The sequence below is a fragment of the Vitis vinifera genome, chromosome 10 (assembly GCF_030704535.1).
Source record: "Vitis vinifera cultivar Pinot Noir 40024 chromosome 10, ASM3070453v1".
NCBI lineage: Eukaryota > Viridiplantae > Streptophyta > Magnoliopsida > Vitales > Vitaceae > Vitis > Vitis vinifera.
Window position 1 is genome coordinate 2,021,893 of NC_081814.1, and position 54,526 is coordinate 2,076,418.

At 33.2% G+C, this 54,526-nt stretch overlaps 7 protein-coding genes and 1 non-coding gene across 11 annotated transcripts; 4 read left to right on the forward strand and 4 right to left on the reverse strand.

Moving 5' to 3' along the window:
* Nucleotides 1-696: 696 nt before the first annotated feature.
* Nucleotides 697-7,245, reverse strand: LOC100852721 (mitochondrial pyruvate carrier 4). The gene is made up of 5 exons (XM_003635461.4): nt 7,076-7,245; nt 4,334-4,432; nt 4,126-4,178; nt 1,079-1,152; nt 697-992 (listed from the first exon to the last, which is right to left on the reverse strand). The coding sequence occupies exons 1-5, from the start codon at nt 7,128-7,130 to the stop codon at nt 947-949; spliced, it is 327 nt and encodes a 108-aa protein (XP_003635509.2). The 5' UTR covers nt 7,131-7,245; the 3' UTR covers nt 697-946.
* A 1,538-nt stretch (nt 7,246-8,783) lies between these two features.
* LOC100855038 (uncharacterized) lies at nt 8,784-13,723 on the reverse strand. The gene is made up of 3 exons (XM_059740109.1): nt 13,146-13,723; nt 9,433-9,591; nt 8,784-9,302 (listed from the first exon to the last, which is right to left on the reverse strand). The coding sequence occupies exons 1-3, from the start codon at nt 13,455-13,457 to the stop codon at nt 9,174-9,176; spliced, it is 600 nt and encodes a 199-aa protein (XP_059596092.1). The 5' UTR covers nt 13,458-13,723; the 3' UTR covers nt 8,784-9,173.
* A 2,099-nt stretch (nt 13,724-15,822) lies between these two features.
* Nucleotides 15,823-19,436, forward strand: LOC100245619 (phosphoribosylglycinamide formyltransferase, chloroplastic). The gene is made up of 5 exons (XM_002264097.5): nt 15,823-16,403; nt 17,190-17,301; nt 17,432-17,608; nt 18,656-18,782; nt 19,025-19,436. The coding sequence occupies exons 1-5, from the start codon at nt 16,031-16,033 to the stop codon at nt 19,136-19,138; spliced, it is 903 nt and encodes a 300-aa protein (XP_002264133.2). The 5' UTR covers nt 15,823-16,030; the 3' UTR covers nt 19,139-19,436.
* A 696-nt stretch (nt 19,437-20,132) lies between these two features.
* LOC132254589 (small nucleolar RNA snoR109) lies at nt 20,133-20,228 on the forward strand. The gene has a single exon (XR_009466851.1). It is a non-coding gene; the product is annotated as a small nucleolar RNA snoR109 (small nucleolar RNA).
* A 2,979-nt stretch (nt 20,229-23,207) lies between these two features.
* Nucleotides 23,208-24,594, reverse strand: LOC132254445 (uncharacterized LOC116803646). The gene is made up of 2 exons (XM_059740097.1): nt 23,847-24,594; nt 23,208-23,723 (listed from the first exon to the last, which is right to left on the reverse strand). Exons 1-2 carry the CDS (start codon nt 24,274-24,276, stop codon nt 23,305-23,307), a joined length of 849 nt encoding a protein of 282 aa, XP_059596080.1. The 5' UTR covers nt 24,277-24,594; the 3' UTR covers nt 23,208-23,304.
* A 2,742-nt stretch (nt 24,595-27,336) lies between these two features.
* On the forward strand, nt 27,337-32,449 carry LOC104878465 (alkaline ceramidase). 3 transcript variants are annotated; one of them, XM_059739913.1, is made up of 3 exons: nt 27,337-27,589; nt 29,517-29,862; nt 31,510-32,449. In XM_059739913.1, exons 2-3 carry the CDS (start codon nt 29,609-29,611, stop codon nt 32,021-32,023), a joined length of 768 nt encoding a protein of 255 aa, XP_059595896.1. In that variant the 5' UTR covers nt 27,337-27,589; nt 29,517-29,608; the 3' UTR covers nt 32,024-32,449. The 3 variants fall into 3 exon arrangements, with proteins under 3 accessions (XP_059595896.1, XP_059595897.1, XP_059595898.1); XM_059739914.1 differs by having other exon boundaries at nt 27,476-27,585; XM_059739915.1 differs by having other exon boundaries at nt 27,485-28,016.
* A 611-nt stretch (nt 32,450-33,060) lies between these two features.
* Nucleotides 33,061-43,263, reverse strand: LOC100854082 (phosphatidate cytidylyltransferase 1). Of its 2 annotated transcripts, none has more exons than XM_059739911.1 (12): nt 42,953-43,263; nt 39,376-39,520; nt 38,633-38,886; nt 38,301-38,452; nt 37,738-37,879; nt 36,463-36,619; nt 35,773-35,820; nt 35,598-35,684; nt 34,716-34,844; nt 34,552-34,608; nt 33,551-33,634; nt 33,061-33,455 (listed from the first exon to the last, which is right to left on the reverse strand). In XM_059739911.1, exons 2-12 carry the CDS (start codon nt 39,448-39,450, stop codon nt 33,366-33,368), a joined length of 1,275 nt encoding a protein of 424 aa, XP_059595894.1. In that variant the 5' UTR covers nt 39,451-39,520; nt 42,953-43,263; the 3' UTR covers nt 33,061-33,365. The 2 variants fall into 2 exon arrangements, with proteins under 2 accessions (XP_059595894.1, XP_059595895.1); XM_059739912.1 differs by having other exon boundaries at nt 39,376-39,516; nt 42,953-43,259.
* An 8,093-nt stretch (nt 43,264-51,356) lies between these two features.
* LOC100255445 (early nodulin-like protein 1) lies at nt 51,357-52,758 on the forward strand. Its single transcript, XM_002265232.4, has 2 exons — nt 51,357-51,652; nt 52,083-52,758. The coding sequence occupies exons 1-2, from the start codon at nt 51,490-51,492 to the stop codon at nt 52,592-52,594; spliced, it is 675 nt and encodes a 224-aa protein (XP_002265268.1). The 5' UTR covers nt 51,357-51,489; the 3' UTR covers nt 52,595-52,758.
* Nucleotides 52,759-54,526: the final 1,768 nt, after the last annotated feature.

Genomic DNA, 54,526 nt, shown 5'->3' on the forward strand with positions numbered 1-54,526 from the left:
CCTATCCAAGGAAGAGCAAACGACGCTGGCAGAGCGTACACATCCGGATAGTCTCCACAACACATCCGGATAGTCAGCATGAGCCATCCGGATATAAATCTTCTGGATGGTCAATTAAAGTAAAGCGAGTCTTACACGCAACCACAACAAGCAGCCATGGCCCACATCCCATCACCTGCAGAATGAGAAGACAAGAGGAAGTGACAGCAAGTCACTTCCCACGATCATTCTGCATAATCGCTTCCCACGATCTCTGACGGCCGCATCACCTACCATAGTCTCTGACAGCCATTCATAGGATGATAGTGCTCCTACTAACACCTATTGTCATCATCACAACAGAAAAGATCTCCTCACCATTAATGAGAGGAACAGTACCCCTGAAGCTGGATATATATACCTTCGCACGAAGAAGAAAGGGGATCTCCTGGTAACCTCTTGATACCTAGAAAAAAGCCAACTGATTTATATATCTCTTTCTCACCATGGCTAATAAAACCATCGGAGGGTGCGTCCGGACACCCTGTCCGGATGCCTTTTGCAGGTGCAACCACTGAATCAAGAACCCCTTGTGTGTTGAGAATCACGTGTCCATCCATATAGCAGCAACGTGGACCATCGGATACGCGAGGCGACAACAATGGTGTCACTAGTAGTTTTTTGACTTTTTTCATTTGGCAGATTCATTCACAAGCATTTGAACAAAAATTTACCTGTTTTGATGCATGCCCAACAATTATTAGAGGTTTGAAAGCATAATGATAATACGAATCTGTAGTTGTGGACTCAACAAACCTTACAAAAGCAACCAACCAAAACCCCATGAGTTAGGATCATTGATCACATTTTCAATTTTCAATAGCAACATGGTCTAAAAAATAATAGTGATAAGGACGCAGAGAAGGAAGTCTGGAACATTTTCGTCATTGTTTGTTTTTCGCAGTCATCATTCTTCAGCAACAGCAGCTTCTGGCTCCGGGAAGTAGTCATGTCTGAAACCAAGGAAGAGATTACTTGGGTGTAATTGTAAATGATGAAAAGCTCAAAACTGCATGACAGTGGATTTCAGACGACTTACTTGATTTTGCGTGAAAGTTGATAGATCCCTGTCCCAGCCATGGCAACATTTACGCTAAAAAGATTCCAGTTTTTCTGCAAACCAATAAGAAAAATGACCAAAAATAAATGTCGGATACAGGCAATGTTCCCAGACAAATTCAATTGAGCAGAAACAACAGTGAAAGCAAGAGAAAATATTCTTCCTCCGCAAAGATACAAAGCAAGGAAAATATTCTTCCATAAAGACAAAAAGCAAATGGCAAAAGATTACAACCTAACTTCTTCATTTTTCTTGTTCGGTATCTGCAGTAACAGGGTGAACGTGCGTCTATGTGACTGTATGTGAGGGTGTGAGGGGCTCCCACAAGTGTCTGCTAACCCGTCTCTAGCACCCAATTGTCCAAAGCCTTGCCTAACAAGTGAGTTGTCTGTTGGTGATACACAAGCTTCTTCTACATATGCTTCTAGAAAGTGGAACACATGTACTAGTTCATAAATTGGGTCTGGGAAAATTTACTAAAAGCCATAGAAGGCATCAAAACCACTGGAGTGTGCTCCATACAAAAGGAAGATCTGTTGGTTCCTCATTAGTAAAAGGTGGAATTAATCCCAGATAAATCAAAATAGAATATATATATATATATATATATGTATATAAGATGCTTAATGACATCATATACAGATTTTTTTTATATGCAACATCATATACTAAGATGAAACTACATTCACCAAAAGCAGAAACAGAATGCCAATTGTTGTAGAACTGAAGATTCTTGCATTATTTTTTTTCATCAATGAAAGATGAAGGGTTTAACTGGAACAAGCAGTATTCTAAAATGTTTGGGTTCAGTTAGGTTGTCCAGGAGGAGTGTTAAAGGTTGACTCGAGATTTTCTCAGATTTGGCATGCCAACTTGAGCTAAGCTCAATTTGCCTAGATGCACTTCTCAAAGTTAGTTAGAAGCTCATTTAAATCATTACAAAAAGTTCCAAAACATCAGGTGTTATAAGATGTTTCTGGAAAACTGGATGTGAATTTTGCAATGGTAACTAAGTTGGAAAACATTTGTAAAATAGAGAAAAGTAGAGCAAATCAGCAGGAGATATTCAATTTAGCATTTTAGAGCTGTTGATAACAGGAGGAAGTCAACTTTTTCGTAGGCAAATGAAAAGAAATATGTTAACAGCATCTGAAATAAATTAGAAGGCTCGAAAGTATGCTCTTGATAAAGGTTAATCTCCCCCCCCTTCAAAAAATATCGCTTCTTTCAACACTAATCTTTTAAATTGTTTCTCCACACACACCATTAGATCTATGATGCACTCCCAAAGGCAAACCAAGGTATGTAAAAGGAAGCAACCAACCCAACACCCAAATAAATAGACCAATCAATCAATCTCCAACACCTAGCCAATGTGAATCAATTCACTGTTTTGTAAATTGATTTTCAGACCTGACACAAGCTTAAAACATATTCAGCATCCATTTTCAGTACCTCATATGTTGATTTGTCCCACAGAATAGTAGTGTATCATCTACAAATAGTGGATCAGAGACTTCCATCCTCAATCCCCCTCCCTCAGTCACCTTAAAACCACTTCTGTAATCCCCTTCCCTTGCTTTGAAATGAAACCACTAAGAGCTTCCACAACCAACGCAAAAAGCTAAGGGGAAAGAGAATCACCCTGCCACAAGCCTCTTAACTCTAGAAAAACTCTGTGGTGGTGCCACTAACCAATACTGAAAATCTCACTGTAGGTATCCGGAAGTGCATCCATCTCAACCAATTTTGCTTGAAACTGCCTTTTTCATTGGAAATTCAAATTCATGTGATCATAAGTTTTTCTATGTCCAGTTTGTATGCTAATCCCACCCTAAAGGTTTTTTTCCCTAGAGTCTATAGCCTCATTAGCAGTCAAAACTGCATTCAAGATCTGTTTGCCCCTCACAAATGCATTCGAGGAAGCCAACACCGCCTTCCCAATCTATTAGACAAGCCTTTTGCCAAAAGCTTATAGAATCCCCTAGCAGACTAATCAACCTAAAATTCTAAATGTCCTCTATTCCACCCCTTCTAGGAATAAGACTACAAAGATAGCATTGAGGCTATGATCGATAATCCAATTTAAATGGAATTCCTTAAAGAACTCCATTACCTCTCCTCTCATTGTAGACCAATAGAATTGTCCAAAAGCCAATGAAAACTCATCAGTTCTAGGTGCTTTATCACTTTTTCACCCCCCATGTTAGCATTCACCTCCTCCTCTACAAAAGAAGCCTCCAACCCTTCTCAATCCATGTTGTCAATGCAATTGAAGAGGACTCCTACATAAGGTCTTCTGATCTGGGAATTCTCAAACAGAGAATTAGAACAGTGAAGAAATTCTCACCTTCGGATGTGCTTCCTCAGCCAACCACTACTCATTCACCTTTAATCTCCCAATGAAATTTCTCCTTCTATGAGCATTATTCATACAATAGAAAAACTTCATGTAGTATTCCCTTCCTCAGGCCACAATACCCTAGACTTCTGTTTCCATGAAGTTTCTTCCAAAATGGCTAAGCAGCCAATAACATAATATAATATTAATATTATATAAAATTTTAACATTTTAATTAGTAATTAGGAGAGGCTTCATAATTTTTTTCAAAATACTAAACATTAGAATGAAATATATGTTATGTTTTAGTTTTTAAAATATCAAACACCAAGTTTGAGATATTGTTTTCCACTCCCAGTGATGAGCCAAACATAAGCAAAAGATATAATATGCAATGGGAGGTAGCATCCCAGGATATTTATATTCTGTCCCACCTTATTCTATCCAAACAACTTATCTAGCATACCAGAAATGGCCTAAAAGTTCAATTAAGAAACAAGCAAAGTATGCTATCATACAGAAGAAATAATGCTCTAATGTGTTACACCATGTGATGGGAGATGACGAATGCTAATGAAAATCTCTTGCAGCTGATAAGTTAGACTCTAGAAAAGAATGTCACAGATATAAGCTCATGCTTTTGTAGAAATCCGAAAGCCAAGACATTATCAATTAGCAAGCTTACCGGAGTGATTACAGTACTATAGCGTGACCAGATAACTCCAGTGCATGTAACAGCTGAACAGCATATGAAAGAGTAAGAAAAAACACAACTTAAAATGTAAAACGAAAGGTTCGCTAAACAATACATAAAAATAAGTTAAATTTAATTGCACACAAGTACTTGTATAAATATACATGTGCTTATGTGTTTGTGTCTGTATCTAACATACCTATTTGCTGAGGATATGAGAGTTTCTCAGGTGGCTTAGCGAAGTCAGCAACATTGGCTATGCTGATGCCCCACTTAAAAGTTGGGGCCCAAAAATGGACTGCAAGAAGACAAAAGTTTAATTACACATGCAATGACATCTGAACAGTTCTAGCTCAGATATTAAATAGTAGCATATTATATATATCTAAATTGAAGAGTGATTGTATGCCATGCATCAATCGAACTCATTACTCTGAGGGGTACTTATAAGAATTATGATTGGTTGTCTCAAAGAGGCGTCTAGAAGTTCAAGTAATCCCAAGGCCCTTTCACTATAATACCACCAATTTGCTCTGCAATCAATATATATGGTTCTTCTTAAAATGATCAGAACAATATAAAAGAAAATGAAAACAAAAATAGAATCAACTAAACAAATCCTTAAACTAGTAGAGGATTTTGAATCAGTAAAACAAACTATTTTCATAATTCTATTTGGTTTTGGGCCATGAGCAGTTTTAAAAATGTAAAATAAAATAAAAGAGCTTTTCTCACAACTCATCGGCCTGCTTCTATTTGAACCATATCACTCCTTACAGAGGAATGCAATAGTCTCTATTGGATGGACATGATCAAACCATTTTACCTGACTTTACCCTGTATTGTCCTAAATGGACGCTATTACTAGCTTCTTATGATAATTTCTAAGACTCCCATTTGAATGTTCTTTAAACCTCCTTAGGTTCTTTGGAAAAACGGGAATGGGAATGGAAATTAAAATGCTAAAAAAGAGATTCCCTTTTGAAAGTATCTTTCCCCTCCCTCATTCTCTCAACAAACAGATGGAGGGCAAGGATTTTGGTGGGGGAAATGAAAATAACGGAGTAACAACATATTTTTTTTAGAACAATATTCATTTTCAAATCATTTTCAACAGCTGAAGTGGTTGTTTTAAAACTGTGAAAACCTTCTAACATTTTGTAAACATCAGCCATTTTCAGGACATTTTTAAAGAACAGTTCGTGAAAAATGCATATTATGCATTTTTTTTTTTGTGTCATTCTCATTTTTCCTATTTAAAATAAAAGATGGCTCTCATTCCACTATGAATGTAAGCCCTTGACTCAACACAGATCAGTTCCCCCATATGTTAGAAGACAACCAACTCAATAAACACAAGGTCCCACTAATTGTATGTGGTTTTCTAATATGCTTCCACCTACTCCACAGTAAAAAATTTCTCATGAATTGCAATATCCATATTCTTCTCCACAACCCTAATCTCATATTATATATATATATATATATATATATATATTGATAGGTAGAGAGAAATAGTACATATAGAAAAAAGAGACGCCAAAAACAGCACCCCCAAGTATATAGGAAGTATACAACAAAAGCCTAAAGGCTCACTCTAGAGGGAAAGGGAAAGAAGCAAAAACATCACATGTCCTTACTTTGAACCTAACCAATCAATGAAACTAACAAGGAAATTAAGACTCATATCTATAGACACCCTAAACCAATACCACGAATTACATACAAAAGAATTTTTCAATCTTTGGATCAATAACTCTCCATTGTCAAACGCTAACAAATTCATTTCCTTCTACACTGTCCAAAATATACATAAAAGGGTCACCTGTCAAGCCTTTGTACAGGCTTTACCCACGAAGGACCCATGCCACCCAACGAGAGTTTCCTTAACCAAGCAGGAGAGAACCCAAGCCACCCCAAAGAGGGAAAAGAAACCCGCGACTTTGCACAATGAAGAAGAATGTGATCGACTGTTTCTACTTTAGAGTAACAAAGGAAACATCAATTTGCCAAATAGAACCCCCTCCTTTGGGTCTAGTCTAGAGTTAAGACTTTCCCCCAAGTTGCCTCCCAAGCGAAAAAAGCCACCTTTGGTGGTACACAATATCTCTAGACACTGCTACTAGGGAACAAAAGAGGGTCTCCAGGCTCCAAAATAAAATAGAGAGATTTGATTGAGAAGTTCCCACCTGGATGTTGTCTAAATCACCCTATCATCCACATTCCCGTGCACCCTAATTGTTTGAGTCTTCTGCAAAAAAAAGCTTCACACATTCCCACTCCCAATCATTAAAGGTCCTAGAGAACTGAGGGGTCCAACCACCCCCTTCACCTTTGGGGTTCCAAACATCTGCCATCCAAGCTTCCTTAGACAAAAAGAGAGCAAATAACGAAGAGAAGCACTCACAAAAGTAGCTCATCTCCACACCACTTGTCCCTCTAGAATCTCACTCTCTGACCATTACCCATTTGGAAGGCCAATTTGCTATTCAAAATATCCCACTCCTTTCTTATAGCTTTCCACAGACCCACACCATTCCTTTCACTCACCTCATATTAGGAATTACCTCCACCTAAAATGTCAGCAAATACTACATATAAACGATGCTTAAGCGTGAGACTACTTTGAAGGAAAAAGAATCAAACTCATGGTTATTTTAGAAGAAAATGAATCAAATTTATGGCTATTTCCCAAGAAATGAATCAAACTAATGAACCATATTCCATCCGTTGCACTAAAAAACAACACCTTTCAAACATTTAAACCGAAATCACAAATCCAAGGCCTAAAAGAATCGACCTCATCACCTACAAATTAGTCGAATCTGAATCGGATCATTATAAATACACAAATAAATACAAATATAAACCTGAATCGGAAAACTAAGATGATAATATGAGGGGGAATGTGGAGAAATTGTTGGAAACCGAGTTGACTCACTGGTTTTAGGGCCTGCAGGGTGGTTCCAGAAAGCTTGAAGCTTCGAAGCCGCCATGAATTCAACCACTCTCTCTCCCTCGTCTCTTGTATTCAGAGTCGACTGAGGATGATTCGAGGCTCCAATTCTATATGTACGCGGCTTCGTTTACACCCGACTCAGCTAACCAATCATATAATGCCACATGGCAAAACAGACTTTTTTAAGGAAAAACAAAAATCGTTTTTTAGAATTCAACTGTGATTTGATGTGATACTTACAACTTACAAGAGACTTCTTATTTTTCTTCCTCATTCTTTTAATTTTGTAACATTAAAAAATAATAATAATAATAATAAAATTGAAATTTCTCAAATTCTTTGGAAAAGTATGCGCCAAAACTATTTTTTTTTTTATTTTTCGGGTGTTTAAAATTCATTTTTTGTTTGTATTCTCTCCATTTTCATTCAAAGTTCATAAAAGTGAAGGAAACGTTTGGACGAAGTCAAGACAAAATAATGCTTTATTTGAGAAATATTTTTATAATTGATTTTTATTTTTTAAAATAGAAAATAGTTTTTAATTTGGGTAACAGAAGACTAATATGTATTATGACATTTTTGAGTTGTTTCTATATTTTTATTTAGAGTATTTAAATAAATAATTAAAGTTATGGAAAATATTTTTAAAACTTTTCCATTGTATATAATCCATATATTTTTGTTAAGATTATGTTTTCCATATTTAGGTTCCAAAAAAAAAAATATCGTTCCCAAAAATATAGAAAACTATTTTTAAAAAATAATTCTCAAAATCTATTTATTGAAACTACATTTTTTAAAACTTTATGAAAAAGTTCCCAAGACATTTAAAATAAAAACACATGGACATATTTTTATACAATTTTAAAGTTTGAGAATGGTTATGAGAAAATTAAAAATGTTTCATAATGCTCAAAAAATTATTTCTTAAAAAATTATGAGTATGTTTAATAACTATTTTCGAAAATAATTTTATTTGAAAACTATTTTTTAATGTTTTATAAAATAAAAAATTGTTTGAAAACCTAATTTTTTTTGTTTGAAAAATTACTTCAAAGGAAACACCAAAGATTAAAAATATGTTGGACAATATTTATTTTCAAAATGTTTTTAAAAGAAATTGTTCATCTATAAGTGTGTTTAAACGTTTTTCTAAATAATATTAAACATTTGTTTTTTCTTTAAAAAACACTTTTAGGTTAAAAAATATTTTTAAAAAATATTGTCAAACAAATTTTAAAAGTGTTTTGATCATATTACTTCTAAAGGGCCTCTTTATAATGTTATCAATTTTTTTTTTTAATGTTATTTCCATTTTTATTATTTTAAAAATAAAATGGTTATTATCATTATCAAACAAGTCATAATTAAGAATAGTCATCAAATTCAGAAAACATTTGGCTAGTTAGAAAGAGCTTTCTTACACGAAGGCCCAATGCAACTTTTACAGGTGTTCAAATAAAACTTCCAACCCTACTTCCGAGGGTGATTTCAGAAGGAAGTAAGTTTTTATTAAACTTAAATAAAAGGTCTTAAGATTCCTAGACACACAGTATCAGTATTGACCTTTTGAAGTTATAATTTTGGTTTTGACTTCAGTTTCCATTGAAGTCAAAAACCAAAAACTGCATGGAAGTTGAAAGATATCCCAAACAAATATGCTGTAGAAGCAAAACAGAATTCATAATAATTTTGCTTTAAATAACTGGATGATTCATTCAACTACCATTTCATATCAAACTTTGGTTCCTCCAAATGAAAAGTATAACAATAAAATCCAGAAATAAATTCAATCACTCAGTAGAGGAAAACAAATGATTTCTCTCAGTACAAAATGCAATTAGCTCATCTACAGAGCATCAGATGAAGACTGAATATACTTGCTTAAACCACATGGATAGGCTTGCCCTGAGATGATCCCTTGAAGGGTAATACAAAAAAGGGGAAAGAAATTTGCATTTCGGAATCCAGAAGATATGGGTATGTTGCTTCTTTAGTTTGAAGTTATCTGCAGTTGGAATAGGCTGAGAGTAGGGTTCTCACTTCATGTTCCCATAATACTAGAGTTCATTCTTTCAAACTACCCGTCTTTGTTTTGATGGGTTTTTGAATCAGAATCGGGATCCCCATCATGGGCCTTCAACCCCAAACTCAAATCCAAGGTGCTTTCATTCAGATCCTGCCGTGCTAATTGATTCTGGTCCAGTGCCTGCATTAGAAGTTTGTCAAATTCATTTATGAACTCACAGTTGGACATGCATCAGACAGTTACATGGCATTAATCCTGGGAAATAGGATGGGTTAAGAAGTACAAAAGATCTTTAATTATGACATGGCACCTGATTTTCTTCCATTGGCACATCATTAATGTCGGGTTTTTCATCAAAACCATTGGTCTTCAAGGTTGGTTCTGCTGCACTTAGGTCAGCATCACTTGGTTTAGCTTCATCATCAGCCTTTTCTGCATCCTCCCTCTTCTGCTCCTCTAGTACAGCAATCTGCATTTTCAACCATTCAGAAATGCAATCCATCAACAAATGCTTGATATAAAAAGAAATAGATATCACAACAACCCCTTTCCATCAGCATGAACATGCATAAGAGAACTTTAGGTGGGTGATGGTGCCCTAAACTTATTATGTTAAAACAGGGAATAACTAATAATATTCAGCATCGTTTCCTTTTTCGTTAACAAGGTATTTCCCACTAAAAGTGAGATTAAACATGTAAAAACCTGCAGTCAAACCATTATGGACATAAGGTAGATTTGGCATGGCTTGTAGTGTGTGAAAGGAAGTGTCAGAAATGCACAACTGCAGGAGTTTCTGACACTTGAAAATGCAAAACAGAAGCATCATCACTGCATAGACCTACTGAAACCTTTCCAAACAATTAAATTAAGTGAAACCATCTAATGGTTTCCCATTTAACCCAAGCACTGTCAATAACCTGCAAAATATTCAAGCTTTAAAGTTTTCTCATCTTGAGCCAAACATATAGAACAAAAACATGCTTTCTTAATAAAATCCAGTAAGCATATCCAACACTCCTCGTGGAGAAAAGTATTGTGCAAAGAGGAAGGCCAGAATTTCTCTATCAGAACCAATCAACCAATAGCCCATATAATGCGCATCTGGCAGTTCATATACTGATTGCTTCACAAGGAAATTTAGACTGCAGCATTATAGAAAAACGTTTTTCTCATACACAAATTGTTCAAAAGCTGGGTCCAAGGCTTGGACATAATTGGTATACACTTCCAGAATTAAAAAGAGCCCATATGATAATCAGAAAAAAGGACAGTCAGCCACTAATTATTCATTTGATTAAGAATGAGTTACTAGGTAAACTCATGATAGAGTCGACTGACAAAAAGGTTTATGTAGCCAACCCCAAGTTCTCAGGAAGGAGAAAAGAAAGCTTGTGTTACAGTCTTATAGAGGAAGTCCAGTCCTCTTCAAGAACAATATGTGTTCTAGTTTCGAACAAAAAAACCAAGACACTCTTGGATGTTTTCTATGGTCTCGTAATGATGGTGTTTTACCAAAATCAAACTTTGTTGCTCAGCATCTTGGACTAGCCATTCCTTAGAAGGTATTGGTGGAAAATCACCAAGTCCTAATGAAATGGATAATTTGGAATACAAAGTTATTGTTCAGGACAGTACCACCTGCAAATTACTCCAAGTGTGATGAAGAATCCCAACCTGCACAGAAAAGAGAAAAGAACACCAACAAATCCCTTGTTTGGGAATGCCAGGGAAAAAATAATGCTTTCATGACCCCATTCATCATAGTGTATACAAACTCAGCATGATTAAAAAAAATATCTCAATCTGTATGCATTACAGAATGGGAAATCCTCCATCATAGACAACCTCCTTTCTTTCATATCTTAACTTTCCAATATGTAAAATCCTCTATAGTCTTAGCATAGAAAACAATGAACTGAAGCATGATGATGTAATGGAAAGCACCAGCATATTTTGCACAATATTCATTCAGGGATGCCAGAAATCATTCACATGGTAGACTTTCTTCTTTAACAATGGTGTTCCACACTGAAAATCTTACAATAAGAGAGTATCAATGTGTTTAAGCTTTGACATAACATATGGTTTACTAATACCAATCCATTTGGCATCTTGGCATTATCCACTTAATCCTCTTATTCCAAATATTAAGTGTCGGTAATAAACTTTTCCACGTGGGCATAAATGACTAAAAACTGAATTTCTTTACTGCATGGTATGGTAAGACTAGAGCTAAGTTTGATATGAATACAGCAAAATTAGCAGAATTTAGAAAGTGCATTACCAAAATATTCTCTTTCCAATACTTTCCTCTTTCCAAATGACTATTATAGCAATGCTGGGAATGACATAAATATGTAAAGTTTCACCAACCCAAGCAATTTAAAAAAAAAAAATGAGATCAGCCTTATACATCCATCTGCTACTTGATAAGAGACAAAGAAAGAAATGGAACTTTGTACCCTAGGCATTACACACTACACTATAAACCAAATAAAGTCTTCCTCACGTGTATGAGAGAACAGGAAATTATGAAGAAAAGGACTAACCAACTCCAGTTGGGACTAGAATAAGATATGGAAACTGAGTATGAAGTTCCAGGAGATCAAGAGGCTATGATTAAAATCTTATCAATAACTGAAGACCACAAAAAAAAAAAAAAAAAAAAAAGATAATTAGAACAAACAGGGATGCTAATGCAACACTCCCAACCCATTAAGCATGACCTCCTCCTATCTTCCAATCATGTTGCAATCAAGGATTATATAACCATGCCAAGCCCATGAGAAATGGACCTCCTTAACTTGCAAATTTAAATAAAAATCAGAGTTCCATACAACTCCATTCTAGCTCCTCCATAAACACTACCATATCTTTGCATTTAATCCCTCACCATCACTTATAAATCTGGAACAATGCCTTGAGAGGCAAACATTCATACCAAAAATCATCTTGAGATTATAATTTTTTCCTAGTCAACCCATTTCCTTCCTTGGTTCAATTCCTCTTCAAAAGGATAAGCCCCTATTATTAGAAATTCGTTTTATAAACCACATCCACATGCAGGAGGGGCTTGATGCAATTTCCACTTATTGCAACTTTCCCGTGTTTCATTACGGCCACACTTTCCACGACTGGTCATTCTCCTGTCTGAACCTCAATAGACATTTATAAATAGGACAATGCTACACCCAAACCATAGCTATAAAGATTTTGAGCTCAAGATTAAGAAAACTCCAGAAGCTAAAAAATTGTGTGGCCAAACCAGTTCATCAGGATTTGCTTTGTTTAAGGTTGAGATTATCAAACACTTCTCTAACATACAATTAAGCTTCCTTAGCATTAATAAATCAATAATGAGTTACAATACGTCCCGTCCCAATTATTAAGAGAGCGCAAAAGATTTTGAATCTGAAGTTAGAGATCAGAGTTACCTAGAACATTGTAACTCTTCAATCTTTGAATGGAATCAAAGAAGTGTATGCCAACTAAACTTTTTTTTTTTTTTGGAAAAAGGCCAAGTATGGTCAATTATAAAGTAACATACTTGTTGGGAGAAATCCAAAGCGGCGGTCTTCTAAAAGCTCTTATATGAATCTTATGACATAATGTACGAAATCCAAAAGTGATTATTTTGTCAACGTACCCTATTATGTCTTTGTGGAGCCAGGAAGCTATGAATTTTCTAACAAGCAGAGGTTAACAATGACCACCACATCAGCATTATTTTCGGCCTTTCTAAATCCTCCACGCATCATTTTGAATTTCTCAAACAATCATCAAAAATTCAATCCATGTAAAAACTCAAACCGCAGCTTCAATCGGTCCTCCTGGATTAAAAACCCTAATCCACTGTTCATTCAAATACCAAATAAAATCCAAATCACATCAAACGAAAAAATTAAACCCAAACAGTACAATCCAAAATTCTAGCCACGGACCCCCAAACCCTAAAAACACAAATACCCCGTATAAAAGAAATTCAAAACCAGAAACAAACAGGAACCGAGATAACAGTACCGGAATGTATTTGAATTTTCGCCGAGGCGGCTCCTCCGGCGCTGCGGTCGCGGCGGCGCTGTCCTTGGCGGAGCTCTTGTCGGCGTTGGTGCCATTATTGCTGCTTTGTGAAATAGGTGTCCACTTGTAAAGAAGGAGATGAGAGCCGTTATTCCCGTTATTATTACCGTTAGTCTGAGAGTGATGGTTGGAGGCACTAGATGGCGCGACGTGGACCCATTTCTTCTTCCACTTCCTCACTGGACCCGTGAAGACGGTGGCCGGTCCGTAGCGAGTCGAGGACCGGCCGAGCCGGGCCCCAACGCCCTCCATTCCTCGAACCGGCGGCGGATCAGCGACGTATCGGCGGATCGGTTAATCGGCCTTTGTTTCTCTCTCCAGAGATGGACTTGGTTATGGTTTCCAAGTTTGGGAAGGATCCAGTGATATATAAATAGCGTGGGGGTGAATCACAGCCGTTGAAAACGATGACCATTTTCCAAATCTGATCATGTGTTCTATTTTGATTATGATTGTGCAATTATCAGGTTCCCCTTGGGCGGGAGAGTCTGCGATTGGGCATGGCAACTCAATTTTGTAGGTACGTCGTGTATTTTTTGATATTTAGTATAATCTAAAATTATTATTTATATAAATATAAAAAATTTAGTATAAAGTCTCAATTTTTAATATTAGGAGAAACTGAAATTTAAAAATTTTAGATCAACGAGAGTGTTTGATTGGATAGTACTGAGTTTTAGATTATTTTAAGTTTTAGTGAAACACATTTTCGAGCAATTGATTGAAGGGTAAATTATAATGGAGGGTGGGATTCTTTAATTTAATTTTACTCTACTAAAGTTTTTTAATGCTCCATTTCCATTATGAAAGAAAATAAAATATAATATAGGAATTGAAAGCTTTTATTTACTAAATATATGGTGAAATTTGGATGAAATGATAGATATGTGTCCATATAAATTTGAATAATCATTTTTAATATAATAATTGAACTCAAATAAAGGTTCGAACAACTTGAATCTAATGATTTAATATTTTTATAATATTTATTGTTATATTATCTTATAAATAGTATTCCATATATCTCCTACTTATATTTATGAAATGATAAAATATGATAAAACTTATATAAAAAATTGATTCACGTATAAATAAATGTATTAGTTCACATGGCGTAAGCATGGAATACCAAATGGAGTTATTTACATTTAAACAAGTTTTAACAATAACATTGTGATTGCTACAAATATACAAGATTAGTTGGTTTCTTGGTCTAATACTTGCGGATTCAATGATATGAGAAGAGGGATGTCATTTGGTGCTCAAATCACAATAGGGAATGTTTTTTGTACAATAGTATATCAAAGTATGCAATAGACAAAAAATCATGATAAAGGGTCTTGGTCTTGGAAGAGATGCAACATTTACAAACTATTCATAAAATGGTATACTATTAAGTTTTGTACGGGATGTAACCCCTATGTTGTAGAGCGGTTGTAAACCTCCTAAAAAAAACGTAGGAATAAACCATGTAGAAATAGACATTGAAGGGATTTAAGGAGAAAAAAAATGATAAAATGATTAAATGATCTTATCAAAACAATATTACTACCGTTCGATAGAAAATAATTATATCTACTTGAACACTTGCAGTAAACGTGTGCTGAAAAAAAAAAAAATAAATAAGCGTCTTTGTTATGGATGTTTTATCCTCTCCACTTATTAAATGTCGAGCCAATGTAATAGGCATCATCATATATTATTTGGATTTTTTTTTAAATATCAACCATGATTAGATCAACATAAATCATACATAAAATTATTTTTAAATTTTGTTTTGTTATTAACTTAAATATTACCCTCATTTACCATCTCATTTTTCTGTATAAATAAATAATATTATGGGTGAATTTTGAATCATGTAATTTGATCAATTTGATCCTCCCAAGTCTAATCCAATTAATTGAACTCAATTAGGAATTAAAAAGGCTAGATTTAATTGGATTTGGAATAGAGTGTTGCAAGTTAGAGGTTGAGTTTGATTAAGTTTGGGTTAATTAGGCTTGGAATTTAATATTATATGTTAGAACTCGAATTGAGTTGGATGTTGGACTCGAGTTAACCACTAATTTACCATGATACAACCCTAAATCAAAGTAATAATCTTAGTATAATTTATTTAGAATAGTATTTGATTTATCCATCTAAGCAGTTAAGAAATGGAAATAGGAGTATTTATTATTTTATTGGTTTTTATGTTTGAAAGGTTTATTTTAAAAATATTTTTTTTTAAATTAAGGATTTTTTTTCTAATTTTAAATATTTTTCTTAAATAAGAATATGTTTTAGCATTTAAGGAAAAAAATGTGAGTTACTTTTTTTTTTCAAAAAATGTCATAAACTATATTAAGAAAATTTGAGATGCATATAAAAATATCGCTTGACCTTGACCTTTAAATACTATTTTTATTGTTTAAAAATCTCTAAAAAAATGTAATTTATCTCAAAATAATATTAATACTTCAAATTTTTTACTAAATATAAATTTATTTTGCCCGGATGACATATAATATTGTAGAAAAAAAAATCAAAAATTTTAAATATTCTCAAAATTTGAATTATTATTAGTAAGAAATAGACCCTTTGCCGTACGGCAGTTCGGGCAAAACGACACCGTTTCAGTTTTCTCCCAAAGCGCAGAACAGGTTGTGAAGGAAGGAGCAGCCCACACTTTCAAAGTTCCACAAAATCTTCGCCTTTGCCAAGTATTTCATCTTCTTCTCTAAACGATAGAGAGCCAGAACAACCAGTAGAAATACCAGTACTGATCACAAATTCGACTCACTTTAATACGGTTTTCATTTTTTTTTTTTCTGAAAACGTGAATGGAAGCTCAAAGGTTGCTCCATGGGTTCTGTTCAAACTCAGCAATCCCACCAATTCGGAACCCCAAAAAACCTTTCTTTATGATTTTTAATCCTTCTCTTGATCATTCTAAGAGATGGGCCTCCTTCAAAACTCACCATTACGATGCCCCCCAAACGGTATCGTGGTCTAAGAGGAGGTTAGAGTGTCGAAATAGTGTAGAAAACGCAGGGGGTTTTACTGGCGGTGAGAAGGGTTTGGAAAGCGGGATTCGACGGAAGAATCTGGCGGTTTTTGTCTCCGGCGGAGGGTCGAATTTCCGGTCGATTCACGAGGCGTGTCTTCGGGGCTCGGTTCATGGAGACATTGTTGTTTTGGCAACCAATAAATCTGGTATAATTTGTTGTTTTAATTTACTTTTCATCAGATTAATTCATGCCATTATGGTGTTATTTTGATTGCTGATTACAAGTAAAACAGATTAGAAAAGTGGTTGCTTCTTGAAATTCCTCCACTTGGATTGAGTTTGTTTAGAAATTTTTCATACCTATGATCGTTATAGTTCTTTTTGGGTGTTGATATGCTTGTTTACCAGACGAATTTATCTGCAACTAGTTCATTGTCAATTTGATTAGGCCGAAGAAATTTGGTTTCTGTAATCAATTCTGAGCTTTGAAAGGGGAATGGCTGTTTTTTTTGGTTTCCATACTGGGTTTGAATGTATTTTCATATGAAGAATGAAAGACTATGAATCCCATAAAATTGTACATTGGTCTCTTGTTCATCGATTAAGAATTGCTTATTGGATTCAAGATTTAGTTTGAAGAAATTTTCGCATTCATCGATTTCTCCATTTTCAGAGAGGAGAGTGAATCTTGGAAAACTGTGTATGTATGGTTGGAGCAAACACAAAGAAAACCAACTTCCCTAATTTATTTATTTTTTCTCTTTTTTTATTTATTTTTAAAATTTATGAGTTAATTTATTATGTACTTTGGGAATTAGTGATCCTAAAACACACATCTTACCTTGCACAAGCTGAAGGAATTTCACATTTGCCACTGCCTGCTAAAGTCATGCTTCTAACACTACATGCGGCAAGAATGGAATTTAGAGACTACTGCAATTTGCTTGAGTTATGCATATCAGCCATATATAACCTTTTGATATATGGTGCAGGTTGCGGAGGTGCAGAATATGCAAGAGGTAAGGGTATCCCAGTCATTTTGTTCCCGAAAGCGAAGGATGAACCTGAGGCATTATCACCAAATGACCTTGTGGCTGCTCTTAGGTTCTTGTTTGAATACTACTCTAGTTGCCTCGTATCTTTCCCATGTAATTTTCTTAGTCTTTCTGAACCAAACTAAATCATAGCTATAGTGTCTCATACAACTTTTTGTTGTAACTGTGTCTCAAAACAGAGGTTTTGAGGTGGACTTTATTCTCCTAGCTGGATATCTGAAACTTATCCCAGTTGAGTTGATCCGAGCTTATCCGAAATCCATACTAAATATCCATCCCTCGCTTCTTCCTGCTTTTGGGGGTAAAGGATATTATGGTATGAAGGTGCATAAAGCAGTCATTGCTTCTGGAGCAAGGTACGTTGCAGCTATGATTTTCGTTTTCGCATGTACATTTTTCAGTCCATACACTTTCCAACTTCAGCTTGGTTATCGTGGAAGAAAAACTTAAATGCTGATTATCAACATCTTAGTGTCTTTTAACACCTTTAAAATTTCATTTTGTGATGTTGCTTCTCACTGGCTTCTTTTATACCATTCATATGTCTGAAAAAACTGGTTAGCAAGTAGTGTCAAACCAATGGGCAAGTGTTGGAGAAATAGAAACACAAGAATAGTCTTCCTCAACTCCTTTTACACAGTTATGAATGTTGAAGAATATCTGAACTTGTGCTGGCACCAGAACAAGATAAATCCCTTTCGGATCTGATTATGAGTTATAGGCATTGCAAAGATCAATGCCTGCTTCCCTTGCCCATATTAAGCTTCATATTTTTTCCTTGTTCAAAGTCCATACTGTATTCTAGATATGAAATAACTCTACCTGGTGCAGCACTGGCCACTGTGTCACTTACAAGGCAGGGGAGACCAGTCTCTAATGTTTACAAATAATTTGTAACCAAAAACTTATAATACAATCATCCAATAGTTAACCAGTGAAAGAAGCCATGTTTGGCTATTTTTGCACTTTATGAATTTCCTAGATGGACTGAAACACATCAGATGTAAGCCATAAAATTATGAATAATTGGTTGCTATATGGCATCTTGTTTGGATATTTAAGAATTTTATCCATGAAATATTTTGGGATCCTGGACTATTTTGTGAATTAGTGAGGGAGGTAATCGGGGGCTTGAAAGTTAATGTTCCAATTCCCATAAACTAAGTGGGTTAGCTCTTATAATGGATATGAGCATGGAAAAAAAATGTTATGCATGTGACTATAAATGAGTTCCTTGAAATTTTTCTTGTCGGAAGCTGATATCAGATGAACTATCACATTGTCACAAGAACTGGTTCCAAATGTCTGCTTATTTCATAGTATTGAACACCATCGTTGATTTTATTTTTTTTTGGATTCGCTTTTAGAAATGGTTACTCATTTTCTTTTTCATGTTTGGCTAGATACTCAGGTCCTACAGTCCATTTCGTTGATGAGCACTATGACACAGGGCGTATCCTTGCTCAAAGAGTTGTGCCTGTGCTTGCTGATGACACTGCAGATGAGCTGGCCGCAAGGGTTCTTCATCAGGTAGTCCATCTAAATTCTAAAACATATAATTACATGACCTTCCTCAGCAACCAACCTAAATAATTCCTTTCATTATCAACCATTGCAAAGAGAAAGAAAACACCCAGTGCCATAACTTGCTTCCCTGATGGGGAACAGGTCAAGAGTTTTACTCATTAATGTGAGAGGATGACGAAGTTATGGATTTCCCATTGTGCATCACATCTCAAAATGGTTTTTCCTTGACACCCTTAATTTTTCAGGAGCATCGCGTATACGTGGAGGTGACATCAGCATTATGTGATGAGCGGATTGTTTGGAGAGAAGATGGGGTGCCTATCATCCAGAGTAAAGAAAACCCTAACGATTATAGCTAACAAAATCACATACAGGGTACCCAGCTGATCAATTCAGCCACATGATAATTTTCCTTCTGCTTTCTTTGGAAGACAAAGAGACATATCTGCAGATTTTGTATCAGTAGATTAGTTGTTATATCCTTCTGAACTGGAAGTGTTGTTCATTTTTGATAGCTTATGTAAGCTTATTCAATTGCCCAAACAGCTTGCAGATGTTGAGCTGTATTGAGTATTGGAAGACGAAAACTGTATCAAAAATCAAACTTGAGAGCTGCTACACAGTGAATCAAGAAGCGGGTTTTCTGATTTTGTTGAATACATCTGCAGATATGTATATAATTAAACAAACAGTTAACATCAATGCTACTAAAATCCTTATGTCAAATGTAATTCTCTCTCCAAACAGGGCTTCCTTTGGATCTTGGGAAGTCTGGAGAAAAGTATGGGAGAAAGAAAATTGAAATTTGAGAGGAAATTGGAGTGAAAGAAGTGAATAAAAATTATTTAAAAAGAAAAAATATTTGGGCTTCATTTGGATGTTGGAAAATGCTATGAAACAAGGCCTTCCCCTCAAACTCTCCGAGATTTAAATGAAGTTTCAAACTAATAATATTTTTTTTCTAATTTATTTAAATATATTTTTATTCTCTTTCATACCAAGAACGGAGAATTTCAAATTTTGTAAGTTCTTTTTACATATAGCACCTTTTCAGGGTTTCCCAGATCCAAACAGAGCATAAAATTTTCAAAAGTTTCTGTTTGGGCCCAGCCCAAAAGCCCTTTCAGTCTTCAACGGGCCCAAAACTAAAATGGTGAGTTACAAGATGTGCGGCTGAGATCTTTCCTCTTGAGGCAACCCATGCTATAAAAGCAAGGGCAGAGGCTAGGGTTCGTTGCTCTCAACTTGATCGTCTCTTTCAGTTTTTACTAGGGTTAGGGTTCAAGATGTTGTTTGGCTACATGTACCAAGAGGAGGGAGCAGTGAGTGCCCTTGATCTTGATTTGCCAAAGGTGGCTGTAGCTATATCAAATCAAATGGCTGAGAAGTTAACTGGCCGGTTGTCGTGAATCTCTGTCGACAAATCTGCTTACCGAACTTCTCACATTTTTTTTTGCTCTTCTGTTAAATGAATAGAATAGGAATGAATTTGAGAAGGGGAGAAGAGGGAAATGGCATAGGATTTAGCCTTTTTAAGAGACCCTTCTCTTACAGCAACAGAACATTTGATTCGGGTCACCTTCCAGGCAAAGCCCCTTCGATTTCCCAGTGGCTTTGTGTCTCTTGGTGCCTACATTTTCCAACACTCGATTTTTTTAACCTTTTTTCTCAAAATCCCTCCCCATTTTCCTACCAAACAAACAAATGAAAAGAGATTAGACTGTACTTACCATTGATGTTTTGGTTGGGAAATTTTTATTTTAAGGATTTTAAAAAATTAAGGTTACGTTTGGTTTCGGAAAATGGAAATAAAAGTTTCAAATAAATTTAAATAAAAATTTGTAAATTTTAAAATTATTTAAGAGTTAAAATAAATAAAAATAATTTATTGAAATTTATTTTATTTTTTCTATTTTTTTTAGTACTCCTTTTTTTTAAGAATTTTCCCACAAATGTCTAGAACCAAACATAACCTAACCTCATGATAATTTTTACAGAGTACAAGAACCACCTTAAAGTTTTACATATCTTCCCACCAGGTCCACTTAAGGCAACTACCACCACCAGCCCAGTCTGCCTTGACCAGCGCTTATCCTATACATCATCATCAATAATAACGTTGTAGGGACCCTAAAAGATGACAACATGTGCCACATCAGCCTTATATATTAATGATATCTACTTTTACGAATGGGCTGAACTGCCTTTAATTTATTAATGGAATGGGCCGCAAGTTAACAATCCGGTTTCAAAAAAAAAAGTAAAAAAAAAGAGTACTTCATAAATCATGTTAGCCCTATAAATCTTAAAAGTGTGTCATTAAGTTTTATTAAAAAAATTGAAATTATTTAATATTTATATAAAAAATCTAAATAATTTAAAATAATATGTAAAAATAATTTTATTTTACTATTTTTCCTTTTTATTTTTTTATTCTTAGTTTCCCTCGATTTTTTTTTCAAAATTTTTGGATGTAAATAAAAAAATATTTTTAATATTAAAAAAATAAATTTTTAAACAAATTGCCTATCAAATAATTATTTAAAATTTATTTTAAATGACTTTCTATATTTTTAAAAGTTTATCAATCAAATTATTTTCTAAAAAAATGATATAGTTTATTTTCAAAATATAATTATTAATCTAAAATTATATAAATATGAAAAGAAATTATAAATTTGTGGTACCACTCAACCATGGATAACAATAATTATTATTATTATTATTATTATTATTATTATTATTTATTTAAGGATAGTCGGAATTAGCGAGAAAATTCAAAAATGAAATAAACGGTACAATTGAATAAGAAATATATGATTATAAATGGTAAGAGAAATAATTAAATTATTTTTTAATATTTTTATTATGAAATTTATAATTTTAATGAATATAATTAATTAACTTAATTATATAATTTCTGGGGGTGTTTGGTACGTCGGAATAGGGAATGGAAATAATATTTTGTTTCCTTTCCTATTTCTTAGTGGAATGAAATAAATTTGATAATTCCATTTCTAGCATTTGGATGAACTTAGGAATGCAAGATTGGAATGATTATTTGTTTCCATTCCAATGTTTGATAATAATAGGAATGGAAATGAAAAAGAAATAAATTTACAATAATATCCTTACATATAATTTAAAATATTTTTTTATTTTTACTTTTATTTTTAAAAAATAAAATTTGAGAGGTTTTTTGTTATTAAATAATAAGACTAAAAAATATATATATACTCAATAAATAAAAAATTAACCATAAAAAATCGTATAACCCTAATGCACAAATATTCAATTATTATTTTTATTAAAAATTTGAATAATTTGTCATGCTTAAGTAGTTATAAAATTATATTTTTCAAAAAAAAATTATTTATTATAATATTTAAATTCTCAAAGCTAGCAAATGTTTTTCCTATTTTCAAAAGAGGAAATAAAAGAATTCAAATTTATTCTAATTTTCAACAAGTATCATATCCGATAAAATCCATAACCTTAAAAAATTTTAAATATTCGTTTTTTTTTTATCAAAATTTTAAATAATTTGTCATGCAAAAAAAGCTATAGAATCTTTTTATTTAACTAGGAAAGGAAGACACCGATAATAATAAACAAAGGGAAAAAAAAACCAAAAGTTTTGTTTTTGTTTGTTTTTTTTCTTTTTATTTTTTTCCTAACCATTAAAAATTTTCAATATTGTAAACACGTGAAATCAAAAAATCTTTTTCCAACCATTTCAATTTTTCTCTCCAATTTCCATTAATACAAGATAAAGAAACATCAAAGATTCCAAACATAAATTAATAAAAAATAATTAATCGATTTATAGAGAAGAAGAAACACATATAAAGAAGTAGAAGAAGAAAGAGAAAATAAGGTAAACCTGATCGAAGATGTAGAAGGGAGTTTTTCAGAACCTAGTTGCAACAAACAATGACGAATCCTAGATCCAACAATCAAAATGAACATCCAAAACCCTATAAATTATAAATTGATTTTTTTTTTTTAATATTATGGAAGGTTTAATTGATTCAATTTGGAAGAATCACTTGTTGCAGAGAATTGGATGATGAGTGGGTCTCTAGCTTTGCAAAGAAGATAAAAAGTGGATGATGAATGGATCTCTACCTTTACAAAGAAGATAAACATCGGGTTTGAAGAACAAGATAAGAGGGTAAAATAGTAATTTAGGTTATTTTATATTATCAAATAGGTTTAATGAATCAGAATACCGCCTACTTTTAATGAATGCAAATCCGACTCATAAGTTGGATTTGATTTCTGCCGGAATAATTTTTTATTTCATTTCCGCCTTCTTAACATTTATCCAAACATAGAAATAAGGGAGAAAATGAATGAAATATCTATTCCCACTCCCTATTCCCGTTTACCAAACACCCCCTCTATGCTTTCTTCATCATATAAATGTTTTGAGAAGTAGAAAATAATTTTATTTTCATTCAAACAAATTTACAAATTGATTACAAAGCAAACTTCAATCAACACCCAAAAACCCCTTGAAACGCTATCCTACCAGCAAAATCATCTCCGGCAACCTCTCTCCGGCGAAACCGGCGCCCCGTTCCGACTCCTTCCTCGGCGGAGCGGCACTGGTCGTCCGCTTGTACGACCCAAACCATTTCGCCTGCATGTAGCTGTTCCTCCTCCACGGCGGGACGTGCATTTCCACGCTCTTCATGGATCCTTTCATGGCTCGGCTCATTATCCTCACAATCTGCTTCAGCTCTTCTTGCTTTCCCACGAAGATCGGAGGAAATTCCTCCAGCAATGAAATGTAATCTTTAGTTGCCCGGGCTATCTCGAATTCTCCGGCGAGAAACACTTCCACGACATAGCGGGTTCCGACGATGTTGACGTCGACGTACTCGTAGTCCCCGGGAATCGACCGCTTATTGGTTTTCCCCCACCGAGATTTGCAGAGACCTGTTGAGTCAAGACTCATGGATTCAGAAATGTCCCAAAAATCACGATTTTCTACCGTTTTCTTACCAACCAAACAAAGGCTAATTCAAAAAATAAAATAAAATGGTAAATTCAAATACGTACCGGCGTCGAACCCTCTCTCGCGTAAACGATTCATCAGCCGCCGCTTAAACCCCTTCGACGACGAACCACTCCCGATATGCCGGCACGCAAGTTCCGTCTCGGCCCGAATCTTTTCAACGGCGTCATCCGAAGCCTCGTCGCCTAACAAACTCCGCAACGCCTCCTTCGTCTCCGAATCAGAGCAGTAACTTTCTCTTCTTCCAATCAAATCCCCATCCGTTTCTCGCTCAACGTCTCCTCCCTCATCCTCAACCATTTCCTCTTCAACTCCAACCCTTTCTTCTTCAAGAAAAGAATTCACCAGATCCGAAAGATCAGCATCCGAAAGCTCAGTAGAACTCTCGCTTTCCCAGCTGTCGCATGGCCGCGCCCGAACCACCTCGTCGAAAGCAGCCGCCACTCTCTTGAACCTCACCGGGATCTTCGCCATTGGGGGATGATAAGATAATTATAGATTTTTTTTCTCCGGCACCCTCTTTCTTTCCGGGATTTTATTTTCTCCGTTTCTGGTTTTTTCCACTAGCGGTTACTTCGACAAGGTTGTTATAGACAGTGATCTTGGAGGAATGACGACACAGTGTTCACATCCAACATACAGAAAAAGAAAATGACCAAGTACACTTGTCGGAAGTAAAACTTTTTCTGAAAATTTTCAGAGGAAATGAAGAAATTTGGAGGAAATGTTACGCCACGGTGCACTACGGAAGAATATGTAGAGGCTTTATTTATAGGGTTCGAAAACTTGGAGCTGCTAATGAATCTAGACCACGTGTTGAGTCAAGTTCAGAATGGGGATAGAGGTCCAAGTTGCGCATAACCACGTGCGGCTCGTGTGGCGGACTGTCATTTGATCAGTGGCTCGCGTGGCGAACTGCCTTTTGATCAGTTGCTGATCGCACGTAACCCGTGTTTCCACGTGGCGCCGTCGTTCTTAGATGTGGAGACTCGACGCCGGGAACCATTGGTTTCCAGGTTCATTGAACCTAGCACATACCCCCTGCGCTCCCCTGCGCTGTTGCTGAATTTGGAAAATGAATCAGCCTTGAAATTGCATTCCTGCTTTATTTAAAGTTAGGCCTTCAATATATATTTGAAAAAAAATTTTAAAAATGTAAAGAAATTATTTGAAATAATTCATGTGCATGTTTGTTGTGTTTGACTCTATAAGAAAATATGTTAAAAGAAAATGAATTTTTAATTTTTGATTTTATTACCTTAGAAATATTTTTCTTATTAAAGTTCAAATATTATACTAAGGTTTTAAAAATTCAAAGAACTAGTTATAATGATTTGTCAAACTTTCAATTGGTTCATGCTTTTTTCAAAAATTATTATTATTTAAATATCTTATATAAAAATTAACCAATTGATGAAAATAAATGAATCATTACAATTAGTATTAGAGTTTATCCCAACCCCGATACAAAATTTGAAGGTCATATTTGATTGATTGGATATAACATTATATTGGATAAGATATAAGATATTATATTATATCTTATATTTGGATAGTGATAAAATAAGATAAATTATCTTATCACTTATCTTATCTTATATTTAACTAAGCATAGAATATGATAAATTGTGAGATATATTATTCATATTTTTTTTCATATATTTCTATGTGAGATATGTTAATCTCATACTAAAATACGGGATATGCATATTTCATGTATCATAAATTTATTTTTTTTATATACTCGTTTATTTTGCTCAACTTTCTAGTTTATCCACATTATCCTTACAACAATATATTTCTTCACGATAATGGGAAACTAGCTCATGTTTTGTCTTATAATGTTATGTTTGATTCCAAAATTTTTAAGAGAAAAACAAAATTTAAAAATCTTTTTCATTTGAGAAACAGGCGACTACCTGTATTACAGTACATTACCCTTTTCATATAAGAAAAAAGGGCTATAGACTTTGGAAAAATTAATTCAAATGAAATTTAAAGATAAGGTTTGTTTAACTCAGGTGTCCAGGTACATTGAACTTAATGCATGTTGAATGATGATGGCTTCTAAGTAAGAAACGTTGTGTGAGTAAATCAGTATAATTTGTCCGCATTCTTGAATGAAGCTTGGAGTGTCTAGGTTCAATGAACCTAGTTTACTTATAAGAATATTAAAGCCTTGATAAATTCAATGATTGGAGTTGAAAGTTAAGATTGATGCTTGTTTACCTTTTTTTTTTTTAAATAATTTATCATTTTAAAAAAGTTTGACATTAAATTTTGTTTTTACTTCCCCAAGATTTATTTGGACTCGTGTTATTATAATACTGATGTTTCTTTTTGAAAATATGGCATCAATTATGATTTTAGTTAGGGTTGCGGGTGTTTGGTAAATTAATATAATAACTTAAAGTGACTTAATAATTTAATTTAAATAATTAAGTAAATTAAATATATTTAGTAAAATAATTTAATCATATGACTTAAAATAAAAATAATTAATTTATTATTAGACTTTTTTACTTTCATTATCCTAATTACCTCTATGATGATTTCATTTACTACTTCACAACCTTTACTATTATTCAACATTATCTACACTAATTATAATTTATGAGAATAAATATATCATTTTGATGATTTTAAATTAGTTTTAAGTTAATTTTATCAAACAACCTTGATACTTAAAGTAAAAATTAAATAATAAGTTTTAAGTAAAGGATTCTTCTTTAGCTAATAGGTACTGGTATTCTTATGATCAACATTTTCTTTTATGATTCATATTTCGAATTGGGTTCACCCTTATAGTAATAGGATGAATTGAGTTGTTGATATAAAAGCGTAAGAACTCAATGGGAACCACCCCCTCTTTGATCAAGTTTGTTTGATTTAAGAGGGAAGGTCCCGTTGAATTCTTAATAATCATAAGATTTTATTTGTATAAATACCATACAAAACAAATCTTTTTTTATGATGTTTAAAAAAACAAAACTTCATGTCATAATTTTACTTAAAGTCATCATAAGTTATTAAGTAATAAATATTAAGTTTTACCAAAGACTTCCTAACTTTGCTCAAATCGAGTTAGTGGTTAATTAAAACTCAACTCGAATCAAGGAGTTTTCTACCTTAGTTCAATTCAACATGAATTCTAATTGGAGGTATTTAATTTAACCTTGTTTTTCTAACTTTAAGTTTGACTTCACCGAATTCGATTAGCCTTGGATTCAAAATTGAATTAAGTAAAGCTAGGTTGGGTTAAACCATTCCACAATGTTTTTCTAAAATTTTCATATGTATTTATATCAAAATTTAACATACAATTGCAATTTGATTTTTTGCTTAAAAATGGGCCAAGTCCAAATTCCACCCCTAGAATGGGCTGAACCTGGAAACAAGTACTGATCTCTAAATGGGCTGAGCTAGAACTTGGCGTCCTGTCCTTTTCGGCCCAAAATCAGCCCATTATCCTCGAATGCAGATCTGGGCCCATTACTACCACCATTAATTCCAACCTCGTCTCGGATTCGCTTTGCACATGAACACCCTTCACGCAGGCACGCCCAATCCGATGCCGTTACGCTAAAGCTCCCAAAAGACTAAAACACCCCCCATATTCCATCCAACTCCCCACCCTCTTCATGGATAATATTGTATTTTTAAGAAAAGAAAAACAAAAAAAAAGAAAAACCTCGATTGTCGCAAAAAGAGGAGAACAGAGAGAGAGAGAGAGAGGAGATTGGGCGGAGCAAGGAAGCAGAGAATGAGACGTCCTTCACCGAGGCAGGTCCGTTCTCAAAACGCTGCGTTTTATGGTGTCCTCTATTCTAGGGTTTTGTTCCGTTTGCTTCTGTTTCCGGTTCGATTTGTCGTGTTTGAACGAGTAGAATCGTTTCGCTGTTTTGCTTTTCTGCTACGGTTCTTTCTTTCTTAATTGATTTTTCTGTTTTGTGACTAAATTTGATTTTTTATTTTTTATTATTTTTATTATTATTATTTTTGTAATATCTTTGTATTGGGTGAAATTGTATATTTTGTTGAAATTCCGAAATCAATTTCTTATCGGGAGGAATAATTAGGGTTAGTATCAAACGCTATGGAAAATAAAAGCAGAGTGTTTTGGAGAGTTGATGCTGAATTTTGCTTTTTTCTTATTTCGTAGATGATAATGTGGTTTAGCTTAGTTGAGAGACTTGCTAGCGCAAACGAATTGAGTGAGTGTTTGATTTTAATTGCAGAGGGTTTGGAATTGTATTGTGCTTGCTCGATTAATTTATTCTGACTGAAGTTTTGATCATATCTTTGTTTAAGTTTAGTAATTTGTCTGTGGTATGATCCAGATCATAGATCTAAGGTACTGGCATTTTCTGATAATCATGGTTTAGTGCCATTGTGCCTACAAAGGCTTTGAAATCTGAACAAGAAAATATTAACTCCATTGTTCTTCACAAGAGTGGCATTTGAATCATTACATTTGTTGGGTGATTCTAATCTATAATGTTAACTTGATTAGTAATATGACAAGCATGGAGAAAAAAGTTACAGTGGTGATGCTAAAGTTCTGAATGCAATCCTATTCTTACCATATGAGTACGTTTTTCTTGTAGTTGATTGAAGTTTTTTTTTTTTTTAATTAATTAATTAATTTATTTTTATTTTTTATTCATAGGCAAAGATTATATATATATATTAACGGTGCATAACTAAAGGGAGCACAAAAGTATACTCAATGTGTACAAAGGCCTCAAAAAGCCAATCAAAGCATAGGGGTATACAAAAAACAACTCCTTCGCCCTACTTTGAGCTTGGCCAATCGATGAAGTCTATCACGGACAAAGTTATCTCCTATGTATACTTTGACCCACTCCAAAAAATTATATATAAAAGATTGTTTGATTTCTTGATCACTTTTTCGCTTTTCATTGATATAATAAATAATTAGAAATTATAATAAGTCATTATGATATTTATGTGATTTTATGTATTTCTTGATCAATGTAAATAGAGCCCCAAATATCACCAAGTTGTTACTTTTGTGCATTCCTTTCCGTTTTTCAATCATAATCACTTGAATCTTAGACTTTGAGGGTTTTATCTTATAATGTTATGATGAGAAATATGAAGTTTACATGAAGAGCTTGTCTTCTTGCTCTGTATATCTCATGTTATATTTGAGGAGCCTAACATTTTAGCCAAAAACAAGGCCCTTGTCACAAGGCTAAAATATAAAAGGGAAGATCTTGTGTTTTTTTTATCAAAGAAGAAGGGAATATCATCTTCTTGCGAGATATTCTTGAAACATAACTTCAGTCATCAGACATCATGTTTAGTTTGTTGAAATGAAAGAGGAGAAAAAAAAATGTATAATTAATGTGAAATCAAACCTGTTAATTGGCAGTCATTTATGTTCAAGCATGTCGTGAACTGTAGGTGGATCACAATTGCATCTTCTCTTTGTGTGCGCCTGCATGCTGTATGTTGGTTTCTTTCTCTAATAGGAGTGTGAGGCTTAAGCTTCATGTCTTGTTACCCACTCAAGTACTTGTAGGTTATTGTGTCGTTAAGTGGCAGTGACTTCAGCTATCACGTTCTTTATTTGACCAACCAATGAAGATGGTGCAATTTGTTCCATTTGTTTCTTGTCTAGTGCATCTTTCCTTTCTTTCTTTTTCTCAAAATCTTGGATTGCTGAAGTGTGGGTTTATTTTCTACAGGCACATGGTTTGCAGGTTTTATGAACTTCGTGACATCTTAACTTAAGGGGTTTGGTCAAATATTTTTTACAAATCGCCAAACATATAGGAGAATGGCAGAGGGAATATCGAGCTTCTGGGGTCCTGTAACATCTACCAAAGAGTGGTGTGAGAAAAATTATGTCTACTCTTCTTATATTGCAGAGTTTTACAACACTGTATCAAATATCCCATGCATTCTTTTGGCACTGATTGGCCTCATAAGTGCCTTGAGACAACATTTCGAGAAGAGATTTAGTGTTCTTCACATATCTAATATGATACTTTCAATTGGAAGCATGGTATATCATGCCACATTGCAACATGTGTAAGTACCATTCTCAGACATGCTATCTTTTGCGGCATTCTGTTTCTATTGCCTCCTAGTTCTGTTGCATTTTGGGTCAGTTGGAAAATGATCTGAACTGTTACAGTGGAGCTTAGATATGCATCTTTATAAAACAAGCAATAGTTCATATCTTTAAATTGACATGCATGCATGATGTGCATTGGAGGTGTATTCAATTTAATGATGGGTTTTGCAAATATGAATTTCACAGAGTCGTTGAGGGGTCGTAAGAATAAGAATCTTTACATGGTTGTAATTTGATCCAAGATCTATCTGTGTGGGGCCTGACTTTGTTTCTAATTGTTGGGTTTTTAGTGCAACAGACTATTGTTTCATAAATCATGAGGAACTGACCACCTTGCGCCTGCAAAAGGAGTTGCCCACTTTGTATATACCTTAGGTGTCTCACTGATAACTATGAAACTGTCACCATTAGAATAAGTGAACAGGGGGTGGATTTGTTATACAATATAAACTAGCTATAGAAGCTCTATTGTGAGACTCCATTTGGCTCTCTTTAGGGTCATATCTGCCTTTCAATGTCGGCAAGTGCTTCTTAAGTTATTCTGCCATATTGTTAACTCTTCTTTATTATTTTATGTTGATTTTTTATTTCTGGGTTTTGGTTAGGTTAGTGTGTTTTACCTTGTATGAGTTTTCCATGAAGAAGTAATGAGCTGTGTTTGGGGTAGTGGTCGATTGTGGCAACTTGTTGAAAATAGTCATACTGCTGAGTTATAGATCAGGTTTTTTCTTTCCTGACAGACGAAAGGGGGAAAAAAAAGAGTCCAATCTACACCTCACTATTTTGATAAAATATCATGTAGATCGGGATCTTCAATCTTGTACTTGTTAAGATCAAACTTTATGTTGTATTGCATGTATGAAGCAGTAATTCAAAAACAAGCCTTCATGTTGTATTGCATGAGTGAAGTAACTCAAAAACATGTGTTTCTTATATCATTCTCTGAACAAACAGTTGGAAGTTCAAAGCCTAATGTTTATTCATATTTAATGGTTTTAAGGATGTTTTATTATTTGTTTATTTATTTAGCATTCGTTAGGATATAGTTATGTTACAAATATGAATCAAGATAGTTCAGCATTTTCATACTGCATTCATAATGATGATGCTCTTGCGTATGAGTGAAACTGGGTGTCAATGACTCGAATTAAAATTTATTACTGAGTGAAACGGACTAGCTTTAACAGAGCTGTTCAGTTTATGCCCCTTAAAAATGGTGTGGGGCATACATGCTCTACACACTCAATAGGAGTATGGGCCATAATGCGTTCGTAGCATGGGAGAAGTATGCTTGAGCTTTGGTGTAGATTATCTATATGGTCATTGGCTTGTGTGGCCATTGCATTCTATACGTTTGCATGTTCATGGACTTGCTTCATTATTGATGGTTTAGAAAAACCTTTGATCAAGGTGGGTGAGTGGGGCATAAAAGCTCCTGCCCCACATATGGGTAACATGGAAAATGCTTCTGCCTTTAAGTAATAGAAGTGGTGAATTTCTTGCGTCAAAGCCAACTCCATCCTGCGGAATTATCTTTTTTGTGGATTGTTGTTTATTGTTTAAATTTAGACCTGAAGATGATTTTTGGAACTTATTTCCAGGCAACAGCAAAGTGATGAAACTCCAATGGTATGGGAAATGCTCCTTTATCTCTACATCCTGTACTCCCCAGATTGGCATTATCGTAGCACAATGCCTACCTTCCTGTTCCTTTATGGTGCTGTTTTCGCTATAGTCCATTCACAGTTTCGGTTTCGCACTGGTTTCAAGGTGCATTATGTTATCCTCTGTCTCCTCTGCATCCCCCGTATGTACAAGTATTACATTCACACAAAGGATACATCTGCAAAGCGGCTTGCAAAGTGGTATGTGGTCACTCTTTTCCTTGGTAGTTTGTGCTGGTTATTTGACCGTCTTTTCTGCAAGGAGATATCAGGTTGGCCTGTCAACCCTCAAGGTCATGCCATGTGGCATGTCTTAATGGGTTTCAATTCCTACTTTGCCAACACGTTCTTGATGTTTTGCCGGGCTCAGCAACGAGACTGGGCCCCAAAGGTTGTCCATTTCATGGGTATTTTCCCGTATGTTAAGATTAACAAACCAAAAACCCAGTGAGCGATAATTTGGTGGAACCAATGGAGTTATAGCTTTTCTTTCTGCTGCTGGGAACACGTCTGAGGTTTTGGCAGGTGACAAAAGCAAGCAAATTCAAATCAATTTTCCCCCTTTTAGATGGATCTAAATGACGATTGGATATTGATGCATCTCATTGAAATTTTCCTTGCGAAAGCAGAACATGCTTGCACTGTGTACCATATTTATATGGCAGTATTTGATAGATGGCTTTGTTTCTGGATAGTTTGTTTTGCCTTTTTTATTTTATTTTTATTTTTATTTTTATTTTTTATTTTTACTTTCAAGTAGAAAGCTGTGTTGAATTTGTTATTGAACTCTGAGAGAGTATCATGAATTCTGATACCATCAGCTTTTAACTTTGTCCTCTTAAATAGGACAGATTCAAAGTTCCAAATTTCTTGTTTACACTTATTATCGGCCCTTTATTCTTGTGGGTTTGCTTCTGAACATCAAATAGGCATCAATTCTTTTTTCTTTTTTACTTGTTCTTTTTTCTTGATCTTAGGAGGCCCTCGTTTTGATTTCATCATAAGTTCCTATTTAGGTATCTCAATTGTTCTGTTTCTTTGGGTTGCTTTAATTTTGCACAGATTTTTGTTAATTTTTCCTATTTAATGTTTCAGATCGAGTCTAATGCATGGAAGCAAAAAAAGTTTCCAGTTACCATTATTGGTGACATGATAAAAGTCCCATATTCATTCTTTTGAGAGTGCACACGTGATGTTCGTTTTGGTTGCTGGAAAGAAATAGGCTGTGCATTTTGTTCGCAAATATCCAAATAACAGATTTTTCTCAGCAGCCAAGCAGGTTATTCAAATCTTTTAAACCTTTTTTAACATTGGGAAAAGAGAGCTTCATCGGAAAATAAATGAACGTTCCTCATCCGAAAATATATATTCCAACAGTGAAATCACATTAGCTGGATTATCATAATAAATCGAGTTCTAAAAAATCCACTTAAGTCTAACCATGCGCAAGGCAGAAGTAGGTAATCACCTGCACTCAAATAAGGATGATCACAACCCTAAAAACCTGTTATTTTCTCCAGAATTGGTCACAAAAATATCAAACAGTATGAAGAACAGAACAGAACCCAAGAACAGATCTGTCCCATGAATCACCATCTAAGTGAGAGATGGCTAAAAATTTTATGTATATTAAATGGCTAACAAGCACTGTACAGAGTGCGTGCACCAAAGAACAACACCTTCAGCAACATATTTGAATGGAATGACCGAAGAAATACAATACCATGTACAGAACTAAACTTTTTCTTTTTCTTTCGGGGATCAGCCACCATGTAACGAATATGCTGGAGGATTTAAGATTGTCTGAACTGCCTCTCCCGGAACATTTGCCCTAGCTTAACGTACAGATCTTGCTGCTCCTCAAAGGTAAGGTTCATCAATATCTACAAGTACGAGTCGTATTTTATTTATCCAAGTTAAAAGGGGAAACCACGAGATAGATACAGAAGCATGTAAGCAAAAGAGTGCAGGGTTTTACCTGTTCCAGAATCATCTCAACCGAGCAGCTTTGAGCCATAACAAATGACTGATGATAAGTGTATGCAAAAACCGCCATCACCATCTGCATTACCACACCATGTTATATTAAGTGCATATTAAATTATACTACCAATCAGACAAAAAACTTAGGATATAGATTCATTTAGTACATCATTAGAGAAATTGAACCGAACAAATACATGGATTTAATGATGCAATGTTCTTGATATGGACTAGGGTTTTAAGATTACGCCCTTACCCCTAATGAAGGCAGCAAAATGGTAGTGTACTGCATCATATATTTCCTCTTCATTTTGTGGTAAGGATTGATATAGACAACTGTCAAGCATGTGAATGACAAATAGATTTCAAAGGGTTCCAAACTCACTTCCTTTCGCTTTTTGTTGGGTTACTTCTTGGTTTTCTCATTACTTACAAGATGAAAAAAGGAAATTGAAAAGCTTTAAAAGCCAGTTAGGATTTTCTTGTTTTCAATTCAACAAATTTTGATTGAATATATTGATGTAGTTCACTCATGTTGTTACTACACTTTCACTATTTTGTGTTGATCTTTTTACACATGACTGTAAATTTATCTTAGATTTTTTAAACATGACATTGCAATTGCTACAAGATTCAAAAACTCAACTACTGTAATTGTTTCTGCCAACAGTAACATAAAATGAATATTAAATTCAGTTAGCACAGTAAATCATGTATTTTTAATTTATTTATAAATAAGAGTTTTAATAAATTTTATTAATGAAATAGCATGCAGAAAACTGCATTTGAAACACTTGTATCAGTAACTTCCTCGTTGTATGCCATTCCAAAAGTAGGGTTCAAACTCCTATCACCCAATTGCCAATGGTCGGTAAGTCACCCCAGTACTATTGTTTTACCCGTTTGGCATTATTCTTGGAAAAACACTGTCAACAATGTGTGTTTATATCCTAATGCAAGTACACCTAGATGAACACTACACACTTTGAAGCTTACCTGACAATCCATTCTATCAGTAATTCCACCGTGTCCAGGAATACTATCGCCAAAGTCCTGTAACAAATCGGAAAAAGAAATAAAAAACCAACAGTGTCAACAACAGTGAAGCTTTCCATGCATATCAGCATCACTTAACTAAGTCAACAATAACCAGAGTGAACCTTGATCTTAAAAGCTCTTTTAAAGCCACTTGCAAAAAATCCTCCAAAAGGTGCTATTATTGATGCAAACAAACCGACACATAAAGCATGCCACTGAACTGGTAAAATGGAGACCTCCTTCCAAGGAAACTGCACAAGAGAATGAGAAGAGAGAGGGAGAGAGTTACTGATCTTTTTTTTGAGATTGAAAATTTAAATCTCATGCTTTAATCAGAGGAATAGCTTTACAATACACTGAAACAGGGGGTGATGAATCAGGTTGTCAAACCCGACATTCTTGGATTAGGCATGTTAAGTGTCAAGGAAATGCATCAAATACTTAGTTTGAAAAGTCTTAGAACATAGAAAACCAAATAACACCAAAATAAGACGGTATCTTAAAAAGTTAAAACTAATAGTTAAAAGGGAAACGTAAATATATTTTGCACATAAAACTGTAAGAGATTGAAAGATTCCAAGACAACTGCTGTTCTCTTGAGGCAACGATCATAGAATGTGTCTTATTCATCAAAATTTTTCCATAATTTTGAAGACTCATCATGAGTCAACATCAACAACTAATCTTTCGTACACAAATTTTGGAATTAAGATCAACAAGAAAAAATAAAGTTTAATATATTAACAGTTACAGTGTAACTAAGAAACCAACAAAAACTTTCAACAAAGTGAGCATACTTTTAATGTAACAGCAGACATATTATGAGGTTTGCTCATGTGATTTTACTAACTTCAAGTAAACACTTGAGTTTGTTACCATGAATCAGAAACATAATCAATCTTTCAAGTCAAGCATGGACGATTCAGTTATTGCAAAGGAGACATGATGGATGAGCAAAACATTTGGTGCATATAATTCCAGATCAAATTGAACTGCTTACTCACCCATCTAGGAACCCATCCTGATAAATCGAAATACTCTGGCTTAAACAACGGACCAGGATCACAATGAAGCCAACCAGTTGATAAATCCTGCATGAATTGTATCACAAAAATTAAGCATATCTGAAGATGGACAAATATGCTTCTTCAAGGAGTAATATTCATCTGAAATACTTACCTTCCTTGGACATGTTAGCCACTGAAAACGACCCATGATATTTGCAAGCTGCATGAACAAGTTGGTATTGTACAAGGGTTTAGAATGATGTGCTTGCATAGCAACCAAATATGAAACAAACAAAAAGACCTACCAGAGCACATCCCTATTTCCAAATATATGTGCACTCAAGAAACATGCTGAAGATATTACCCAAAACATGCAACATGAGCATTTATAGTGTAGACTAGTGCTTCAGAAGGGGCCTAGTCAAATTGAGGCATTAATGGAAACACCTCTGAGGTGCATTTACATGGAGAGAGAAAAGCTCACAAGATCCATTCCTCATGAAATAGGACATGAAGAAAGGTGTATGTTTCTAAATGTGAAAAATCTACTGCATAGATATGTGAATGAAGCACACCTGAAGGGCAAAAGAAAGATCCTTTGTATATGATTTAAGTCAAAGACTCCAAGGAATAACCGAGTAGTAAGTTGCTAGTCTAATGAAAACAGTTTTTACTTGGGGGAACCTGAAGTAAATCTACATGTGGTGATCCTGGCTTTGGGCTATAATAAAAATGTCACAACCACCAGCAACACTAGTTTTCACGTTCCTCCAGCCAAAAAATGCTTCCCCACATTATTCAGAAGTAAAAATGTGCAAGACAATATATGTGTTCATTGTCACCAAAGAAAAGGAGAGACTACCACAAATGCAGAGATGATAGTTGCAATAGATGCCCCAATGAAACCTTCCCAAGTTTTTTTTGGAGATAACTTAATCAAAGGTGTTCTTCCAAAGAAGAAACCAAAGATATAAGCAGCAATATCATTGATAACAATAAGTGATGCTGGAAGAAGAAACCTGCATTGATACTAAACTATGTCAGGAAAATAAACAAATAAAGAATTCCAAAGACTTGACAATCCAATCACTCAAGAATCAAGTAAAGGGCAAAGTCCTTCTGAAGTGAGAAAAAAAAAAAGGACAAAAAAGAATCCAACCAGTAATAGAAATCTTAAATTATATATATGCTCATACTATAGTAACAAATTCAAGCACAGTTTCTCTATTCCCTCAAACACAGCCCATAAAATTTTTGAACTTTTTGAACTTTGTTTTTAATTTAAAGCTTCAAACTTTTGTAGCTTGATAAATGGAGTGGTTATTGGGGTCTGACCTCTTCCTCTCCATTATTATCATCTCAGAGAATGGAAATTTTAGTAAGAGGAAAGAGACCACACAAGCAAGATGAAGAGATTTCCTTTAAGAGTGAAAGCAGAAAATAAAAATGTCAAAAGAAATGCAAAAGAGCAACTGCAAAAACAGAACTCTCTCATATCTCAAGGAGGCACTTGTATCCCAAAAGAAGTTTACTGACTATAAGTCCTCTTCTTTGCAAAGAAGTCCACCTCTAAATTTTCTTCCCATGATAATCAGGGTGGGAGAGTGTTCATGGTTCTAGAGATGGCGAAAGCCTTCAAAGATATTTCAAAGACACTCGAAAGATCCCACAACTCTCCTTTACCTTCCCTAAATCATTCCGTCAGACTAAGCACTCTCTTTTTGGATTAGATTTATAAATGCACAAGACATTGTACTGTAAAAACTAATTTAAGAAATAGCACCCTGGCCCACACCCTCCAACATTGTAAGACCCCCTGTCCTTCCTGGAAAACCAGACAGGCAAGTTTGAGAGAAATAGTAGCGTCAGAATAAGGAAGATATAACTGAATTAATATCATATAAAAGTATATTAAAGTTCAGATGGTACAGTGCCCTTATCTTGTAAATTGAAGTGAACAAATACAGGGATCTAAAAATCAGATGCAATGGGAAGATGACAGAAAAGTAATACATCAGGGCAGGGGGTTAAGGGTCAGAAGCAGATAATGGCATACATGGTTGACAGGTTCAAGTTTCAAGTTAATTAACAGGATCACAAAAGCATTTTTTAAATCTAAATCTCTAAGTTGTTTTACCAGAAAATTCCTTCAAAAATGTTGGCCACGGTGAAGGCAGACTGGGTAAACACCACAATTAGAATCATGTGTGTCCATGCATACTGGCCAAATTGATACTTGTACATCTTCTTCTTTAACGTAAGAATAAACCACATAAAACCTGAGCCCATCACACAAAGAGTAATAATTTCAGCAGCAATAAATTATTAAAAAAATAAAAGACAAAGGAAAATATAAACGGAAATCAAAATAAAGCAACAAAATTGCAAGACCAGAGAAAAAATGATAAAGCAATTGGACAAAAGAATCAGACAGCAGCAATAAATTATTAAGAAAAAAAAAGGCAAAGGAAAACAAAAACGGAAATCAAAATAAAGCAACAAAATTGCACGATCTGAGAAAAAATGATAAAGCAAATGGACAAAAGAACAGAGAACCATGCATGTGTGGAGCACTGATCACTTTTTACATGGACATCATCTAATTTGACACCTAGTTATAACAAAAGAGTGCTAAATATCAAAATTCCTAAAGGAATTAGATGAAAGGACAAAATAAGAAAACTAACAGATATAACCAACCTGCAATGTACAAGAAATAACAAGTAACCATATGATACTTGATAAGGTTGCCCACAAGCTTATATAAGAATTTGTCAGGAGTTACTGTATTGACCAGCCGTTGACTGAGAATGCGGCCATATACAAATAGCATTGCTGTGAAGAAAAAGTGCCTGAGTAAAAAAATCTGAGAATAAGTAAATATCAAATGTAATATAAAGCATCCAAAGTAACTTGGTCAATTTTACAAAATAAACATTAGCTTCAAATAATCAGTAGCAGAACACTCAGGAGAGCTTTCCATGAAACAACAACATTCCATCAATCTATGGATAGTAAACTGGTACACTTACCAATTTAATAGCCTGAAACCTGGGAGATGACTGTCTTCATGAGTTTTCCTGAGTAGACAGAACAGCTCTCTTGCCATAAAGATTTGGATGACAACCACCATGGCCCAAATGTAGAGATGACCCATGTAGATGATTAATGCAAATCCCCCAATCATCCAGACTGTTGAGCGTGCTCGGATCCACATAGACCTGTATTTGTTCCGATCATCAGCAAGAAGATGGTTTCCATTTGCTTTACTAGCCTCTGGAGGAACCTGATAGCCAACCAAAACCAGGATAAAGACAAGAGGACAGAAAAGAAAAGAAAAGAAAAGGATTCAACATTGAAGCATAGTACACCTTAACAGAACCCAGATCACAACCCAAGACTGTATATATTCACTTCTAATGGCTAATCAATAATGGTTTCAGAAGAGGGATGTAATCAATAATGGTTTTCCAATAGGGATGAAACTTTTTCCAATTCGTTCTCGTTCGAGATACAGCAGCATCATTGATCCCTCTCCCCCTCCTCCCATAAATAATAATGAAAAAAAAGGAAGGCAATTAGGGGAAAACTAAGAATCAACAACAAAATATATTTCAATTTTTAACAATCATGACTCTCAGCAAGTTTCATAAGGTTACCTATTTTTTTAGAACTATACATATTTATAAACAAGCAATTCAAATCAGATAGTTAACATTTTGCAATATGAGAAAATGACTACAATTGACAATATAATAAAATTTAAGTAACCGACCTCATTTGAGCGTTTACGCTGCCGAACACGTGCAGCAGGTGTTGGCAGGGCGCTGGTAGTGTTGTCCTTTTGCATGGCTCTTATGTATAGTTTCTACTCAATTAAGGAAACATACATTACAAGCATGTGCAAAAGAAATTGCTGCCTGAGACATCCAAACATGGTACAATAGTCAGGGAAGACAAATGCTAGCTATAATTTTTAAAATAAAATCAACTAAAAATAGTGGGGCATTAACAACAGGAAACCACAAAGATTAACTGAGTCAAACTCATATTTTGCAGGAGCCTAATAAAATTGATGAAATGAAAACTAGAACAGGAACAAGGGGACAAATAATGTCACACAGGCATATTCACACAGTAAATTTTCAGCATAAAAGTGTGGCAAGAGCTTCAATTAAGAAAGTGATGGTGTCAAAGAAATCACATTTTTGTTCAGAGAACTAAAGGCCTCTTATTACAAACCGAGAATAAGCCTAGATAATGCTTAACATAATCTCTACTATCCAGATTGATGGATGAATCATGGTGACCTTTACAACATTGTATGATCAGTAAACAATACCTAATGGGAGAAATGAATGACATATTGCTTATAAACCTCGACCACAAAGGATGGAGAAATTTAACAAAGAAGAGAAAAGGTTCCTAAGCTCGTCATGTTCATTCATAAGCCTATATTTGGAGGAGATTGATCTAAGAATTCCATTTATTCAATTCATCTTGTTTGTGACATTCTGAGGAGGCATTTAAAAAGGGTTTTTTTTTTCTTTTTTGGCCCATGTCTTTTTTGATACTTGGATTCAAAACCTAGAACCTCCCCATTCCCACCACAACTCCTTACCACCTAATCAGGCCTCAGGTGCATCCTTTTATCCAATTTACATAGCTTGGACATTTTAAGGATGCATTTAGAAACCCTGGAGGGGCCTTTAAAATCCTTTGTTCTGTAGGTCTTTTTTGGTCTTTTTCTACTACATGGAATTGAAATTATAAACTTCCCACCCTCACTCCTAACTCCTTACCACCAACCCAGGCCTCGGGAATGCTATCCTCCCATATGAGGATTTCAAAAAATAAAAAAATAAAAAACATGAGGGCGTTTTATTTTCAAACCCTCTTAACTGAGTATACAACAAATGACACAACATTCCTGCAGCCACCAGCCCACCATCACCACCATTGCCATGTTAATCTCACCATTTCTGCGCTTGCCGGCACTATTTCCATAACGACAACATTATGCTACCCACTATCACCATTGTCATGACACTGCCACCATGTCATCACTGCCCCCCAACCATTGGCATTGTAATCATTATTACCAATATCACAACCATCATTAACCTCACAGTCACCACTACCACTACTATATCACCCACAAATTCATTGAAAATTGAATAATGGAATTCTCAAATGAAAGGAGAATAACCAGATTTCAGGATGGAATTAAGGCATTCCATATGGCAATTAAAGAAATTAATTTGGACGAAGGAAAAAATGAAAAACAGTATTTTTTTTCACTTCAAGAATATAGTCAAAAGAGAAAGAAAACAGAGGAAACCCCATAAGGACTCACCAGTGGACCACTGGGTATTACTGTAGGGGCCATATCATAGATAGGGGAAAATGCCCTTAAACCACATGCCAATGGGGTGCCATCGATAAATGGTGGTTCTTAGGAGGTGTCATGTGATGGAGGACTACTTTTAGTGAGTATAGATGAATCCACCGACATCACACCTCCATGGATTTAGAAAAATCCAAAATTGGTTTCAGTGTTATTTAGAGTTCTTTATTACAAATGACTTATTTCTCTGCACTGTGGTGCTATCAATTTTATTCCACAATAAAGCTTCTCTGTTCCTATTGTTTTAACCTAAACCCTACTTCCCAAGCCCTGTTCCTATCTTTCCCTAACCATCCTATAAAGCATAAACCCTAAACTTCCTTAAAATAAAAAGTCCAGCAGCCTCTGCATTCATAGCCCAAAGATTTAGTAACTTTAAACCCTAGGCTGGAGAAACTCAGGCATAAGAAACTCTTTTTTTTGTGTGATGACAAATTTTGGGCCAGTACGTCTTTTAACAACCGAACAGTAAGTAATCCTCCACAAGATAAGAACTCCAAACACTTCATATTTGTCCAAATGGTGGAGGAAACAACCCAGTATGCTGTGGGAGCTAACGATACAAAGAAGGTCAAACTATCAACAGTAGTGGTGTAAAACAATTCATAGCTATACCATTAGGCTTATAAGAGGTAATAAATGGATTCTTTTCCATTATGCATCCCATTAAAGGCTTGCACCTTTGAATTAAAGAATTAATTCCAGAATCTGATTCAAATCGAAGGGTGGAGTACAATCAAAGACAGCCCAACAGAGAATTTTACTGCTGTGATGACATAGCCGAATATTTATATTCTTGTCAATACAACCATTATGGATAGCATCTAATGCAGAAAAAAGGTAGATTACATGTTTTGATCATTGACAGAGCAGAGCAGAGGAACCTAAAATGTTGCATCACAGAAGCTGATTGAGAAACATGGTCCCATGAGTATGCACATCCATGTCCCAACCATATAGTAAGAATGGATGACACATGATACATATATTCTATATAGCATTAAATATTGCCTGTGAAAATTGGCCATATTTCTTGGGAGACCAGCCCTATTCTGTCACAGGGAAAACCATCAGGATTAGGATAATACTTCTACTCTTTGCATAATATATGACAGAAGATATAACCAATGGAAAAAATCCCAACTTCCATGCCTTTAAACAGGGAGAGGCCATCAGAGTCCTTACTCGTTACTAGATTATGTTCACCTTGGTGGGTATTTGAATCAGAGTGAAGGAAAAAAAGGTGGTTGCCCAGTTAACAAAATAAAATCTCAGTTCATTTTTCAGATTTTCTGCTTCAAGACTTGCCAAACAGAGTAAGAGACCTCCTCCAATGGGCAACACAAAACATAAAATCAATCTGTTCCAGGGATAATTTAACCTAATTTACTAGCCAGTTCCAAAGAGATAATAAACTGCGCCCAACTACAAAAAAGCCTCATCGATTGCAGAAGAGACTAATCCCCAAAGTTTCAACCCTCATGGAACCCCCATTCTATTCACTCCAGACTACAATAGCTTGGTCCATGTGCTATTGAATCAATATCACAAACACCTACCTGTATAAAGATTTTCTCAGGCGACTCCCATGGTCTACTACCATTAAGACCACTAAGTTTGCTTCCAGTATACATATTTGAAGTTCTAAATCCATCCCAGAACTCATAATTTCAGTTTTCCCAACATCCAATAACTGTTTCCAAAGATTAAAGCATTCCCAAGTGTGTATTCTCATTTGCTCCACAGAATAAACCAAATATAAAACAGAAAATAAACCACACAAACACAACCCCAGAAGCAACAATCAACAAACACACATGAAAGAAACAAGCAAACACAAACCCACATGAATACATTCCAAAACAAATCTCAAAACAACTGAAAAAAGAAAAAGGCCAAAAAAGAAAAAAGAAAAAAGAAAAAAAGAGCAGACGTGGGCTCTTACAGTGAATCTGAACCAGATGAGACCCTGTTTTTCTCGGAAAATCTCAACCCAGAGAGCTCTTGGAGTGTGAGAGAAACCCCGCAAAAAGAGGCGGCAGAGATAAAGAAGAGAATATGGGATTTAAGCCTTGAGGAAGCAAAGCAAAGTATTGGGTGGAAATCCTGAAATGGGAATCGCATAACATGAAAAAAAATTTTGATTTCTGTTATACTTATTCTCGATAAACATGGGAATGCTATACCCACTGCTCTTCAACTGACACCTTTCATTTCCTCTTTCACTCCATCTTTTCCCCATTCACTCCTGAAATTTAATTATCTGAAAATAAAAATTATTATATTAATCATATAATAATTATTTTTTCTTAGTAAAATTAATAATTACGGTAACAAATTATAGAAAGAGTAGTTGAGGAAGGGAAAAATAAATTACTTGTGCAATTATTATTATTATTATTGTTGGTGAGGTAGCAAATAATATTTTACTATAAATCTAAGAAAATATCTTATATTTTTCTAATTGATATTATTGTGAGGAAATTCTCTTTCTTTGTCTTTAGGCCCCTTTCTCAACTACTAGCTTTTGGATTGTTAGTGGGATTTAACATAGTCTTTAATTTCTTGTTTGAATTCTTTATGTGATTTTGCTAAGGAAGAGGGAAATGGGTAGTTATATTATTATTATTATAGTTGAATTTGATGATATAATTTTAAAAATGATTGTACCAATATAAATACGAATACAAATATAATATCGAACACCATGTGCTAGACTTAGAATTACTTTTCCTCTGGTATAATGCTAGTTGGCATTTAGTGATTACATTTAATTCAATTTGTATTAACTTAATTGATCAATCTTATATATTGTTTCACAATTTTAAATACCATATAATATGTTTCGACCTTATTTTACATATCTATGCTTATAAAGTGAAGTTATGCTCATAACATGAAATATATTGAATGATATGAAAATTTTGAATTTTTTCTTAAATTCTCAATAATTTATTTTATATATTAAATTTCAATAATAAATACTTGATTACATAATCTTCATTAAGGTAAATGGTCGAAGATTTTGTTTAAATTGATTTTTGAAAAGTTAAAAACTTTTTTTAAAAATTAATAAGAATTTTTATGGATGTTGGTAAAATTTTGTTTTAAAATATTATAATTTAAAAAATAATTTAATATTAAAATTAGAAAAATGTTATTTTTTGTAAAAGATCTGCGCTAACTTACCTAAAAATTCAATCAATAGTGGCAGGTAGAAGAGGCGTGTCTAACCAGCCCTCATTTTCTCGAGAAAATTCTGAATCAAGTATGGAGAAGATTCCGAGAGAGAGAGAGAGAGAGAGAGAGAGAGAGAGAGAGAGAGAGATAAACTGATGGGTGTGGAGTTTGGTTACTTGCCATAGTTCCACTCTCAGGACCCAAAAACAGTGGAATGGAGTTGAAAGCTGTCAATTCTGAAATGGACCTCCCTTTCATTTTCTTATGATTTTTGTAGTTGAGCCACCAATTAATCATCACCACAACGTGTCTTCTAATTTGGACTTTTCCCATTTATCTCTCTCTCTTTCTATCTTCACCCCTTCCTTCATGAGTATTTTGTACTTCATTTTTCTAATTCAAATGCTTTTTCTTTCTTTTTCTTTTTTGGAAATTTGTGAGGTGCTTGTATATTAGTCCTCCGTTTTGACCTAACTTTTATAAATTTAGGGTCCATGAGTGATTGCAAAATACCATTTTTTACCCATAGTGGCACTTTTCCTATAAATGCCTTTATATATAATTTATTATTATTTGAATATAAATAAAAAATATTTTTTTACAATTTTTTATTATTGAAAAGTGATTTTTATATGTGATAAAACTTAATATTTATTACTTATTACTTAATGATTTAAGTTGGTTTTAAGTTAAATTATATTTAAATTATCGATATAAAATTTATTATTTAATTTTTACTTTAAATATTAAAATTGTTTGATAAAATTAACTTATAACTTATTTTAAATTATTAAATTAATATATTTATCCTCATATATTATAATTAAGGTAAAAGAGGTCAAGTAACAATCAAGTTTGTAGAGTAGTAAAGGATGTAATGAAAGTAACTAAAATAAATGAGGGGTAAAAAAGTAAAATAAAGATATGAACTTAAAAATAAGTTAATTATTCTTATTTATTACTTAAAGTTAATTTTAATTTTAAGTCATATCATTAAGTTATTTTATTATATTTAATTTATATAATTATTTAATTTAAATTATTAAGTCACTTTAAGTTATTAATTTAATTTATCAAGATAATTACCTTACTTTATATTCTAGATTTTAAAATTTTGTCAAATACTTAATTTCAAATAATAAAAAATGTGAGAAATTCTGATATACATTTTTTTTTTGAGTTTATTAATTTCTTTATTTTAGATTTTTTTTTTCTAACTCATCTTAAATGTTCTAACATTTTTTATGATCGATGAAAACATCCATCATCTTCATATGGCATGAGAGTGATGCGTATAAGACTTAAGTTTCTGGATTTATAATTAAACACTGTACACAATGTGTGGCTGAATTGGGATATGATTTCTTGGAAGTAACATTAATGATTGGCATAAATATGAATTGGTTCACAGCCCAAGAGCATTGCCCATGCCACATGGCACATGGCTTTATGTGTAGATAAGATCATACGAGAAACATGATGCCACCTTGTTTTGTTTCAACATCCACCTTTGCAATCCTCCACAAGTGTAAGTAAGAAAAAAGTTAACCTCTTATTGAAAATACTGCTTTTTAAAAATATTTTTTCACAACATGTTTTTTTTTAAAGAGTAAGATGAAAGACATGAGCAAATTAAGTAAAGTACATCTTCTAAAAAGAAAATTATTCTTCATATCTAAGTTAAAATAAATAAATAAATAAATAATATAGATATGAATTCTAGACTATCTTACGTAAAGAAAAATCATTTTTCATATCTAAGTTTTTCTTTTAAAAAAAAAAGAAAAACATAAATCAAGGATATGAGACATCGTGATTTTTAGATTTGAAGAGATCGATATATTCTTTATAAGACATTTTTTTATGTATATTTAATGTCTTGTGCATTAATTGAAGTTTATTTAGATTTTGATTATAGTGTTTCTCAAGGACTAACAAAAAAGGAGAATAATTAATTTTATTTAATAAATTTAAATTAAATCTAAAAGAAATCAAGTTAATTAGCCATGACTTTATTACTTATTCACTTTCCTTTAGATAGTTTCCATGAATGAAGAATTAGTTTGCACCATGGTATGCCCTTCTTTCCTATAATATATCACTTAAAATTCACCTGAATGAGTCATCACTTTGAAGCTCTATTAAGAGTAATACTAGATATGACATTATTATTATAATTTATGTTTGGTTATCAAAAAGTACTAACAAAAGAAAAAAATGCTGAATAAAATGATTTTCTTATAGTTGGATTGTGCTATAAAAATTTTCAAAGAAAATAAAATATAATTAAAATTAGTTAAAACTTATATATTTTCAAATTATTTAATATTTATAGTAATAAGTTAAAATAAATAAAATGAGTTTGAAATAACAAATAAAAATAATTTAGCTATTTTAACTCTATTTTTTTATTTTTACTTTTCCTATTTATTTTGATATTTTATTTCCCTTGCATTTTCTTTTAAATTTTTTGAGAACCAAACATAACTTTCATGTTGAAAAGATTGTTTGAAAATTAATACAAATTTTTGTAATAATTATTTAAATACTATTACGAAATTAGATCCATTTGGAAGAAAAGAAATAAGGGATAGTTTCATTTTCATTATTTAAAAAGGGAGATTTCTATCGCATCACAAGTGAATTTTTAGGAAGGAAAATGCTATGGTACTATAAAGGTATTTATAAAATAAGAAATTCAAATAATTGAATATGTATAATGAGATCTAAAGCGTTGAAAAAAATATAAATAAATGAAATTTAAAAATATGTATATGATATTATCATCTTATTAATGGTACATAATTAATATTGAAAAAATGCAGTTCTATACTACATCCAAACCAAAACATTAAAAGAATATTGATGAAATAGATTTCAATCAAATCATGGGGGAGGAATCCTTTTAAGATGATGAAAGGAGAAATAAAGTTGATGCTTTATGTTAAAAAAATTGATCAAAGCACGCCACCTATGGAATTTTCAAACATAAGTTAAAAAGAGAATTTCCTTAATTTGGAAAAAAAAAATAGAACACTATTAAAATTGCAATAAATAAATAAATAAATGAAAAGATGCTAGGTATATTAAAAAATTATCCAATATTTAACAAAGACTTTTGGGTCACGGGTGCCCATAGCTACCAATGAGGTTTTGACTATCTTATTTAAAATATAATATTTAATGAAAAAATTAATTTTTTTTAATGATATTTAACATCATATTTAGTTTAATATGTCTTTAAAATAAGTAGGATATATTAAATATTGAGTATTGGATGAACTAAAGAGGGGTAGACTGAAAATGATTATTCCAAGTACTTCATACCCACATCCAAAATTTTCTATATATTGAAGATATTTTAGTAAATTAATCATAAAGCATAATTAATGATATTTAATTCAAAACATATTCTGGAAATAAGACTTCGAATTATCTTTTGAAATACTCAAAATCTAATTGATTATTTCACTCACGAAGTTTCTATTCCAAGTCATAAATGAAACTATATAAAAATTAAGAATTACTTTATTTTCACAATATAAATATCTTAATATTTATTTTCACAAGAAAAATAGATAAATTCAAGGGAGATAACTTTATCGTAGAAACGTGTTCTTTCAAGCTTTTATTGGAGGGGTTTTTTTTAAAGATCATATGATGGGAGTTTTTGGACCATTTTAATTCCCAAAAACCATTCCCCCATTTCTCATTTTTGTTGAATCGGTCGGGTCAACCCACTTGGTTACCGAAACTCAACTTCAACACTCATACTGTAGCACACAGCAAACAATACTTGATGAACAAATTAAGTATCAATTAATTAATTAATAAAGATATTTTCTTCGGTTCTTCCACCGAATGACAATATGGATTCTGAATCCAGCTCCTCTTTACAGACAAAAATGGAAACCTCACACCCAGTCACCCAAGAAAAGGCCATGAAATTCCCTTCTTTCTATGATTCATGGAAAGGGATCTCCCTCTCTTCACTTGCTTTCATCACCATTTCTTCTCTCCAAATTGGACTTTAGCAATCCCATTGGTCAATGTCTTGGCTTAGTTGCAGTCTTGTACAAAATAAAGCCAAAAAACTAGAAAAAAAATAAAATAAAATAATAATGAAGATTCAAAGAAGATAATTATGATATTGATGAGCAAGTTTTCATAAAGAATTGATAATAACCAAGTGTTGCTGCCATGATTAACATCTTCTCTCCGGCCCTTGGTTTCTCCGCCTGCAATTTCTCTTTATAATTCCCCCAAGAGGACGACTTCAAGCCATTTCCCATCATGGGTTTTCATCCATAAAACTTTCAATTCTTTTTTCTTTTTTTCATGCATTTTTTTCCTGTAATTCTGAGAGAATATCGATCCAATAATGGGTGCAAAGCTATGTTGTATGAGTCTGTCTACCTCAGACTTTAATGAGTCAAAAGGCATTGAAGGACATGAGCAGAAGCCACCACCAAGGTCGACCATGCTCAACTTCACCATCAGGCCTAGATGCATGAAGAAAGAGGAGGAGGAGGAGAAGAAGAAGAAGAAGAAGAGAGATCATGACCAGTGGCTGCCACCTGAGAAGAAATCTACGAAGATGTGTAATCTAGCAACTCTGGAGGAGTGGCTCTTGTCCTCTCCGGGGATGAAGCCGGCCGACTCCATAACCGGGGGTGAGCTTCATGTTTTCAAGCAGCTGTCCAAACATAGGGTTCACCCATCTTCAAGTAGGGTCCATGCAGAGTTGATCACCCCCAGTCCAAGAGACAGAATAATCTCATTGGAGAGGATTGATGAAGGAGATCATCATGGAGGAGGAGGAGAGACCTTGGAGGTGGGTTCCTCAGTGGGCAGAAGCAAGAGTGGGCAGCTGGGGAGAAAGGTGACGTTTAGGTGGCCAGAGGCTGATGTTATCGTATTTTACTCACCGGAGGGGACTTCCGAAGAAAGTGATGAACACTCTCCCTAGGAATTGTCCAAATAACGGTGCTACACTTTTACCACTTTTTTTACTATCCGATATAAATAAAAGATCATAATTAACTTAGAATGTATTTGATAGTGATTTAAAAAAATATTTTTAACGCTTTTAATACTTGAAAATTTCAAATGTTAAAAAATTTAAAAACGTTTTTTAAAATTACTATCAAATACACTCTAAATGATAAGAGATGATAAAATAGTGACAATAAAATATGATAAAATAGTGACAAAAGTAATAGTATAACTTGCATTTTTCTTTTATAAATTATCAAGTATATACGGGAGTTTGTTGTGTCGAGCTTCTTTTAACTTGAATTATTAGCCTTTTGTGTGAATTTGAAGGAAAAATTTCTTTACCAATGCCTTTATATATATATATATATACACCTCACATGTAAGTGATATTGATGGATATGAAATTCATAACTTTATCTTTATCTCATAACATTTTTTTTATAAAAAAATATTTATTATAAATATATATATATTGATTAGGAATTTGATACATTTTCTAATATAACAAATAAATATATTAACAAACTGGAATATGGGATGTCACTAAATTCATTAAAGAATGATTAAAAAATGTTACAAACTTTCATAATTTAAATGATTTTTCAGATCTATTTGAATTATTTTTCTTTTTTTGACTTTGATTAAAATCTATGTTAAACCCAAATTTTTTTAATGAAGCAATATTAATAATATAAAATGTTTATTAAACACTAAGCAACTTCCAACGTAAGTGGAAAAAAATAATCTCTATTATAAATAATCTTTTTAAAATTTTCATATTAAATCCATTTTTAAATAAAAAATTATTTTAATAAAATTAGTAAAAGCATAAAAGTTTTGAAGAGAAGGGTCTAAAATTGGAGGGAATTTAAAAAAAATAAAAATAATAACATGTTTTGTCATTTTCCTTCTTGAGTTGATGGTTTGGTAGCCGAGAAAATTTATGGCCACCTGAACTTATATCACATTTCAGCTTCTAAAAAGGTCCCCGCAGATAAAATCTCTAAAATACAAAACCCTAACCACCATTTTCACCCCTTTTTCCCACAATCCAAACGAGCCCAAAATTTCCCACCCAAATGCCAGTCCAGTTTGAGTAGTAAAACTGGAAAAGGATGCTTTACTTACCAGCAAAGAAAGAGAGAGTTGAAAGCAAAGTGAATACGGAAACATGGAGCGTCATTTGGGGGTGTACTACGCACTTTGTCACGTAATCAAATTTGACACAAATATTTTTATTAAATAAAAAAATAAAATGAAAATCACATGGAATTGCGTTAGAGTCACACTTCACATGGTTTGAAAATCTTGAATCTAAATTCAAACAATTTAATATAAATCTATCATTAAAAAAACAAGACTAACAATAATGAAAAGCGAAAAAATCGAGGTTGAATTTGGAAATCAAATTTTTTTTCTAATTTGATTTGAAAAACAAGGTTTTTTTTTTAAAAAAAAATTATTAAAAATGTGATAATTTAAAAATTATTTTTAAATCTAAATTTTTAAAAATATCAATTGGAAGTTGTTTTGTAAGGCTGTCTTTTGAAACTATGACATCAATTGAAAAAAACTCAATATTAAAACTGGAATTATATCTTCAAAAGATAACTTCTAATTAGATTTTTTTTTTTAATTCTATTCTTTTAAATTCTCATCAAATTGAAAATATTTTTTGGATTGTTGTATTTTAAAAAATATTTTTTAAAATTGTTATATTATTTCAAAATCCTAAAATAGAAAGTAGGAGTACTTGAGGGTGACTAAAAAATAGTAATAGATTGTTATAATAATGAGAATAATATTCTTAATTCTATTATGTTATTAATGAGAGATATTAATTTAGAAGTTATCTCATAATCTAAATATTTGAAAAAAAAATTAATTAAGAAACATATTTGTAATATAAAGTCGATTATTTGGGCCAAATTTTCTGTAAAATGTTATAAAGTTTGGTTGGAGAAATCATTTTGGGTCGGACTGATTTTTTTTTTTATTTTTTTTTTTACTTTTATGAAATTTTTTATTTATTAATTTTGGTCAATTATTTGGAGCCAACAATAATATCACCCATATATTTTTTTCTTTTATCAAAACTTGACATCCGTAGTTCATTTTCCAATTAATGAAAACCAATATTTCCTTTTCTCCCTTGGTCGTACCAACCATTCTTCTTGAGAGCCAGGAAAGGCCATAAATATTGGCTGCTCACCTTGTATTTCATTCCCCATTCTCATTTCTTCGTACCAGTGAGATTGAGACAGTAACAGAGGAGAGCTTGTTTGTTTGCTTTGCCGGAAAGCCATGGCAGAAGTGAAGCTAGTTGTGGCTCTGTTGCTCCTCGTCTATGTGAGTTGGGCGGGAGCCCTGGTGCACCACGTCGTCGGCGGCGACCGTGGCTGGGACACATCTTCCGATGTCCAGGCCTGGTTGTCCAACAAAGTGTTCAGAGTCGGAGACAAAATCTGTAAGGCCTGTGACTTATGAACATTTATTAGTTATTACATTTAATGTCTATTGCATAGTGAGTTGTTGTTGAACTGGACTATGCTAACTCGATATCAAATTACTTGTCGTGGCCATGATCGACACCTTAGCAGCTGCGTTTTGGCTGGGAAGGAAAACATAGCATTGACTGCGGGGACCAAAAGGCTAATGCCTTTTTATATTATATTTTAAAAATAATTTTTATATTTAATCCTTTATTTTTAATTATTTTATATATTTGTATAATAATTTTTTTTTAAATAACTGAAAATAATTAAAACAACTTAAAAATGTTTTTTCAAAATATCTAATGTTTTAAAAGTATAAAATAAAAAACAGTTGTTATGAAATGTGTTTTTCTATTTTTTATTTTCTAATGGAGATTTTTTTTTCTCTACTTTTGTGGGCAGGGTTCATATACTCCGGAGGACAGGAGGGCGTAGTTGAGCTTAAGAGCAGGGAGGAATTCGATTCGTGCGATGTGAGCAACCCCATCAGGACATACACGGAGGGTCTAGATGCTGTATTAATGGGTAGCGAAGGGATTCGCTACTTCACAAGCAGTAAGCCAAAGAGCTGCAAAGACGGCCTGAGGCTACTTGTGGAGGTCCAGTCCAATCGTGAGATCAAGAGCGATGCCAAGTCAGAGACCGCTACAATAACGCTGGCTGCTGGGCCCATATCCTTTTCTGTTGTAGCCCCCGCTGCAACGACCCTGGCTGCTGGGCCCATATCCTTTTCTGCTGGAGCCCCCGCTGCAACGACCCTGGCTGCTGGGCCCATATCCTCTCCTGCTGTAGGCCTTGCTGCAACGACCCTGGCTGATGGGCCCATATCATCTTCTGCAGTAGCCCCCGCTGCAACGACCCTGGCTCCTGAGCCCATATCACCTTCTGCTGCAACCCATTTCACTTGCACCTAGACATCCTTAATTTAAAATTTTATTAAATACCTTTCTTTTATTTTTCATTTATTATTTTTATTTATTTCTATTTTAATTTAAAATAAAAAAGATATTTGATGAAATATCAAAATAAAATGTATTTAACCTAAACCTCGACATGAATAAAATTTACCCTTGTTTTTTATAGGTATGTTGATCCATTCATTCTACCAAGGTTGTGGCTTTGGTCGTGTAATCGCATAATATTTGTTGTGGTACTTCTATGAGTCTGGTCATCCCTAAGCCACAATTCTTTCTGTGGCAAACAATGCTCCATGTGTCTTGCTCTACAAGGATTTGGATATGTGGATGGTACAATAGCTTCCTTTGCACTCATTAAATGCAGTGTTCCTTAAACAATTGAAGCTCACAAGCTACAAATTTTTTTTCACTTTTTTATCTTTAATATTTTCTCCTATAATGATTAGGTAGAGATTGTATAAGAAGATTTATTGAATTTTTCTAGTTAATGTAAATAGTACGTAACCTAAATTTTAGTCTTATATTATTTATGCACCTATGTGTTCTATTATAGTTTTTTTTTTTTATCCATCTTATAGATTTAATATTTGTTTTTTTTTATAGTCATCTACAAAAAATAAATAGTTTAATTAAAAAAAAAATTTAAAGCTATATTGAGTGAAAAAAAATTAGTGAAATTTTTATATAATAGTAAAAAAAAAAAATGAAAAGAAATAATATATATATAATGGGGAAAAGTATATTTTTATAAACAAATAATTAGTATTTTGTACATTTTTTTCCTACAAAATATATAATACGCCAATATATATAATTTAAATTAATAAGATAACTTAAATATAATAAGATTGAAAATAAATGAAAATGATGTAATGATTGTGTCAAACTACAAGGATAATTTGTATAAATGATAAAAAACAAAAAACAAAAAAATCTTAATTTTCATCTAAAATACAAAATTTAAATCACATCTTTGTTTTTTATCTTTAATGATTTCAAAACAAATATAATCTAAAACTCTTTGCCTATATCTCAATTAATAAATATCTAATAAATATAAATTCATGAAGGGTTATTACATAATATAGTATTATATTATGATATAATATAATGTAATATCATATCATATAATCATATTACTAATTAGTAATATATTTAATATACCAATAATGTAATAGGTAGTATGTTTTAATACATTATAATAATAATAATACAAGATTGTCCATTATGTTATTTTAATTATTTTATATATTTTTAAATTAACTTTATTTTTATTCTTATAAATGTTGCATGGTATTATCGTCTAGGGTCTTCTCATATGTCAGATATTTGTTTTTTTATAGTTACTTAATCTTTTAATTTTTTACTATTCTTGCTTCAAATAAATTTCTTCAATTGAAATTTACTCTACTCACTTTGGATATCACTAATAGAATATCAATAATTTAATGTTTAATAATTAATAAGAATTAGTATCATATTCTTTTGTATTTGTGTCATTCCCAATGGAATTATTTGATCCAAATTTTAAAAACCAATTTTATTTATTATTAATAATCATCATTGTATTGAAAAATTAAATTGTTGTTTGTTTTTTTTCTATTAAAAAAAAATCAAAATATTTAACTAAGTAATATGTTGATATTAACTAACATAACTAAAATGAATTTGTTATCAATTAGTTGAGTTTAGTTATGTTGATTGATATCAATATAATACTTTTAGTTGAATATAAAAAGTTAAAAAACAAACGCCACCTAAGTCAACAAACCTTACATTATGGATTGAAATATTGGTAAACACGCATCATATATCAATACTTGGATTTTATGGATAAATTGGAAATATCGGAGAAATATCGGTGGATATTTTTGCACAAATATCGAAGAGACAAAAATTATATAAAATTGATGGGAATGCTTAAAAATT

What these genes read in the sequence shown, in the direction of transcription:
- LOC100852721 (XM_003635461.4), bottom strand. Translation starts at nt 7,130, where the DNA reads ATGGCGGCTTCGAAGCTTCAAGCTTTCTGGAACCACCCTGCAGGCCCT. An exon ending in CCCTGCAGGCCCTAAAACCA is followed by an intron (nt 4,433 to 7,075) that starts GTGAGTCAACTC and finishes GTCTTCTTGCAG; the next exon opens with TCCATTTTTGGGCCCCAACT. An exon ending in ATAGTACTGTAATCACTCCG is followed by an intron (nt 1,153 to 4,125) that starts GTAAGCTTGCTA and finishes ATTGGTTTGCAG; the next exon opens with AAAAACTGGAATCTTTTTAG.
- LOC100855038 (XM_059740109.1), bottom strand. Translation starts at nt 13,457, where the DNA reads ATGGAGGGCGTTGGGGCCCGGCTCGGCCGGTCCTCGACTCGCTACGGA. An exon ending in GAAAATTCAAATACATTCCG is followed by an intron (nt 9,592 to 13,145) that starts GTACTGTTATCT and finishes TTGAAAATGCAG; the next exon opens with ATTGCTGTACTAGAGGAGCA. An exon ending in TGCCAATGGAAGAAAATCAG is followed by an intron (nt 9,303 to 9,432) that starts GTGCCATGTCAT and finishes CTTCTAATGCAG; the next exon opens with GCACTGGACCAGAATCAATT.
- LOC100245619 (XM_002264097.5), top strand. Translation starts at nt 16,031, where the DNA reads ATGGAAGCTCAAAGGTTGCTCCATGGGTTCTGTTCAAACTCAGCAATC. An exon ending in TTTGGCAACCAATAAATCTG is followed by an intron (nt 16,404 to 17,189) that starts GTATAATTTGTT and finishes TATATGGTGCAG; the next exon opens with GTTGCGGAGGTGCAGAATAT. An exon ending in CCGCAAGGGTTCTTCATCAG is followed by an intron (nt 18,783 to 19,024) that starts GTAGTCCATCTA and finishes TTAATTTTTCAG; the next exon opens with GAGCATCGCGTATACGTGGA.
- LOC132254445 (XM_059740097.1), bottom strand. Translation starts at nt 24,276, where the DNA reads ATGGCGAAGATCCCGGTGAGGTTCAAGAGAGTGGCGGCTGCTTTCGAC. An exon ending in CGAGAGAGGGTTCGACGCCG is followed by an intron (nt 23,724 to 23,846) that starts GTACGTATTTGA and finishes TTGACTCAACAG; the next exon opens with GTCTCTGCAAATCTCGGTGG.
- LOC104878465 (XM_059739913.1), top strand. Translation starts at nt 29,609, where the DNA reads ATGGCAGAGGGAATATCGAGCTTCTGGGGTCCTGTAACATCTACCAAA. An exon ending in CATGCCACATTGCAACATGT is followed by an intron (nt 29,863 to 31,509) that starts GTAAGTACCATT and finishes ACTTATTTCCAG; the next exon opens with GCAACAGCAAAGTGATGAAA.
- LOC100854082 (XM_059739911.1), bottom strand. Translation starts at nt 39,450, where the DNA reads ATGCAAAAGGACAACACTACCAGCGCCCTGCCAACACCTGCTGCACGT. An exon ending in AGCGTAAACGCTCAAATGAG is followed by an intron (nt 38,887 to 39,375) that starts GTCGGTTACTTA and finishes GTTGGCTATCAG; the next exon opens with GTTCCTCCAGAGGCTAGTAA. An exon ending in CAGGATGGGTTCCTAGATGG is followed by an intron (nt 34,845 to 35,597) that starts GTGAGTAAGCAG and finishes TCTCTTGTGCAG; the next exon opens with TTTCCTTGGAAGGAGGTCTC.
- LOC100255445 (XM_002265232.4), top strand. Translation starts at nt 51,490, where the DNA reads ATGGCAGAAGTGAAGCTAGTTGTGGCTCTGTTGCTCCTCGTCTATGTG. An exon ending in CAGAGTCGGAGACAAAATCT is followed by an intron (nt 51,653 to 52,082) that starts GTAAGGCCTGTG and finishes TTTTGTGGGCAG; the next exon opens with GGTTCATATACTCCGGAGGA.